General features: G+C 42.5%; 8 non-coding genes across 8 annotated transcripts; all 8 read left to right on the top strand.

Moving 5' to 3' along the window:
• The first annotated feature begins 25538 nt into the window (after positions 1-25538).
• On the top strand, positions 25539-25611 carry TRNAR-UCG (transfer RNA arginine (anticodon UCG)). The gene has a single exon. It is a non-coding gene; the product is annotated as a tRNA-Arg (tRNA).
• Positions 25612-34658: 9047 nt separating this feature from the next.
• Positions 34659-34731, top strand: TRNAR-UCG (transfer RNA arginine (anticodon UCG)). The gene has a single exon. It is a non-coding gene; the product is annotated as a tRNA-Arg (tRNA).
• A 9054-nt stretch (positions 34732-43785) lies between these two features.
• On the top strand, positions 43786-43858 carry TRNAR-UCG (transfer RNA arginine (anticodon UCG)). The gene has a single exon. It is a non-coding gene; the product is annotated as a tRNA-Arg (tRNA).
• Positions 43859-47435: 3577 nt separating this feature from the next.
• TRNAR-UCG (transfer RNA arginine (anticodon UCG)) lies at positions 47436-47508 on the top strand. Its single transcript has one exon. It is a non-coding gene; the product is annotated as a tRNA-Arg (tRNA).
• Positions 47509-49260: 1752 nt separating this feature from the next.
• Positions 49261-49333, top strand: TRNAR-UCG (transfer RNA arginine (anticodon UCG)). Its single transcript has one exon. It is a non-coding gene; the product is annotated as a tRNA-Arg (tRNA).
• Positions 49334-52912: 3579 nt separating this feature from the next.
• Positions 52913-52985, top strand: TRNAR-UCG (transfer RNA arginine (anticodon UCG)). Its single transcript has one exon. It is a non-coding gene; the product is annotated as a tRNA-Arg (tRNA).
• Positions 52986-56562: 3577 nt separating this feature from the next.
• TRNAR-UCG (transfer RNA arginine (anticodon UCG)) lies at positions 56563-56635 on the top strand. Its single transcript has one exon. It is a non-coding gene; the product is annotated as a tRNA-Arg (tRNA).
• A 1750-nt stretch (positions 56636-58385) lies between these two features.
• TRNAR-UCG (transfer RNA arginine (anticodon UCG)) lies at positions 58386-58458 on the top strand. The gene has a single exon. It is a non-coding gene; the product is annotated as a tRNA-Arg (tRNA).
• Positions 58459-72089: the final 13631 nt, after the last annotated feature.

Here is a 72089-nt window from a genome sequence, read left to right as displayed (position 1 = left end):
GAAGTCTGAACTACTGTCAAAGCAGTTTCATTCTCTTTTCAAATAATCCAAAAATACCATTGCAGCATAAAACAGAGTATTCTATAAAAGAAGAAAGGAGGATTAACGGCAAAAAAGCACATCATAAGATATGAAACTTTGGAAATTATCTAGATATTGTTTGAAAAAACTCCTTTGATGGAAAGAAGATGAAGAACGGTATGGGATCCTGTCCTGCGCACCTGTAATTGATATGTTCCACATCCAATCATACACCTAACCCTAAACACCCAAACATATTGCAGTCAGTCACCATGTGGCCTAATGGATAAGACGTCTGACTTCGGATCAGAAGGTTGAGGGTTCGAGTCCTTTCGTGGTTGAGTCTTTTTCTCACAGCACCCAACTTATCTTTACATACAAACTGGAAAAACACTCTTACAATACTCCTTTCACTCTCACTCATTAAGAAAGCCCAATGCAAACTGCACAATCAGTCACGTTATGCCTTCAGCAATGCTACTTTTCTGTCTTTCTGCCATACCAAAGTACCTCTTCATAAATGCCACGGATATGCAATACGTATACAACAATATGACATGGCACAATCATTCTTAACAGAACTGAGGGTAGATTCAGTGCAGGGAGTGTGTGCGTGCAGAAAGCAGAAACTATGCATGCGTAGTAACTCTATGATTTTCTCCAGCAATAATGCAAATTGTCCCTCAGAAAAAGGATAGTACTAGAGAAGAATCATAAAGGATTGACACAATTGATGCCTTTGCTGTTGCCCCAGTTGTGGAATCTGTCAAGGAGTGGTCTCTTGCAGATTGAGGCACCTAGTTGCAATTGTGTGGTAAAAATCACCCTTACAACCATTTTTGCTATAAACTTGAGATCTTTCTGAGATACTATCTCACAGACTTCTTATGAATGAGGAACTCTGAAATTGTCACATTCCAATTTGTACGTCCTTAAAACTATGCTGGTTATTCAAATGAGCAGATTGTTTTTTAAATTCCTTTCTGTCTCTAGTTGTAGTTATATTGATACAGAGGCATAATTGTTGAATGATAGATATTGGCTTGATTGAAATATGTTCGTAGAGGTGGTGATAGGCTTTCTGTGTCTGTATGAGAGCAAGGACCGGTTAACGTCTTTTTCCAAGAGCAGTTTGTTGTGAAAGGTATCAGGCAAAGGAGTATGTATTGTGATGTGGTTCTCTGACTGCTTCTGTCCACTTGCCAAAAGTTCCAAGGCCCTATGATAGCACAAAAACCGTAAGATTGAAGTGGTGGGTGCCGGAGGTTTAAAATGGTCAGTTTAATTAAAGACAGAAAAGTGAAACGAATTACTGCAGAAATACTGTATGTGGCCATGAACTGAGATGAAAGGATGATTTTGGAACTCTGTCTTGCAGATTTCCCTCAATGCCGCAATGGATAGGGCACTACTCTCATAGACCAGGGTGTGTAAGTTTAAGTCTATCTGAGGTGCACACCCTGAACTAATACATTTTTGCTGAAACCTAATCATATTGTTTACTCTTCCTCGTAGCAGCTTGCCAGGGTGATAGTATATTGCAACAGAACCATTCCACTTCTTCACTGAAAAGAGTCATGCTGGTTACCCAAATGTGCACCGTGTCATTTTATACAGCTTTCTTTATTGAAATTAAACTTGGACTCACTTGAAATATTCTCTTTCAAAATGAATGTTTTGAGCTGCTGTGAATTTTATTTCTAAAGGTGGTGACAGGCTTTCAGGTACGTGCTTAGGTCAAGGCCCTGTTCGTGTCACTTGTATAAGCTAATTCAGGGAGCAAATTAGCAAGTCAAGAAATGGGAAGTCTGAACTAATGTCAAAGCAGTTTCATTCTCTTTTCAAATAATCCAAAAATACCATTGCAGCATAAAACAGAGTATTCAATAAAAGAAGAAAGGAGGATTAACGGCAAAAAAGGACATCATAAGATATGAAACTTTGGAAATTATCTAGATATTGTTTGAAAAAACTCCTTTGATGGAAAGAAGATGAAGAACGGTATGGGATCCTGTCCTGCGCACCTGTAATTGATATGTTCCACATCCAATCATACATCTAACCCTAAACACCCAAACATATTGCAGTCAGTCACCATGTGGCCTAATGGATAAGGTGTCTGACTTTGGATCAGAAGATTGAGGGTTCGAGTCCCGTCGTGGTTGAGTCTTTTTCTCACAGCACCCAACTTATCTTTACATACAAACTGGAAACACACTCTTACAATACTCCTTTCACTCTCACTCATTAAGAAAGCCCAATGCAAACTGCACAATCAGTCACGTTATGCCTTCAGCATTGCTACTTTTCTGTCTTTCTGCCATACCAAAGTACCTCTTCATAAATGCCACGGATATGCAGTACGTATGCAACAATATGACACGGCACAATCATTCTTAACAGCACTGTGGGTAGATGCAGTGCAGGGAGTGTGCGTGCAGAAATCAGAAACTATGCATGCATAGAAACTCTATGATTTTCTCCAGGAATAATGCAAATTGCCCCTCAGAAAAAGGATAGTACTAGAGAAGAATCATAAAGGATTGACACAATTGATGCCTTTGCTGTTGCCCCAGTTGTGTAATCTGTCAAGGACTGGTCTCTTGCAGATTGAGGCACCTAGTTGCAATTGTGTGGTAAAAATCACCCTTACAACCATTTTTGCTATAAACTTGAGATCTTTCTGAGATACTATCTCACAGACTTCTTATGAATGAGGAACTCTGAAATTGTCACATTCCAATTTGTACGTCCTTAAAACTATGCTGGTTATTCAAATGGGCAGATTGTTTTTTAAATTCCTTTCTGTCTCGAGTTGTAGTTATATTGATACAGAGGCATAATTGTTGAATGATATATATTGGTTTGATTGAAATATGTTCGTAGAGGTGGTGATAGGCTTTCTGTGTCTGTCTGAGAGCAAGGCCCGGTTAACGTCTTTTTCCAAGAGCAGTTTGTTGTGAAAGGTATCAGGCAAAGGAGTATGTATTGTGATGTGGTTCTCTGACTGTTTCTGTCCACTTGCCAAAAGTTCCAAGGCCCTATGATAGCACAAAAACGGTAAGATTGAAGTGGTGGGTGCCGGAGGTTTAAAATGGTCAGTTTAATTAAAGACAGAAAAGTGAAACGAATGACTGCAGAAATACTGTATGTGGCCAAGAACTGAGATGAAAGGATGATTTTGGAACTCTGTCTTGCAGATTACCCTCAATGCCGCAATGGATAGGGCACTACTCTCACAGACCAGGGTGTGTAAGTTTAAGTCTATCTGAGGTGCACACCCTGAACTAATACATTTTTGCTGAAACCTAATCATATTGTTTACTCTTCCTCGTAGCAGCTTGACAGGGTGATAGTATATTGCAACAGAACCATTCCACTTCTTCACTGAAAAGAGTCATGCTGGTTACCCAAATGTGCAGCGTGTCATTTTATACAGCTTTCTTTATTGAAATTAAACTTGGACTCACTTGAAATATTCTCTTTCAAAATGAATGTTTTGAGCTGCTGTGAATTTTATTTCTAAAGATGGTGACAGGCTTTCAGGTACGTGCTTAGGTCAAGGCCCTGTTCATGTCACTTGTATAAGCTAATTCAGGGAGCAAATTAGCAAGTCAAGAAATGGGAAGTCTGAACTAATGTCAAAGCAGTTTCATTCTCTTTTCAAATAATCCAAAAATACCATTGCAGCATAAAACAGAGTATTTAATAAAAGAAGAAAGGAGGATTAACGAAAAAAAAGCACATCATAAGATATGAAACTTTGGAAATTATCTAGATATTATTTGAAAAAACTCCTTTGATGGAAAGAAGATGAAGAACGGTATGGGATCCTGTCCTGCGCACCTGTAATTGATATGTTCCACATCCAATCATACCACCTAACCCTAAACACCCAAACATATTGTAGTCAGTGATCATGTAGCCTAATGGATAAGGCGTCAGACTTCGGGTCAGAAGATTGAGGGTTCGAGTCCCTTCGTGGTTGAGTTTTTTTTTCTCACAGCACCCAACTTATCTTTACATACAAACTGGGGGCACACTCTTGCAATACTCCTTTCACTCTCACTCATAAAGAAAGCCCAATGCAAACTGCACAATCAGTCACGTTATGCCTTCTGCATTGCTGCTTTTCTGTCTGTCTGCCATACCAAAGTACCTCTTTATAAATGCCACGGATATGCAATACGTATACAACAATATGACATGGCACAATCATTCTGAACAGAACTGTGGGTAGATTCAGTGCAGGGAGTGTGTGTGTGCAGAAACTATGCATGGGTAGAAGCTCTATGATTTTCTCCAGGAATAATGCAAATTGTCCCTCAGAAAAAGTATAGTACTAGAGAAGAATCATAAAGGATTGACACAATTGCTGCCTTTGCTGTTGCCCAAATTGTGTAATCTATCAAGGACTGGTCTCTTGCAGATTGAGGCACCTAGTTGCAATTGTGTGGTATAAATCACCCTTACAACCATTTTTGCTATAAACTTGAGATCTTTCTGAGATACTATCTTACAGACTTCTTATGAATGAGGAACTCTGAAATTGTCACATTCCAATTTGTACGTCCTTAAAACTCTGCTGGTTATTCAAATGGGCAGATTGTTTTTAAAATTCCTTTCTGTCTCTAGTTGTAGTTATATTGATACAGAGGCATAATTGTTGAATGATAGATATTGGTTTGATTGAAATATGTTCGTAGAGGTGGTGATAGGCTTTCTGTGTCTGTCTGAGAGCAAGGACCGGTTAACGTCTTTTTCCAAGAGCAGTTTGTTGTGAAAGGTATCAGGCAAAGGAGTATGTATTGTGATGTGGTTCTCTGACTGCTTCTGTCCACTTGCCAAAAGTTCCAAGGCCCTATGATAGCAGAAAAACGGAAAGATTGAAGTGGTGGGTGCCGGAGGTTTAAAATGTTCAGTTTAATTAAAGACAGAAAAGTGAAACGAATGACTGCAGAAATACTGTATGTGGCCATGAACTGAGATGAAAGGATGATTTTGGAACTCTGTCTTGCAGATTACCCTCAATGCCGCAATGGATAGGGCACTACTCTCACAGACCAGGGTGTATAAGTTTAAGTCTATCTGAGGTGCACACCCTGAACTAATACATTTTTGCTGAAACCTAATCATATTGTTTACTCTTCCTCGTAGCAGCTTGCCAGGGTGATAGTATATTGCAACAGAACCATTCCACTTCTTCACTGAAAAGAGTCATGCTGGTTACCCAAATGTGCAGCATGTCATTTTATACAGCTTTCTTTATTGAAATTCAACTTGGACTCACTTGAAATATTCTCTTTCAAACTGAATGTTTTGAGCTGCTGTGAATTTTATTTCTAGAGGTGGTGACAGGCTTTCAGGTACGTGCTTAGGTCAAGGCCCTGTTCATGTCACTTGTATAAGCTAATTCAGGGAGCAAATTAGCAAGTCAAGAAATGGGAAGTCTGAACTACTGTCAAAGCAGTTTCATTCTCTTTTCAAATAATCCAAAAATACCATTGCAGCATAAAACAGAGTATTCTATAAAAGAAGAAAGGAGGATTAACGGCAAAAAAGCACATCATAAGATATGAAACTTTGGAAATTATCTAGATATTGTTTCAAAAAACTCCTTTGATGGAAAGAAGATGAAGAACGGTATGGGATCCTGTCCTGCGCACCTGTAATTGATATGTTCCACATCCAATCATACACCTAACCCTAAACACCCAAACATATTGCAGTCAGTCACCATGTGGCCTAATGAATAAGGCGTCTGACTTCGGATCAGAAGGTTGAAGGTTCGAGTCCTTTCGTGGTTGAGTCTTTTTCTCACAGCACCCAACTTATCTTTACATACAAACTGGAAAAACACTCTTACAATACTCCTTTCACTCTCACTCATTAAGAAAGCCCAATGCAAACTGCACAATCAGTCACGTTATGCCTTCAGCAATGCTACTTTTCTGTCTTTCTGCCATACCAAAGTACCTCTTCATAAATGCCATGGATATGCAATACGTATACAACAATATGACATGGCACAATCATTCTTAACAGAACTGTGGGTAGATTCAGTGCAGGGAGTGTGTGCGTGCAGAAAGCAGAAACTATGCATGCGTAGAAGCTATATGATTTTCTCCAGGAATAATGCAAATTGTCCCTCAGAAAAAGGATAGTACTAGAGAAGAATCATAAAGGATTGACACAATTGCTGCCTTTGCTGTTTCCCCAGTTGTGTAATCTGTCAAGGAGTGGTCTCTTGCAGATTGAGGCACCTAGTTGCAATTGTGTGGTAAAAATCACCCTTACAACCATTTTTGCTATAAACTTGAGATCTTTCTGAGATACTATCTCACAGACTTCTTATGAATGAGGAACTCTGCAATTGTCACATTCCAATTTGTACGTCCTTAAAACTATGCTGGTTATTCAAATGGGCAGATTGTTTTTTAAATTCCTTTCTGTCTCGAGTTGTAGTTATATTGATACAGAGGCATAATTGTTCAATGATAGATATTGGTTTGATTGAAATATGTTCGTAGAGGTGGTGATAGGCTTTCTGTGTCTGTCTGAGAGCAAGGACCGGTTAACGTCTTTTTCCAAGAGCAGTTGTTGTGAAAGGTATCAGGCAAAGGAGTATGTATTGTGATGTGGTTCTCTGACTGCTTCTGTCCACTTGCCAAAAGTTCCAAGGCCCTATGATAGCACAAAAACGGTAAGATTGAAGTGGTGGGTGCCGGAGGTTTAAAATGGTCAGTTTATTTAAAGACAGAAAAGTGAAACGAATGACTGCAGAAATACTGTATGTGGCCATGAACTGAGATGAAAGGATTATTTTGGAACTCTGTCTTGCAGATTACCCTCAATGCCGCAATGGATAGGGCACTACTCTCACAGACCAGGGTGTGTAAGTTTAAGTCTATCTGAGGTGCACACCCTGAACTAATACATTTTTGCTGAAACCTAATCATATTGTTTACTCTTCCTCGTAGCAGCTTACCAGGGTGATGAACGAGTTACTTACCTTCGGTAACGACTTTTCTGGTGGATACATTAGCTACCTGTGGATTCCTCACCTCATGAATACTCCCATGGTGCCAGCATTCGACGGAAATCTTCTTACTAGTCTCTGCACGTCGACGAGGACGTCACTCTAGCCCACGCGACGCCGTCTGACGTCATACAGGCAATAAGAGGTCCTCGACGACGTGCGGACGTCAGTACCAATCATTTTTTACGTGCATGAGAACAACCAGGCAATGCAATGAAAGAGCAAGGCAACATCCCATTATATTGTAAAAATACACAACATTGTATGAATAACTGTAAATCTTTTTATATAAATATATATATAAAACTTTCTCTTTTAAAATATATACACACACCAAGTATATACACAAAGATATATACATATATGCATATATATAAATATATATTATATACACATCTATTGCACCCTCAAAGACCAAGAGGAGCGCACTCAAGGATTACTTGGTAAGACCAGAAAGGCAACGGGGAGGCGGGTGGGACCGTGAGGAATCCACAGGTAGCTAATGTATCCACCAGAAAAGTCATTACCGAAGGTAAGTAACTCGTTCTTCTGATGGATACAACTACCTGTGGATTCCTCACCTCATGAATAGAGTCCCAAAGCAGTACCACGCCCGGCGGTGGGTGCCTAAATGGTCAAACCAAGAAATCCTGCAGCACTGACCGTGCAAAATGGCCGTCCCTTCTGACCTCAGAATCCAAACAGTAATGTTTTGCAAAAGTGTGAAGGGACGACCAAGTTGCGGCCTTGCAGATGTCGACCACAGGAACACCCCTGGCCAAGGCCGAAGTGGCCGACTTAGCTCTGGTGGAATGAGCTCTAATGCCCTCAGGAGGATCCTTCTTTGCCAAAGAGTAACATATTTTAATGCAAAGAACAACCCACCTGGATAGTGTTCTCTTGTGGACTGCCTTTCCTCTCCTCTTGCCCACGTATCCAATAAACAGCTGATCCTCCAGCCTGAAATCCTTTGTTCTATCAATAAAGAAGCTCAACGCTCTCTTTGGATCCAGACGGTGCAGTCTTTCTTCCTCTTTGGAAGGATGAGGCGGAGGATAGAACGTGGACAAAGTAATTGCCTGAGCCAAATGGAAGGGTGAAACAACCTTCGGGAGGAAAGCAGCCTTGGTCCTCAACACCACCTTATCCCCATAAAAAGTTGTATAAGGGGGCTTTACTGATAAGGCCTGCAACTCACTCACTCTCCTTGCTGATGTTATAGCTATCAGGAAGACTGTTTTTAAAACCAAATACCTCAAGGGGCAAGAATGCATAGGTTCAAAAGGGGACCCCATAAGGAAAGTCAGGACCAAGGACAAATCCCATTGCGGCATAACGAATGGCTTTGGAGGATATTGATTTAGAAGACCTTTCAAGAATCTGATAACAATAGGGGATTTAAATAAAGATGGTTGGTCTGGAAGACATATGAAGGCTGACAAGGCCGATAAATAACCCTTAATGGTAGCCACTGCACAACCTTTCTGCGCCAGAGATAGAGCAAAAGACAAAACTTCCGATAGATGAGCATGCAAAGGATCAATCTGCCTCTCTCCACACCACGCAACAAATTTAGACCACCTATTAGCGTAGATAGATTTAGTGGAGTGTCGCCTGGCCGCTAATATAACATCCACTACCTCAGGCGGGAGAGAGAAGGAACTCAGGTTGCCCCGTTCAATCTCCAGGCATGTAGGTGCAGACTCTGGAGGTTGGGGTGTAGAACCTGCCCCTGCGACTGCGAGAGGAGGTCTGCCCTGAAAGGGAGACGGAGCGGCGGGCACATTGAGAGTTGGAGAAGGTCGGAGTACCACACCCTCCTTGGCCAATCCGGAGCTATTAAGATTACTAGAGCCCGGTCTTGGCGAATCTTCCTCAATACTCGAGGAATCAAGGGTATGGGAGGAAACGCGTAAAGCAACTGGCCGCACCAGGTTATTTGAAACGCGTCCCCCAACGCTCCCTGCATCGGATACTGAAGGCTGCAGAACAACGGACAATGCGCTTTCTCTCGAGTGGCGAACAGATCTACCCGAGGAAACCCCCACCTCTGGAAGATTAAACGGACTTGATCTGGATGGAGACACCACTCGTGGTCTGCCGAGAAGTGGCGACTGAGACTGTCCGCACGCACGTTCAAAACTCCGGCCAGATGGTTTGCTATCAAGCAAATCCGATGGTCCTTTGCCCAGGACCATAGTCGAAGAGCTTCTCTGCAGAGAAGGTACGACCCCACTCCTCCCTGCTTGTTTATGTACCACATCGTGGTAGTATTGTCCGTTAGGACCTGTACCGACTGACCACGAAGGGAAGGGAGGAAGGCCTTGAGAGCCAGACGTACAGCCCGTAACTCTAACAGATTGATGTGAAACATCTGTTCCTCTGGAGACCAAAGACCTTTGATCTCCAGATCCCCCAGATGAGCTCCCCACCCTAGAGTGGAAGCATCCGTTATGACTGTGGCCACTGGTGGCGACTGCTGGAACGGCTTTCCTTGTGAAAGATTGTTGCTTGCAATCCACCACTTCAAATCCACAGCAGCATCTCTGGAGATCTTGACAGTACCCTCTAGATCCCCTCTGTGTTGAGACCACTGCCTTCGGAGGCACCACTGAAGAGCCCTCATGTGCCAGCGAGCATGCGTGACCAACAGAATGCAGGAGGCAAAAAGACCGAGCAGACGAAGGACCTTGAGGACTGGAACTACCGCTCCATTTCGAAACATTGGAACCAAATCCTGAATATCTTGAATCCGCTGAGGCGGAGGAAAGGCCCGACCCAATGTTGTATCCAGTACTGCCCCTATGAACAGGAGGCACTGAGAGGGCTCTAGGTGAGATTTGGGCTCGTTCACCGAAAAACCCAGGTCGAACAACAACTGGGTTGTTGACTGCAGATGATGCGACACAAGCTCCGGGGACTTGGCTTTGATCAACCAGTCGTCCAAGTAAGGGAATACTGCTATCCCCTTCCTTCTGAGTTCTGCCGCAACCACCGACATCACCTTCGTGAAGACTCGAGGTGCTGAAGTAAGACTGTTGGAAAATGGGTTATTGATAGGGCAGGTAGGTACCTACACCTAGCAACAAGCCACAAACCTCCACAAAAGTACAGTTAGGTCTCAGTAAATTAATCCCAGCTCTACCCTTGGTAGCTTGGCATCGAGCGTCAAGGCTTAACTTAGGAGACAAAGTGTAAAGCATTCAAATATCACACAACAGTAATTAAATAAAACACAGGAAACAGTTTAAAAATCCAAAACCAATTTATAAAAATAGCTTATATTTTTATCTTTAAAATGACACAAAAACGATTAAAATCGGTTCAGGGGAACCGGAGATATGAATTTTTAAAGTATTATTATTTTCTAGCGCTTAGAAACAAAAAGCGCCAATCGGGTCATCTGGTTGCACCAGGACCGGGGCAAAGTCAAATTTCAGGCCGACCGCGATGGAGCCCTGCTCGGCTACAAGTCGCGGGAGGCCTCGGTTAAAAAGTTACATTCTGACTTAGTCTCTTTTTTGATGTTTTTCTTCCCCGGGACGAACCTGCCAGTTGGATCCGACCTCCTGGAGCCCTTGTCCGGATACGCGAAGTCGGTTTCCTCGGTGGTGATTTCTACCTTCGGACTTAGTCGTTTTTTCGAGATGAAAATCCTTCGACCGGGGTAAACCTGGATCTTGATCCGACGTCCGTGGAGCCCTTCTCGGATACGATGGCTGGAAGGTCCCGGTCAACTTTTTACGTTCGGACTTAGTCTTTTTTTCTGATGTTTTTCTTGACCGGGACGAACCACGAAGTCAGGCCGGGTCGCGGTTGAGGCAAGCCGGCTAGAATTTCCGCGTCGAGTCGGTCACTTTATGGAGCTTTTTTCTAAAATTTCTCCAATCTTTTCCAAACTTCTGGGGCTTCACCCAGATGTTCTTTTAAGGTTCTTTTGGGGTCCACAGCTCACCCCAAGGGTCCAGAAGTTCTGTGATGGTCCTTGGGAAGTGCGGACTTCAACTCCCAGAGTGCACCTGGCGCAAACTCCTTTTTGGCCACTGGGCAGTGGTCAGCTGGTCACTTTTTCAGGAGTTGGTGCAGGGGACTCTGGTTAGCAATTTTTCACCTGTAGCAAACAGGGAGTCCCTCCTTGAACCAGTGGAAGCCAGGCAAAGTCCTTCTTGTGGTGAAGCCCAAGTGTGCAGCTGGTGCAGTCTTTCTGAGTGCAGGGTCCAGGTGCAGGCCAGGGGTCCAGCATGGCAGTCCTTCTTCTCCTTGTAGTTCTTTCTTCTTGAAATTTGGTGGGGATCTGAGGCGTGGGTGCAGGTCTGCCAGTTTTATCCTTGCTCCTGGGTGAAAAGCAGGGGGGCCCTGGTCCTCCAATCAGGGACAGGGTCGTCCCCCTGTGATGACCACTTCCTGGGAAGTGTGGCAAAAATCCATCCCAGAAGGCAATAGTCTCTAAAAATCCAAAATGGATGAATCTGATTTTTGGAGGAGAGATCTGGCTGAGCCCACCCACTGGTGTGGCTAAAAATCATAAACACACCCCTCTCCTGCCCTCTCCTAATCTAATCAAGGGGGCACCTAGCTGTCTGGGGTTGCAGGATGTGGGGGTGTTGCTGGGTGCTCCAGATGTCCTTCTCTGCCTTTGAAGACCAGTTTGGCAGCCCTCCCCCTTCCTGCTTCCCCATCTGCTGAGGGGAGATTCTCTCCCCCAAGCACATTCCTTTGTGTGAAGTCAGGCCACTTGACACCTCATTAAAGTAGCCTGGCAGAAGCTGCTGCAGGCTGGCCAATCAGAGCACAGCAGCAAAAACAATGCAGAGCTGAAATTGGCAACTTTTTAGGTAAAGTCTAAACTTTTTACCTGCACTAGTTATATTAAATCCAACAACTGGAAGTTGTGGGATTTATTATAACAATCAATTTGATACCAAATTCTTGGTATGTAACATTTAAGGAGACTTTAAAATTTTAAATAAAGTCTGCCCATTCTAGCCTATGAAGGCCATTTACTTCAATGAGGGAAAAACGAATTTGGCTGTTTTTACCTCACCAGGGCTTATAAATCTATTTTTATAAAGTCCCTGCTTATAGTTACATGGCACCCAGCCCTAGGGGCACATAGGGCACACCTTAGGGGTGACTTATATGTAAAAATAAGGTAGTTTAAGACTTTGGAAGTACCTTTAATTCCAAAGTCGAATTTGCATATAACTTTAATTTAAAAGCAGCCAGCAAGGCAGGCTTGCTTTTAAAATGACACTGGGCACCTCAGCAATGCACCTAGGTGTGCACCACCTATGCTGTGGTCCCTAAACCTACATGCCCTACCATATACTAGGGACTTATAGGTAGGTTAACTTAGCCAATTATAATTAGCCTAATTTGCATATCCATTTTACACAGAGCACAGGCCCTGGGACTGGTTAGCAGTACCCAGGGCACCATCAGAGTCAGGAAAACACCAGCATAAAGTGGAAAATGGGGGCAAAAAGTTAGGGGGCCTCTGCAATCAGCCCCAGTTTCTCACACAACCCCCCCCCAGCCCACACGCCCAGGAGACTCAGCCCAACCCTGGGAGAGTCTTCCTGGCTTGTTAGGCGAGGAAGACAGTGAAGAAAACTGGCTGTCCCTTTGCAGGGCCTACTCTGCCTTATATCCTCCTGTCAGGGTCACTCCCTCTGGGTAGTGAAGCCATCCCAACAGTAAAAGGACCCAACCCAAACTGAAACTTCCCTCTAGGGGGGTCTTCCTCCTCTCTCTCTGCCAACTTGGGTAGTGAGGTGCCCACCTCCCCTACTCCTAACTTTGCTAGGGCAACACCTAGCTTACCCAAAGAAGTCACCCAACACTTGAGCAACCCCACCATGACCAATAGGGTCAGGGGGCCTACTTTGCTATTGGCCCTGGGGTCTGCCTCCCAGGCCAAGTACAGTGCTGCCAGAAAGGCTAGCACCCAGCAGAGGCTACTGACAGCTGTCAGTACCCAGAACCACACCCTAAGCTCTCCACTGACAGGTGGCTGAGCTGCTTTAGGGGCATCTTTAGGGTCCTGGCACCCCTCTTGCTGTCTAGAGTGGGGGGCTACCACCTCCTGTGGCAGACACCCTCCTTCCACTCTCCCTTCTGTCAGTGCAGGGGCAACACCTTGCATCTGGACAGCTGCCTGACTACTCAGGACTTCCTTGGGGTCAGGTGAGGCCTCACCAGTGCCAACTCTGGGCTCCCCCCCTACTGGGGCAGAAGGCCTTTGGCTCCCTGGAACTCTCTTTAAGAGTGGCCTACCCTTCCTTTTCTTCTTTCCTTTTCTTGGGGACCCCTGTCTCCTAACTGTAGGGACTGACTCCCCAGGACTTTGGGTTGGGGGGGCGCCTTGGGCGACCACCCCATCTGTGACCAGACTCACCTCTGGGAGGTCATTGCCCAGGATACAATCTAGGGGGAGGTCAGCACTGACTACCACCCTAATCCAGTCAAGGATACCCTCCCTCTCTAAGGGCACTATGGCTACAGGTTTGGAGGTGACCTCCCCTGTGGCTATCCTGACTTTCTTTGTCTTTCCTGGGACATACATGTCTGGGGTCACTAACCGGTCACTCACTACAGTGTGACTGGCACAGGTGTCTCTCAGGCCAGTGGTAGGGATCCCATTCACTTGAATGTGGTGGAAGTGCCTACTCCCACCCTCAGGGATCACCAGCTTACCATCTGGTCCTGTCTCCCAGCACAATGCTAGGAGGACTTCATCATCTGAGGAATCCTCCTCTATGGCTACACTGGACAGCCCAGTGCTAACCACTTTCTTTGGACAGGCTGCATCTCCTCTGAAGTGACCTGTCTGCTGACAGTCAAAGCAAGCCCTACTGTCCAAGAGCTTTTTTAACCCTGGGTCTCCCTGTCTCTGCATGTCAGATTGGGAGTGGGATTTACTCTCCTCCTTCTTAGGGTTCTGGGGTACAGAGGGAGTCTCTGTGGTGGGCTTACCACCTCCCTCCTTAGGTTTTTGGGGACCTGTCCCCCCTTCTTGGAGTCTCCCCCCTGGGACTTGACAACCACCCTGGTTCTCAACCACTCATCAGCTGCCTCCCCTAGCTCTCTAGGGTTGGTCAGCTTAGAGTCCACTAGATGCTGGCGTAACCTTTCTTGGATACAATTGGTCAAGATGTGCTCTCTCATGATCAGATTGTATAACCCCTCATAAGTATTTACTTTGTTGCCAATAATCCAGCCCTCTAGTGCCTTTAGTGAGGTGTCCACAAAGTCAACCCAAGACTGGGTACTGACCTTCTGGGTGTCCCTGAACTTCATTCTATATTGCTCTGGGGTCAGACCAAACTTCTTGACTAAGCACCTCTTCATACTAGGGTATGAATCTGCCTCCTCCCCCCTTAAGGTCAGAAGCCTATCCCTCCCTGAGTTGGGGACCAACTCCCACAAAAGGGAACCCCAGTATTGAGGCCTAACCCTTCTCATTTGGAGTGCCCTCTCAAAGGCCCCTAGCCACTTATCTATGTCATCCCCCTCTACATAAGCAGGAACCACCCCCTTGGGTAATCTGGGGCAAACTCCCCCACCCATGGACACCTCAGCTTCTTTATCGCTGCTTCCATCTTTTTTTTCTTTGCTTGCCCACTTCTTTTTTTCTAGGGCAAGCTTATCTGCCTCCAAAGCTATGTAGGCTAGCTGGGCTTCCAGCTCTCTCTCCCTGATGGATGGGTTCTCTCCTCCTGAAAGGACCCTGTTCCTACCACTAGCTTTGGGTCTGCCCCTAGTGACTGTGTCCAGTGAGGACCGTTCCTCCTCTTCCTCACTTGGGGTCTGATGCCTTTCCTCCCCTGAGTGGTTAGAGTTAGCATCATCCTCTTTTGGTTCCTCCTCTGGAGCTTCCTCTGTCTCTACCTCTTGGGCCTCAGCCCATGCTGTCAGGGATTTAATCAGGATTTCCTTCCTGAGATTAGTGGTTGCAGGCAACCCCCTCTCAATACACAACCCCCTAAGCTGGACTACTGTCAGTGTGGGTAGGCTAGCCAGATCAAGCTCCATGGTTCCCTAGTTTTGTGTCAACAAAAACTTTTTGCAAAAATTGGAAACAAGAATTTAGAAAAATTACAAAAATTAAATAATTAATATTAATCCAAATTAATTTTTTAAAAAAAATAAAAATTAAAAATTAAAAACAATTTTTGCACTAGGACAATTTAAAGGATTTTTAATTTGTTTTATCTAAAACTGTAACGTGATATTGAACACAAGTACAGGATCCCGTCGCTGCTTCCAATTATGTTGGAAAATGGGTTATTGATAGGGCAGGTAGGTACCTACACCTAGCAACAAGCCACAAACCTCCACAAAAGTACAGTTAGGTCTCAGTAAATTAATCCCAGCTCTACCCTTGGTAGCTTGGCATCGAGCGTCAAGGCTTAACTTAGGAGACAAAGTGTAAAGCATTCAAATATCACACAACAGTAATTAAATAAAACACAGGAAACAGTTTAAAAATCCAAAACCAATTTATAAAAATAGCTTATATTTTTATCTTTAAAATGACACAAAAACGATTAAAATCGGTTCAGGGGAACCGGAGATATGAATTTTTAAAGTATTATTATTTTCTAGCGCTTAGAAACAAAAAGCGCCAATCGGGTCATCTGGTTGCACCAGGACCGGGGCAAAGTCAAATTTCAGGCCGACCGCGATGGAGCCCTGCTCGGCTACAAGTCGCGGGAGGCCTCGGTTAAAAAGTTACCTTCTGACTTAGTCTCTTTTTTGATGTTTTTCTTCCCCGGGACGAACCTGCCAGTTGGATCCGACCTCCTGGAGCCCTTGTCCGGATACGCGAAGTCGGTTTCCTCGGTGGTGATTTCTACCTTCGGACTTAGTCGTTTTTTCGAGATGAAAATCCTTCGACCGGGGTAAACCTGGATCTTGATCCGACGTCCGTGGAGCCCTTCTCGGATACGATGGCTGGAAGGTCCCGGTCAACTTTTTACGTTCGGACTTAGTCTTTTTTTCGGATGTTTTTCTTGACCGGGACGAACCACGAAGTCAGGCCGGGTCGCGGTTGAGGCAAGCCGGCTAGAATTTCCGCGTCGAGTCGGTCACTTTATGGAGCTTTTTTCTAAAATTTCTCCAATCTTTTCCAAACTTCTGGGGCTTCACCCAGATGTTCTTTTAAGGTTCTTTTGGGGTCCACAGCTCACCCCAAGGGTCCAGAAGTTCTGTGATGGTCCTTGGGAAGTGCGGACTTCAACTCCCAGAGTGCACCTGGCGCAAACTCCTTTTTGGCCACTGGGCAGTGGTCAGCTGGTCACTTTTTCAGGAGTTGGTGCAGGGGACTCTGGTTAGCAATTTTTCACCTGTAGCAAACAGGGAGTCCCTCCTTGAACCAGTGGAAGCCAGGCAAAGTCCTTCTTGTGGTGAAGCCCAAGTGTGCAGCTGGTGCAGTCTTTCTGAGTGCAGGGTCCAGGTGCAGGCCAGGGGTCCAGCAGGGCAGTCCTTCTTCTCCTTGTAGTTCTTTCTTCTTGAAATTTGGTGGGGATCTGAGGCGTGGGTGCAGGTCTGCCAGTTTTATCCTTGCTCCTGGGTGAAAAGCAGGGGGGCCCTGGTCCTCCAATCAGGGACAGGGTCGTCCCCCTGTGATGACCACTTCCTGGGAAGTGTGGCAAAAATCCATCCCAGAAGGCAATAGTCTCTAAAAATCCAAAATGGATGAATCTGATTTTTGGAGGAGAGATCTGGCTGAGCCCACCCACTGGTGTGGCTAAAAATCATAAACACACCCCTCTCCTGCCCTCTCCTAATCTAATCAAGGGGGCACCTAGCTGTCTGGGGTTGCAGGATGTGGGGGTGTTGCTGGGTGCTCCAGATGTCCTTCTCTGCCTTTGAAGACCAGTTTGGCAGCCCTCCCCCTTCCTGCTTCCCCATCTGCTGAGGGGAGATTCTCTCCCCCAAGCACATTCCTTTGTGTGAAGTCAGGCCACTTGACACCTCATTAAAGTAGCCTGGCAGAAGCTGCTGCAGGCTGGCCAATCAGAGCACAGCAGCAAAAACAATGCAGAGCTGAAATTGGCAACTTTTTAGGTAAAGTCTAAACTTTTTACCTGCACTAGTTATATTAAATCCAACAACTGGAAGTTGTGGGATTTATTATAACAATCAATTTGATACCAAATTCTTGGTATGTAACATTTAAGGAGACTTTAAAATTTTAAATAAAGTCTGCCCATTCTAGCCTATGAAGGCCATTTACTTCAATGAGGGAAAAACGAATTTGGCTGTTTTTACCTCACCAGGGCTTATAAATCTATTTTTATAAAGTCCCTGCTTATAGTTACATGGCACCCAGCCCTAGGGGCACATAGGGCACACCTTAGGGGTGACTTATATGTAAAAATAAGGTAGTTTAAGACTTTGGAAGTACCTTTAATTCCAAAGTCGAATTTGCATATAACTTTAATTTAAAAGCAGCCAGCAAGGCAGGCTTGCTTTTAAAATGACACTGGGCACCTCAGCAATGCACCTAGGTGTGCACCACCTATGCTGTGGTCCCTAAACCTACATGCCCTACCATATACTAGGGACTTATAGGTAGGTTAACTTAGCCAATTATAATTAGCCTAATTTGCATATCCATTTTACACAGAGCACAGGCCCTGGGACTGGTTAGCAGTACCCAGGGCACCATCAGAGTCAGGAAAACACCAGCGTAAAGTGGAAAATGGGGGCAAAAAGTTAGGGGGCCTCTGCAATCAGCCCCAGTTTCTCACAAAGACCAAACGGAAGGACCGCAAACTGATAGTGTTGCGATCCCACCACAAACCGGAGATACTTCCTGTGTGACTTGAGTATCGGGATATGAAAGTAAGCATCCTGCAAGTCGACAGACACCATCCAGTCTTCCATGTTCAACGCCAAAAGCACCTGTGCTAGGGTCAGCATCTTGAACTTTTCCTGCTTGAGGAACCAATTCAAGATCCTCAGGTCCAGAATTGGTCTCAAACGACCATCCTTCTTGGGAATCAGGAAATACCTTGAGTAAACTCCTCGACCCCTTTCCTGCTCCGGGACCAACTCCACCGCGCCCTTTGAAAGGAGGACTTGCACCTCCTGTTCTAGTAACAGGAGGTGTTCTTCTGAACAATACGAAGGGCGGGGCGGGATGAGGGGCGGGTACTCCCGAAAGGGAAGGGTGTAGCCTTTTCCCACAACACTGAGAACCCAAGTGTCCGATGTAACAGTCTTCCATTTGGTGAGAAAATGCTGTAAACTTCCCCCTACAGGAGAGGAGTGAGTGGGAAATGGTGGAAGCCTAAGGCTGCTTCTCCTGCTGCACCCCGCCAGAGGATGAGGAAGAGGCAGAGTGCTGCTGAGAGGCTCCTCTGGTGCGGACCCTACCTCTCCCCCTGAAAGATCTATAGGGATGGGAAGAAGCAGGTTGCTGATATCTCCCCCGAAAGGAAGAGGAGGAAGAACCACGCCCAAATCCACGAAACCTCCTGAAGAATCTGGAAGAGGCCGTGGAAGAAGGAGCTTGGAGCCCTAGCGACTTAGCCGTGGCCCTGCTTTCCTTAAAACGTTCCAAGGCCGAATCAGCCTTAGCTCCAAACAGTTTGTCCCCATCAAACGGGAGATCCAACAATGTGGACTGTACATCTGCCGAAAAGCCCTAGTTACGGAGCCAGGCCTGTCTCCTTGCCACCACAGTTGTGCCCATTGCCCTGGCTACCGAGTCGGTGGTATCCAGTCCCGTCTGGATAATTTGGGTCGCAGCAGCCTGGGCATTTGAGACAAGATCCAAAAGACCCTGGGGAAGCTCTGTAAACGAAGAGGAAATGTCATCCATCAGAGCATGAATATACCTCCCCAGGATACAGGTTGCATTGGTGGCTTTTAACGCCAGACTGCAGGACGAAAAAATCTTCTTCGACTGCGCCTCTAGCTTCTTTGAATCTCTGTCCCCAGGCACCGTCGGAAAAGAACCAGGCGCTGACTTGGACGAACAGGAGGCCTGCACCACCAAGCTCTCCGGCGTAGGGTGCCTAGATAGGAAACCAGGGTCAGTTGGAGCCGTCCGATACCTCCTGGCCACGGCTCTGTGAACTGCTGGGGAAGATGCCGGCCTCTTCCACACCTCTAACACCGGATCCAGCAGAGCGTCATTAAATGGTAACAGAGGCTCCGCCGCGGCTGAGGCCGGATGTAACACGTCTGTCAAAAGGTTTTGTTTTGCCTCCACCACCGGCAAAGGCAGGTCCAAAAAACTAGCTGCCTTCCGTACCACTGCATGAAAGGAAGCAGCCTCCTCAGTATATTCCCCCGGGGACGAAAGGTCCCACTCAGGGGAAGTGTCCAGCCCACTGGCCGACTCCAGTCCACGCAGCCCATCACCCGAGTCCTCTAGCTCTCCTTCCTCTAGGGCTCGTTGGTACTCCTGCTCTTCTAATACCCGGAGAGCACGTCTCCTTGAATGAAGTCGTTGCTCGATACGCGGAGTCGACAATGCCTCCGCCGAAGTCGAAGATCGGCGCCGATCTTCAGAAGCCACCGACACCGCATCCGGCGCCACAGGTAACTTCGGCGCCGACGGAAGAGCAGCTGAAGCAGATGGACCCACCGGAGTCACAGGCCGAAATCCCGACGTCGACGGGATGGAAATCCCCGGGGCCTCCGAAGCCACCGGAGCGGCCACCGGCGCCGACACTGGCGCCGAGCCCACGTTCCCAAACGGGAGAAAGGGCATAAAGGGTGCCGGCCGAAGAGGCGCAGGATCACCCAAAGAAAAGGCCAAAGGCCCAGCCGGAGCACCCCCTGGAGCCATCTGTTGGAAGATGGCATACATCGCATTCAAGAATGCGGAACTATCGGCTCCAGGGGTGGGAAAAGCCGGATACTGGGGTGCCTGTCTCGGAGGCGACCCCGACGCCGGCCTCGGCGTCTGCGCCGGAGAAAACACTTGAGGCTCCAATACCTCAATCACCGACACCTGTCCAGGTGAAGTTGGAGACGCCGGAGAGGGCAACGGCGTCGAAGGATGCGGCGTAACCGTGGGACTGACCTCCCATGTCCTTCGGCGCCGATCCGGAGACCTGGAACGAGTCTCCTTTGAATGACGCCGAGATTCTCTACGGCGCCGGGAGTCTCGATGACGCCGATGTCTTGGGGAAGAAGACTTCTTGTGATGTTTCTCCTTTGACTTGGCCATAAACAGCTTCGCCTCACGTTCCTTGAGGGCCTTTTGATTCATGTGCTGACATGAATCACAAGTCGAGACGTCGTGGTCGGAGCTCAAACACCAAAGGCAATCGGAATGAGGATCCGTCACCGACATCTTGCCTCCACACTCACGACAAGGCTTAAATCCAGACTTTCTCTGCAACATTATTTCCACAGCGAAAGACTACGCAGCAAGATATACACTGTAACCGCAAGAGTAACAGTTGCTCCCTCGAAGATAACCATTTCGAATGCACGGAAAAAAGGGAACTGACGTCCGCACGTCGTCGAGGACCTCTTATTGCCTGTATGACGTCAGACGGCGTCGCGTGGGCTAGAGTGACGTCCTCGTCGACGTGCAGAGACTAGTAAGAAGATTTCCGTCGAATGCTGGCGCCATGGGAGTATTCATGAGGTGAGGAATCCACAGGTAGTTGTATCCATCAGAACGTGGGACTGACCTCCCATGTCCTTCGGCGCCGATCCGGAGACCTGGAACGAGTCTCCTTTGAATGACGCCGAGATTCTCTACGGCGCCGGGAGTCTCGATGACGCCGATGTCTTGGGGAAGAAGACTTCTTGTGATGTTTCTCCTTTGACTTGGCCATAAACAGCTTCGCCTCACGTTCCTTGAGGGCCTTTGGATTCATGTGCTGACATGAATCACAAGTCGAGACGTCGTGGTCGGAGCTCAAACACCAAAGGCAATCGGAATGAGGATCCGTCACCGACATCTTGCCTCCACACTCACGACAAGGCTTAAATCCAGACTTTCTCTGCGACATTATTTCCACAGCGAAAGACTACGCAGCAAGATATACACTGTAACCGCAAGAGTAACAGTTGCTCCCTCGAAGATAACCGTTTCGAATGCACGGAAAAAAGGGAACTGACGTCCGCACGTCGTCGAGGACCTCTTATTGCCTGTATGACGTCAGACGGCGTCGCGTGGGCTAGAGTGACGTCCTCATCGACGTGCAGAGACTAGTAAGAAGATTTCCGTCGAATGCTGGCGCCATGGGAGTATTCATGAGGTGAGGAATCCACAGGTAGTTGTATCCATCAGAAAGTATATTGCAACAGAACCATTCCACTTCTTCACTGAAAAGAGTCATGCTGGTTACCCAAATGTGCAGCGTGTCATTTTATGCAGCTTTCTTTATTGAAATTAAACTTGGACTCACTTGAAATATTCTCTTTCAAAATGAATGTTTTGAGCTGCTGTGAATTTTATTTCTAGAGGTGGTGACAGGCTTTCAGGTACGTGCTTAGGTCAAGGCCCTGTTCATGTCACTTGTATAAGCTAATTCAGGGAGCAAATTAGCAAGTCAAGAAATGTGAAGTCTGAACTACTGTCAAAGCAGTTTCATTCTCTTTTCAAATAATCCAAAAATACCATTGCAGCATAAAACAGAGTATTCTATCAAAGAAGAAAGGAGGATTAACGGCAAAAAAGCACATCATAAGATATGAAACTTTGGAAATTATCTAGATATTGTTTGAAAAAACTCCTTTGATGGAAAGAAGATGAAGAACGGTATGGGATTCTGTCCTGCGCACCTGTAATTGATATGTTCCACATCCAATCATACCACCTAACCCTAAACAGCCAAACATATTGCAGTCAGTGACCATGTGGCCTAATGGATAAGGCATCTCACTTCGGATCAGAAGATTGAGGGTTCGAGTCCCTTCGTGGTTGAGTCTTTTTCTCACAGCACCCAACTTATCTTTACATACAAACTGGAGGCACACCCTTACAATACTCCTTTCACTCTCACTCATTAAGAAAGCCCAATGCAAACTGCACAATCAGTCACGTTATGCCTTCAGCATTGCTACTTTTCTGTCTTTCTGCCATACCAAAGTACCTCTTCATAAATGCCACGGATATGCAATACGTATGCAACAATATGACACGGCACAATCATTCTTAACAGCACTGTGGGTAGATGCAGTTCAGGGAGTGTGCGTGCAGAAATCAGAAACTATGCATGCGTAGAAACTCTATGATTTTCTCCAGGAATAATGCAAATTGTCCCTCAGAAAAAGGATAGTACTAGAGAAGAATCATAAAGGATTGACACAATTGATGCCTTTGCTGTTGCCCCAGTTGTGTAATCTGTCAAGGACTGGTCTCTTGCAGATTGAGGCACCTAGTTGCAATTGTGTGGTAAAAATCACCCTTACAACCATTTTTGCTATAAACTGGAGATCTTTCTGAGATACTATCTCACAGACTTCTTATGAATGAGGAACTCTGAAATTGTCACATTCCAATTTGTACGTCCTTAAAACTATGCTGGTTATTCAAATGGGCAGATTGTTTTTTAAATTCCTTTCTGTCTCGAGTTGTAGTTATATTGATACAGAGGCATAATTGTTGAATGATATATATTGGTTTGATTGAAATATGTTCGTAGAGGTGGTGATAGGCTTTCTGTGTCTGTCTGAGAGCATGGACCGGTTAACGTCTTTTTCCAAGAGCAGTTTGTTGTGAAAGGTATCAGGCAAAGGAGTATGTATTGTGATGTGGTTCTCTGACTGTTTCTGTCCACTTGCCAAAAGTTCCAAGGCCCTATGATAGCACAAAAACGGTAAGATTGAAGTGGTGGGTGCCGGAGGTTTAAAATGGTCAGTTTAATTAAAGACAGAAAAGTGAAACGAATGATTGCAGAAATACTGTATGTGGCCAAGAACTGAGATGAAAGGATGATTTTGGAACTCTGTCTTGCAGATTACCCTCAATGCCGCAATGGATAGGGCACTACTCTCACAGACCAGGGTGTGTAAGTTTAAGTCTATCTGAGGTGCACACCCTGAACTAATACATTTTTGCTGAAACCTAATCATATTGTTTACTCTTCCTCGTAGCAGCTTGACAGGGTGATAGTGTATTTCAACAGAACCATTCCACTTCTTCACTGAAAAGAGTCATGCTGGTTACCCAAATGTGCAGCGTGTCATTTTATACAGCTTTCTTTATTGAAATGAAACTTGGACTCACTTGAAATATTCTCTTTCAAAAGGAATGTTTTGAGCTGCTGTGAATTTTATTTCTAGAGATGGTGACAGGCTTTCAGGTACGTGCTTAGGTCAAGGCCCTGTTCATGTCACTTGTATAAGCTAATTCAGGGAGCAAATTAGCAAGTCAAGAAATGGGAAGTCTGAACTACTGTCAAAGCAGTTTCATTCTCTTTTCAAATAATCCAAAAATACCATTGCAGAATAAAACAGAGTATTCTATAAAAGAAGAAAGGAGGATTAACGGCAAAAAAGCACATCATAAGATATGAAACTTTGGAAATTATCTAGATATTGTTTGAAAAAACTCCTTTGATGGAAAGAAGATGAAGAACGGTATGGGATCCTGTCCTGCGCACCTGTAATTGATATGTTCCACATCCAATCATACACCTAACCCTAAACACCCAAACATATTGCAGTCAGTCACCATGTGGCCTAATGGATAAGGCGTCTGACTTTGGATCAGAAGATTGAGGGTTTGAGTCCTTTCGTGGTTGAGTCTTTTTCTCACAGCACCCAACTTATCTTTACATACAAACTGGAAACACACTCTTACAATACTCCTTTCACTCTCACTCATTAAGAAAGCCCAATGCAAACTGCACAATCAGTCACGTTATGCCTTCAGCATTGCTACTTTTCTGTCTTTCTGCCATACCAAAGTACCTCTACATAAATGCCACGGATATGCAATACGTATACAACAATATGACACGGCACAATCATTCTTAACAGAACTGTGGGTAGATGCAGTGCAGGGAGTGTGTGCGTGCAGAAAGCAGAAACTATGCATGCGTAGAAGCTCTATGATTTTCTCCCGGAATAATGCTAATTGTCCCTCAGAAAAAATATAGTACTGGAGAAGAATCATAAAGGATTGACACAATTGCTGCCTTTGCTGTTGCCCCAATTGTGTAATCTGTCAAGGACTGGTCTCTTGCAGATTGAGGCACCTAGTTGCAATTGTGTGGTATAAATCACCCTTACAACCATTTTTGCTATAAACTTGAGATCTTTCTGAGATACTATCCCACAGACTTCTTATGAATGAGGAACTCTGAAATTGTCACATTCCAATTTGTACGTCCTTAAAACTATGCTGGTTATTCAAATGGGCAGATTGTTTTTTAAATTCCTTTCTGTCTCGAGTTGTAGTTATATTGATACAGAGGCATAATTGTTGAATGATATATATTGGTTTGATTGAAATATGTTCGTAGAGGTGGTCATAGGCTTTCTGTGTCTGTCTGAGAGCAAGGACCGGTTAAAGTCTTTTTCCAAGATCAGTTTGTTGTGAAAGGTATCAGGCAAAGGAGTATGTATTGTGATGTGGTTCTCTGACTGCTTCTGTGCACTTGCCAAAAGTTCCAAGGCCCTATGATAGCACAAAAACGGTAAGATTGAAGTGGTGGGTGCCGGAGGTTTAAAATGGTCAGTTTAATTAAAGACAGAAAAGTGAAACGAATGACTGCAGAAATACTGTATGTGGCCATGAACTGAGATGAAAGGATGATTTTGGAACTCTGTCTTGCAGATTACCCTCAATGCCGCAATGGATAGGGCACTACTCTCACAGACCAGGGTGTGTAAGTTTAAGTCTATCTGAGGTGCACACCCTGAACTAATACATTTTTGCTGAAACCTAATCATATTGTTTACTCTTCCTCGTAGCAGCTTGCCAGGGTGATAGTATATTGCAACAGAACCATTCCACTTCTTCACTGAAAAGAGTCATGCTGGTTACCCAAATGTGCAGTGTGTCATTTTATACAGCTTTCTTTATTGAAATGAAACTTGGACTCACTTGAAATATTCTCTTTCAAAATGAATGTTTTGAGCTGCTGTGAATTTTATTTCTAGAGGTGGTGACAGGCTTTCAGGTACGTGCTTAGGTCAAGGCCCTGTTCATGTCACTTGTATAAGCTAATTCAGGGAGCAAATTAGCAAGTCAATAAATGAGAAGTCTGAACTACTGTCAAAGCAGTTTCATTCTCTTTTCAAATAATCCAAAAATACCATTGCAGCATAAAACAGAGTATTCAATAAAAGAAGAAGGAGGATTAACGGCAAAAAAGCACATCATAAGATATGAAACTTTGGAAATTATCTAGATATTGTTTGAAAAAACTCCTTTGATGGAAAGAAGATGAAGAACGGTATGGGATCCTGTCCTGCGCACCTGTAATTGATATGTTCCACATCCAATCATACCACCTAACCCTAAACACCCAAACATATTGCAGTCAGTGACCATGTGGCCTAATGGATAAGGCGTCTGACTTCGGATCAGAAGATTGAGGGTTCAAGTCCTTTCATGGTTGAGTCTTTTTGTCACAGCACCCAACTTATCTTTACATACAAACTGGAAATACACTCTTACAATACTCATTTCACACTCACTCATTAAGAAAGCCCAATGCAAACTGCACAATCAGTCATGTTATGCCTTCAGCATTGCTACTTTTCTGTCTTTCTGCCATACCAAAGTACCTCTTCATAAATGCTACGGATATGCAATACGTATACAACAATATGTCATGGCACGATCATTCCGAACAGAACTGTGGGTAGACTCAGTGCAGGGAGTGTGTGCGTGCAGAAAGCAGAAACTATGCATGGGTAGAAGCTCTATGATTTTCTCCAGGAATAATGCAAATTGTCCCTCAGAAAAAGTATAGTACTAGAGAAGAATCATAAACGATTGACACAATTGCTGCCTTTGCTGTTGCCCCAGTTGTGTAATCTGTCAAGGACTGGTCTCTTGCAGATTGAGGCACCTAGTTGCAATTGTGTGGTAAAAATCACCCTTACAACCATTTTTGCTATAAACTTGAGATCTTTCTGAGATACTATCTCACAGACTTCTTATGAATGAGGAACTCTGAAATTGTCACATTCCAATTTGTACGTCCTTAAAACTATGCTGGTTATTCAAATGGGCAGATTGTTTTTTAAATTCCTTTCTGTCTCGAGTTGTAGTTATATTGATACAGAGGCATAATTGTTGAATGATATATATTGGTTTGATTGAAATATGTTCGTAGAGGTGGTGATAGGCTTTCTGTGTCTGTCTGAGAGCAAGTACCGGTTAACGTCTTTTTCCAAGAGCAGTTTGTTGTGAAAGGTATCAGGCAAAGGAGTATGTATTGTGATGTGGTTCTCTGACTGCTTCTGTCCACTTGCCAAAAGTTCCAAGGCCCTATGATAGCACAAAAACTGTAAGATTGAAGTGGTGGGTGCCGGAGGTTTAAAATGGTCAGTTTAATTAAAGACAGAAAAGTGAAACGAATGACTGCAGAAATACTGTATGTGGCCATGAACTGAGATGAAAGGATGATTTTGGAACTCTGTCTTGCAGATTACCCTCAATGCCGCAATGGATAGGGCACTACTCTCACAGACCAGGGTGTGTAAGTTTAAGTCTATCTGAGGTGCACACCCTGAACTAATACATTTTTGTTGAAACCTAATCATATTGTTTACTCTTCCTCGTAGCAGCTTGCCAGGGTGATAGTATATTGCAACAGAACCATTCCACTTCTTCACTGAAAAGAGTCATGCTGGTTACCCAAATGTGCAGCGTGTCATTTTATACAGCTTTCTTTATTGAAATTAAACTTGGACTCACTTCAAATATTCTCTTTCAAAATTAATGTTTTGAGCTGCTGTGAATTTTATTTCTAGAGGTGGTGACAGGCTTTCAGGTACGTGATTAGGTCAAGGCCCTGTTCATGTCACTTGTATAAGCTAATTCAGGGAGCAAATTAGCAAGTCAAAAAATGGGAAGTCTGAACTACTGTCAAAGCAGTTTCATTCTCTTTTCAAATAATCCAAAAATACCATTGCAGCATAAAACAGCGTATTCAATAAAAGAAGAAAGGAGGATTAATGGCAAAAAAGCACAGCATAAGATATGAAACTTTGGAAATTATCTAGATATTGTTTAAAAAAACTCCTTTGATGGAAAGAAGATGAAGAACGGTATGGGATCCTGTCCTGCGCACCTGTAATTGATATGTTCCACATCCATTCATACCACCTAACCCTAAACACCCAAACATATTGCAGTCAGTGACCATGTGGCCTAATGGATAAGGAGTCTGACTTCGGATCAGAAGAATGAGGGTTCGAGTCCCTTCATGGTTGAGTCTTTTTCACACAGCACCCAACTTATCTTTACATACAAACTGGAAACACACTCTTACAATACTCCTTTCAGTCTCACTCATTAAGAAAGCCCAATGCAAACTGCACAATCAGTCACGTTATGCCTTCAGCATTGCTACTTTTCTGTCTTTCTGCCATACCAAAGTGCCTCTTCATAAATGCCACGGATATGCAATACGTATACAACAATATGACATGGCGCAATCACTCTGAACAGAACTGTGGGTATATTCATTGCAGGGAGTGTGTGCGTGCAGAAAGCAGAAACTATGCATGGATAGAAGCTCTATGATTTTCTCCAGGAATAATGCAAATTGTCCCTCAGAAAAGTATAGTACTAGAGAAGAATCATAAAGGATTGACACAATTGCTGCCTTTGCTGTTGCCCCAGTTGTGTAATCTGTCAAGGACTGGTCTCTTGCAGATTGAGGCACATAGTTGCGATTGTGTGGTAGAAATCACCCTTACAACCATTTTTGCTATAAACTTGAGATCTTTCTGAGATACTATCTCACAGACTTCTTATGAATGAGGAACTCTGAAATTGTCACATTCCAATTTGTACGTCCTTAAAACTCTGCTGGTTATTCAAATGGGCAGATTGTTTTTTAAATTCCTTTCTGTCTCGAGTTGTAGTTATATTGATACAGAGGCATAATTGTTGAATGAAATATATTGGTTTGATTGAAATATGTTCGTAGAGGTGGTGATAGGCTTTCTGTGTCTGTCTGAGAGCAAGGACCGGTTAACGTCTTTTTCCAAGAGCAATTTGTTGTGAAAGGAATCAGGCAAAGGAGTATGTATTGTGACGTGGTTCTCTGACTGCTTCTGTCCACTTGCCAAACGTTCCAAGGCCCTATGATAGCACAAAAACGGTAAGATTGAAGTGGTGGGTGCCGGAGGTTTAAAATGGTCAGTTTAATTAAAGACAGAAAAGTGAAACGAATGACTGCAGAAATACTGTATGTGGCCATGAACTGAGATGAAAGGATGATTTTGGAACTCTGTCTTGCAGATTACCCTCAATGCCGCAATGGATAGGGCACTACTCTCACAGACCAGGGTGTGTAAGTTTAAGTCTATCTGAGGTGCACACCCTGAACTAATACATTTTTGCTGAAACCTAATCATATTGTTTACTCTTCCTCGTAGCAGCTTGCCAGGGTGATAGTATATTGCAACAGAACCATTCCATTTCTTCACTGAAAAGAGTCATGCTGGTTACCCAAATGTGCAGCGTGTCATTTTATACAACTTTCTTTATTGAAATTAAACTTGGACTCACTTGAAATATTCTCTTTCAAAATGAATGTTTTGAGCTGCTGTGAATTTTATTTCTAGAGGTGGTGACAGGCTTTCAGGTACGTGCTTAGGTCAAGGCCCTGTTCATGTCACTTGTATAAGCTAATTCAGGGAGCAAATTAGCAAGTCAATAAATGGGAAGTCTGAACTACTGTCAAAGCAGTTTCATTCTCTTTTCAAATAATCCAAAAATACCATTGCAGCATAAAACAGAGTATTCAATAAAAGAAGAAGGAGGATTAACGGCAAAAAAGCACATCATAAGATATGAAACTTTGGAAATTATCTAGATATTGTTTGAAAAAACTCCTTTGATGGAAAGAAGATGAAGAACGGTATGGGATCCTCTCCTGCGCACCTGTAATTGATATGTTCCACATCCATTCATACCACCTAACCCTAAACACCCAAACATATTGCAGTCAGTTACCATGTGGCCTAATGGATAAGGCGGCTGACTTCAGATCAGAAGGTTGAGGGTTCGAGTCCCTTCGTGGTTGAGTCTTTTTGTCACAGCACCCAACTTATCTTTACATACAAACTGGAAATACACTCTTACAATACTCATTTCACTCTCACTCATTAAGAAAGCCCAATGCAAACTGCACAATCAGTCATGTTATGCCTTCAGCATTGCTACTTTTCTGTCTTTCTGCCATACCAAAGTACCTCTTCATAAATGCTACGGATATGCAATACGTATACAACAATATGTCATGGCACGATCATTCCGAACAGAACTGTGGGTAGACTCAGTGCAGGGAGTGTGTGCGTGCAGAAAGCAGAAACTATGCATGGGTAGAAGCTCTATGATTTTCTCCAGGAATAATGCAAATTGTCCCTCAGAAAAAGTATAGTACTAGAGAAGAATCATAAACGATTGACACAATTGCTGCCTTTGCTGTTGCCCCAGTTGTGTAATCTGTCAAGGACTGGTCTCTTGCAGATTGAGGCACCTAGTTGCAATTGTGTGGTAAAAATCACCCTTACAACCATTTTTGCTATAAACTTGAGATCTTTCTGAGATACTATCTCACAGACTTTCTATGAATGAGGAACTCTGAAATTGTCACATTCCAATTTGTACGTCCTTAAAACTATGCTGGTTATTCAAATGGGCAGATTGTTTTTTAAATTCCTTTCTGTCTCGAGTTGTAGTTATATTGATACAGAGGCATAATTGTTGAATGATATATATTGGTTTGATTGAAATATGTTCGTAGAGGTGGTGATAGGCTTTCTGTGTCTGTCTGAGAGCAAGAACCGGTTAACCTCTTTTTCCAAGAGCAGTTTGTTGTGAAAGGTATCAGGCAAAGGAGTATGTATTGTGATGTGGTTCTCTGACTGCTTCTGTCCACTTGCCAAAAGTTCCAAGGCCCTATGATAGCACAAAAACTGTAAGATTGAAGTGGTGGGTGCCGGAGGTTTAAAATGGTCAGTTTAATTAAAGACAGAAAAGTGAAACGAATGACTGCAGAAATACTGTATGTGGCCATGAACTGAGATGAAAGGATGATTTAGGAACTCTGTCTTGCAGATTACCCTCAATGCCGCAATGGATAGGGCACTACTCTCACAGACCAGGGTGTGTAAGTTTAAGTCTATCTGAGGTGCACACCCTGAACTAATACATTTTTGTTGAAACCTAATCATATTGTTTACTCTTCCTCGTAGCAGCTTGCCAGGGTGATAGTATATTGCAACAGAACCATTCCACTTCTTCACTGAAAAGAGTCATGCTGGTTACCCAAATGTGCAGCGTGTCATTTTATACAACTTTCTTTATTGAAATTAAACTTGGACTCACTTGAAATATTCTCTTTCAAAATGAATGTTTTGAGCTGCTGTTTATTTTATTTCTATAGGTGGTGACAGCCTTTCAGGTACGTGCTTAGGTCAAGGCCCTGTTCATGTCACTTGTATAAGCTAAGTCAGGGAGCAAATTAGCAAGTCAAGAAATGGGAAGTCTGAACTACTGTCAAAGCAGTTTCATTCTCTTTTCAAATAATCCAAAAATACCATTGCAGCATAAAACAGAGTATTCAATAAAAGAAGAAAGGAGGATTAACGGCAAAAAAGCACAGCATAAGATATGAAACTTTGGAAATTATCTAGATATTGTTTGAAAAAACTCCTTTGATGGAAAGAAGATGAAGAACGGTATGGGATCCTGTCCTGCGCACCTGTAATTGATATGTTCCACATCCATTCATACCACCTAACCCTAAACACCCAAACATGTTGCAGTCAGTGACCATGTGGCCTAATGGATAAGGCGTCTGACTTCGGATCAGAAAATTGAGGGTTTGAGTCCCATCATGGTTGAGTCTTTTTCTCAGAGCACCCAACTTATCTTTACATACAAACTGGAAATACACTCTTACAATACTCCTTTCACTCTCACTCATTAAGAAAGCCCAATGCAAACTGCACAATCAGTCACGTTATACCTTCAGCATTGCTACTTTTCTGTCCCTCTGCCATACCAAAGTACCTCTTCATAAATGCCATGGATATGCAATACGTATGCAACAATATGACACAGCACAATCATTCTTAACAGAACTGTGGGTAGATGCAGTGCAGGGAGTGTGTGCGTGCAGAAAGCAGAAACTATGCATGCGTAGAAGCTCTATGATTTTCTCCAGGAATAATGCTAATTGTCCCTCAGAAAAAATATAGTACTGGAGAAGAATCATAAAGGATTAACACAATTGCTGCCTTTTTTGTCGCCCCAATTGTGTAATCTGTCTAGGACTGGTCTCTTGCAGATTGAGGCACCTAGTTGCAATTGTGTGGTATAAATCACCCTTACAACCATTTTTGCTATAAACTTGAGATCTTTCTGAGATACTATCTCACAGACTTCTTATGAATGAGGAACTCTGAAATTGTCACATTCCAATTTGTACGTCATTAAAACTATGCTGGTTATTCAAATGGGCAGATTTTTTTTAAATTCCTTTCTGTCTCGAGTTGTAGTTATATTGATACAGAGGCATAATTGTTGAATGATATATATTGGGTTGATTGAAATATGTTCGTAGAGGTGGTGATAGGCTTTCTGTGTCTGTCTGAGAGCAAGGACCGGTTAACGTCTTTTTCCAAGAGCAGTTTGTTGTGAAACGTATAAGGCAAAGGAGTATGTATTGTCATGTGGTTCTCTGACTGCTTCTGTCCACTTGCCAAAAGTTCCAAGGCCCTATGATAGCACAAAAACGGTAAGATTGAAGTGGTGGGTGCCGGAGGTTTAAAATGGTCAGTTTAATTAAAGACAGAAAAGTGAAACGAATGACTGCAGAAATACTGTATGTGGCCATGAACTGAGATGAAATGATGATTTTGGAACTCTGTCTTGCAGATTACCCTCAATGCCGCAATGGATAGGGCACTACTCTCCCAGACCAGGGTGTGTACGTTTAAGTCGATCTGAGGTGCACACCCTGAACTAGTACATTTTTGCTGAAACCTAATCATATTGTTTACTCTTCCTCGTAGCAGCTTGCCAGGGTGATAGTATATTGCAACAGAGCCATTCCACTTCTTCACTGAAAAGAGACATGCTGGTTACCCAAATGTGCAGCGTGTCATTTTATACAGCTTTCTTCATTGAAATTAAACTAGGACTCACTTGAAATATTCTCTTTCAAAATGAATGTTTTGAGCTGCTGTGAATTTTATTTCTAGAGGTGGTGACAGGCTTTCAGGTACGTGCTTAGGTCAAGGCCCTGTTCATGTCACTTGTAAAAGCTAATTCAGGGAGCAAATTAGCAAGTCAAGAAATGGGAAGTCTGAACTACTGTCAAAGCAGTTTCATTCTCTTTTCAAATAATCCAAAAAAACCATTGCAGCATAAAACAGAGTATTCCATAAAAGAAGAAAGGAGGATTAACGGCAAAAAAGCACATCATAAGATATGAAACTTTGGAAATTATCTAGATATTGTTTGAAAAAACTCCTTTGATGGAAAGAAGATGAAGAACGGTATGGGATCCTGTCCTGCGCACCTGTAATTGATATGTTCCACATCCATTCATACCACCTAACCCTAAACACCCAAACATATTGCAGTCAGTGACCATGTGGCCTAATGGATAAGGCGTTTGACTTCGGATCAGAAGATTGAGGGTTCGCGTCCCTTCATGGTTGAGTCTTTCTCTCACAGAACCAACTTACCTTTACATACAAACTGGAAACACACTCTTACAATACTCCTTTCACTCTCACTCATTAAGAAAGCCCAATGCAAACTGCACAATCAGTCACGTTCTGCCTTCAGCATAGTTACTTTTCTGTCTTTCTGCCATACCAAAGTACCTCTTCATAAATGCCACGGATATGCAATACGTATACAACAATATGACACGGCGCAATCATTCTTAACAGAACTGTGGGTAGATGCAGTGCAGGGACTGTGTGCGTGCAGAAAGCAGAAACTATGCATGGGTAGAAGCTCTATGATTTTCTCCAGGAATAATGCAAATTGTCCCTCAGAAAAAATATAGTACTGGAGAAGAATCATAAAGGATTGACACAATTGCTGCCTTTGCTGTTGCCCCAATTGTGTAATCTGTCAAGGACTGGTCTCTTGCAGATTGAGGCACCTAGTTGCAATTGTGTGGTATAAATCACCCTTACAACCATTTTTGCTATAAACTTGAGATCTTTCTGAGATTCTATCCCACAGACTTCTTATGAATGAGGAACTCTGAAATTGTCACATTCCAATTTGTACGTCCTTAAAACTATGCTGGTTATTCAAATGGACAGATTGTTTTTTAAATTCCTTTCTGTCTCGAGTTGTAGTTATATTGATACAGAGGCATAATTGTTGAATGATATATATTGGTTTGATTGAAATATGTTCGTAGAGGTGGTGATAGGCTTTCTGTGGCTGTCTGAGAGCAAGAACCGGTTAACGTCTTTTTCCAAGAGCAGTTTGTTGTGAAAGGTATCAGGCAAAGGAGTATGTATTGTGATGTGGTTCTCTGACTGCTTCTGTCCACTTGCCAAAAGTTCCAAGGCCCTATGATAGCACAAAAACTGTAAGATTGAAGTGGTGCGTGCCGGAGGTTTAAAATGGTCAGTTTAATTAAAGACAGAAAAGTGAAACGAATGACTGCAGAAATACTGTATGTGGCCATGAACTGAGATGAAAGGATGATTTTGGAACTCTGTCTTGCAGATTACCCTCAATGCCGCAATGGATAGGGCACTACTCTCACAGACCAGGGTGTGTAAGTTTAAGTCTATCTGAGGTGCACACCCTGAACTAATACATTTTTGCTGAAACCTAATCATATTGTTTACTCTTCCTCGTAGCAGCTTGCCAGGGTGATAGTATATTGCAACAGAACCATTCCACTTCTTCACTGAAAAGAGTCATGCTGGTTACCCAAATGTGCAGCGTGTCATTTTATACAGCTTTCTTTATTGAAATGAAACTTGGACTCACTTGAAATATTCTCTTTCAAAATGGATGTTTTGAGCTGCTGTGAATTTTATTTCTAGAGGTGGTAACAGGCTTTCAGGTACGTGCTTAGGTCAAGGCCCTGTTCATGTCACTTGTATAAGCTAATTCAGGGAACAAATTAGCAAGTCAATAAATGGGAAGTCTGAACTACTGTCAAAGCAGTTTCATTCTCTTTTCAAATAATCCAAAAATACCATTGCAGCATAAAACAGAGTATTCAATAAAAGAAGAGGGAGGATTAACGGCAAAAAAGCACATCATAAGATATGAAACTTTTGAAATTATCTAGATATTGTTTGAAAAAACTCCTTTGATGGAAAGAAGATGAAGAACGGTATGGGATCCTGTCCTGCGCACCTGTAATTGATATGTTCCACATCCATTCATACCACCTAACCCTAAACACCCAAACATATTGAAGTCAGTGACCATGTGGCCTAATGGATAAGGCCTCTGACTTCGGATCAGAAGATTGAGGGTTCGAGTCCCTTCATGGTTGAGTCTTTTTGTCACAGCACCCAACTTATCTTTACATACAAACTGGAAATACACTCTTACAATACTCATTTCACTCTCACTCATTAAGAAAGCCCAATGCAAACTGCACAATCAGTCATGTTATACCTTCAGCATTGCTACTTTTCTGTCTTTCTGCCATACCAACGTACCTCTTCATAAATGCCACGGATATGCAATACGCATACAACAATATGTCATGGCACAATCATTCCGAACAGAACTGTGGGTAGACTCAGTGCAGGGAGTGTGTGCGTGCAGAAAGCAGAAACTATGCATGGGTAGAAGCTCTATGATTTTCTCCAGGAATAATGCAAATTGTCCCTCAGAAAAAGTATAGTCCTAGAGAGGAATCATAAACGATTGACACAATTGCTGCCTTTGCTGTTGCCCCAGTTGTGTAATCTGTCAAGGACTGGTCTCTTGCAGATTGAGGCACCTAGTTGCAATTGTGTGGTAAAAATCACCCTTACAACCATTTTTGCTATAAACTTGAGATCTTTCTGAGATACTATCTCACAGACTTCTTATGAATGAGGAACCTTGAAATTGTCACATTCCAATTTAAACGTCCTTAAAACTCTGCTGGTTATTCAAATGGGCAGATTGTTTTTTAAATTCCTTTCTGTCTCGAGTTGTAGTTATATTGATACAGAGGCATAATTGTTGAATGATATATATTGGTTTGATTGAAATATGTTCGTAGAGGTGGTGATAGGCTTTCTGTGTCTGTCTGAGAGCAAGGACCGGTTAACGTCTTTTTCCAAGAGCAGTTTGTTGTGAAAGGTATCAGGCAAAGGAGTATGTATTGTGATGTGGTTCTCTGACTGCTTCTGTCCACTTGCCAAAAGTTCCAAGGCCCTATGATAGCACAAAAACGGTAAGATTGAAGTGGTGGGTGCCGGAGGTTTAAAATGGTCAGTTTAATTAAAGACAGAAAAGTGAAATGAATGACTGCAGAAATACTGTATGTGGCCATGAACTGAGATGAAAGGATGATTTTGGAACTCTGTCTTGCAGATTACCCTCAATGCCGCAATGGATAGGGCACTACTCTCACAGACCAGGGTGTGTAAGTTTAAGTCTATCGGAGGTGCACACCCTGAACTAATACATTTTTGTTGAAACCTAATCATATTGTTTACTCTTCCTCGTAGCAGCTTGCCATGGTGATAGTATATTGCAACAGAACCATTCCACTTCTTCACTGAAAAGAGTCATGCTGGTTACCCAAATGTGCAGCGTGTCATTTTATACAGCTTTCTTAATTGAAATTAAACTTGGACTCACTTCAAATATTTTCTTTCAAAATGAATGTTTTGAGCTGCTGTGAATTTTATTTCTAGAGGTGGTGACAGGCTTTCAGGTACGTGCTTAGGTCAAGGCCCTGTTCATGTCACTTGTATAAGCTAATTCAGGGAGCAAAGTAGCAAGTCAAGAAATGGGAAGTCTGAACTACTGTCAAAGCAGTTTCATTCTCTTTTCAAATAATCCAAAAATACCATTGCAGCATGAAACAGAGTATTCAATAAAAGAAGAAAGGAGGATTAACGGCAAAAAAGCACAGCATAAGATATGAAACTTTGGAAATTATCTAGATATTGTTTGAAAAAACTCCTTTGATGGAAAGAAGATGAAGAACGGTATGGGATCCTGTCCTGCGCACCTGTAATTGATATGTTCCACATCCATTCATACCACCTAACCCTAAACACCCAAACAAATTGAAGTCAGTGACCATGTGGCCTAATGGATAATGCGTCTGACTTCGGATCAGAGGATTGAGGGTTCGAGTCCCTTCATGGTTGAGTCTTTTTCTCACAGCACCCAACTAATCTTTACATACAAACTGGAAACACACTCTTAAAATACTCCTTTCACTCTCACTCATTAAGAAAGCCCACTGCAAACTGCACAATCAGTCACGTTATGCCTTCAGCATTGCTACTTTTCTGTCTTTCTGCCATACCAAAGTACCTCTTCATAAATGCCACGGATATGCAATACGTATACAACAATATGACATGGCACAATCATTCTGAACAGAACTGTGGGTAGATTCAGTGCAGGGAGTGTGTGCGTGCAGAAAGCAGAAACTATGCATGGGTAGAAGCTCTATGATTTTCTCCAGGAATAATGCAAATTGTCCCTCAGAAAAAGTATAGTACTAGAGAAAAATCATAAAGGATTGGCACAATTGCTGCCTTTGCTGTTGCCCCAGTTGTGTAATCTGTCAAGGACTGGTCTCTTGCAGATTGAGGCACCTAGTTGCAATTGTGTGGTAAAAATCACCCTTACAACCATTTTTGCTATAAACTTGAGATCTTTCTGAGATACTATCTCACAGACTTCTTATGAATGAGGAACCTTGAAATTGTCACATTCCAATTTGTACGTCCTTAAAACTCTGCTGGTTATTCAAATGGGCAGATTGTTTTTTAAATTCCTTTCTGTCTCGAGTTGTAGTTATATTGATACAGAGGCATAATTGTTGAATTATATATATTGGTTTGATTGAAATATGTTCGTAGATGTGGTGATAGGCTTTCTGTGTCTGTCTGAGAGCAAGGACCGGTTAACGTCTTTTTCCAAGAGCAGTTTGTTGTGAAAGGTATCAGGCAAAGGAGTATGTATTGTGATGTGGTTCTCTGACTGCTTCTGTCCACTTGCCAAAAGTTCCAAGGCCCTATGATAGCACAAAAACGGTAAGATTGAAGTGGTGGGTGCCGGAGGTTTAAAATGGTCAGTTTAATTAAAGACAGAAAAGTGAAATGAATGACTGCAGAAATACTGTATGTGGCCATGAACTGAGATGAAAGGATGATTTTGGAACTCTGTCTTGCAGATTACCCTCAGTGCCACAATGGATAGGGCACTACTCTCACAGACCAGGGTGTGTAAGTTTAAGTCTATCGGAGGTGCACACCCTGAACTAATACATTTTTGCTGAAACCTAATCATATTGTTTACTCTTCCTCGTAGCAGCTTGCCAGGGTGATAGTATATTGCAACAGAACCATTCCACTTCTTCACTGAAAAGTGTCATGTTGGTTACCCAAATGTGCAGCGTGTCATTTTATACAGCTTTCTTTATTGAAATTAAACTTGGACTCACTTGAAATATTCTCTTTCAAAATGAATCTTTTGAGCTGCTGTGAATTTTATTTCTAGAGGTGGTGACAGCCTTTCAGGTACGTGCTTAGGTCAAGGCCCTGTTCATGTCACTTGTATAAGCTAATTCAGGGAGCAAATTAGCAAGTCAAGAAATGGGAAGTCTGAACTACTGTTAAAGCAGTTTCATTCTCTTTTCAAATAATCCAAAAATACCATTGCAGCATAAAACAGAGTATTCAATAAAAGAAGAAGGAGGATTAACGGCAAAAAAGCACATCATAAGATATGAAACTTTAGAAATTATCTAGATATTGTTTGAAAAAACTCCTTTGATGGAAAGAAGATGAAGAACGGTATGGGATCCTGTCCTGCGCACCTGTAATTGATATGTTCCACATCCATTCATACCCCCTAACCCTAAACACCCAAACATATTGCAGTCAGTGACCATGTGGCCTAATTGATCAGGCGTCTGACTTCGGATCAGAAGATTGAGGGTTCGAGTTCCTTCATGGTTGAGTCTTTTTCTCACAGCACCCAACTTATCTTTACATACAAACTGGAAACACACTCTTACAATACTCCTTTCAATCTCACTCATTAAGAAAGCCCAATGCAAACTGCACAATCAGTCACGTTATGCCTTCAGCATTGCTACTTTTCTGTCTTTCTGCCATACCAAAGTACCTCTTCATAAATGCCACGGATATGCAATACGTATACAACAATATGACATGGCACAATCATTCTGAACAGAACTGTGGGTAGATTCAGTGCAGGGAGTGTGTGGGTGCAGAAAGCAGAAACTATGCATGGGTAGAAGCTCTATGATTTTCTCCAGGAATAATGCAAATTGTCCCTCAGAAAAAGTATAGTACTAGAGAAGAATCATAAAGGATTGACACAATTGCTGCCTTTGCTGTTGCCCCAGTTGTGTAATCTGTCAAGGACTGGTCTCTTGCAGATTGAGCCACCTAGTTGCAATTGTGTGGTAAAAATCACCCTTACAACCATTTTTGCTATAAACTTGAGATCTTTCTGAGATACTATCTCACAGACTTCTTATGAATGAGGAACTCTGAAATTGTCACATTCCAATTTGTACGTCCTTAAAACTATGCTGGTTATTCAAATGGGCCGATTGTTTTTTAAATTCCTTTCTGTCTCGAGTTGTAGTTATATTGATACAGAGGCATAATTGTTGAATGATATATATTGGTTTGATTGAAATATGTTCGTAGAGGTGGTGATAGGCTTTCTGTGTCTGTCTGAGAGCAAGGACCGGTTAACGTCTTTTTCCAAGAGCAGTTTGTTGTGAAAGGTATCAGGCAAAGGAGTATGTATTGTGATGGGGTTTCTCTGACTGCTTCTGTCCACTTGCCAAAAGTTCCAAGGCCCTATCATAGCACAAAAACGGTAAGATTGAAGTGGTGGGTGCCGGAGGTTTAAAATGGTCAGTTTAATTAAAGACAGAAAAGTGAAACGAATGACTGCAGAAATACTGTATGTGGCCATGAACTGAGATGAAAGGATGATTTTGGAACTCTGTCTTGCAGATTACCCTCAATGCCGCAATGGATAGGGCACTACTCTCACAGACCAGGGTGTGTAAGTTTAAGTCTATCTGAGGTGCACACCCTGAACTAATACATTTTTGCTGAAACCTAATCATATTGTTTACTCTTCCTCGTAGCAGCTTACCAGGGTGATAGTATATTGCAACAGAACCATTCCACTTCTTCACTGAAAAGAGTCATGCTGGTTACCAAAATGTGCAGCGTGTCATTTTATACAACTTTCTTTATTGAAATTAAACTTGGACTCACTTGAAATATTCTCTTTCAAAATGAATGTTTGGAGCTGCTGTGAATTTTATTTCTAGAGGTGGTGACAGGCTTTCAGGTACGTGCTTAGGTCAAGGCCCTGTTCATGTCACTTGAATAAGCTAATTCAGGGAGCAAATTAGCAAGTCAAGAAATGGGAAGTCTGAACTACTGTCAAAGCAGTTTCATTCTCTTTTCAAATAATCCAAAAATACCACTGCAGCATAAAACAGAGTATTCAATAAAAGAAGAAAGGAGGATTAACGGCAAAAAAGCACAGCATAAGATATGAAACTTTGGAAATTATCTAGATATTGTTTGAAAAAACTCCTTTGATGGAAAGAAGATGAACAACGGTATGGGATCCTGTCCTGCGCACCTGTAATTGATATGTTCCACATCCATTCATACCACCTAACCCTAAACACCCAAATGTATTGCAGTCAGTGACCATGTGGCCTAATGGATAAGGCGTCTGACTTCGGATCAGAAGATTGAGGCTTTGAGTCCCTTCACGGTTGAGTCTTTTTCTCACAGCACCCAACTTATCTTTACATACAAACTGGAAATACACTCTTACAATACTCCTTTCACTCTCACTCATTAAGAAAGCCCAATGCAAACTGCACAATCAGTCACGTTATGCCTTCAGCATTGCTACTTTTCTGTCTTTCTGATATACCAAAGTACCTCTTCATAAATGCCACGGATATGCAATACGTATACAACAATATGACATGGCACAATCATTCCGAACAGAACTGTGGGTAGATTCAGTGCAGGGAGTGTGTGCGTGCAGAAAGCAGAAACTATGCATGGGTAGAAGCTCTATGATTTTCTCCAGGAATAATGCAAATTGTCCCTCAGAAAAAATATAGTACTAGAGAAGAATCATAAAGGATTGACACAATTGCTGCCTTTGCTGTTGCCGCAGTTGTGTAATCTGTCAAGGACTGGTCTCTTACAGATTGAGGCACCTAGTTGCAATTGTGTGGTAAAAATCACCCTTACAACCATTTTTGCTATAAACTTGAGATCTTTCTGAGATACTATCCCACAGACTTCTTATGAATGAGGAACTCTGAAATTGTCACATTCCAATTTGCACGTCCTTAAAACTCTGCTGGTTATTCAAATGGGCAGATTGTTTTTTAAATTCCTTTCTGTCTCGAGTTGTAGTTATATTGATACAGAGGCATAATTGTTGAATGATATATATTGGTTTGATTGAAATATGTTCGTAGAGGTGGTGATAGGCTTTCTGTGTCTGTCTGAGAGCAAGGACCGGTTAACGTCTTTTTCCAAGAGCAGTTTGTTGTGAAAGGTATCAGGCAAAGGAGTATGCATTGTGATGTGGTTCTCTGACTGCTTCTGTCCACTTGCCAAAAGTTCCAAGGCCCTATGATAGCACAAAAACGGTAAGATTGAAGTGGTGGGTGCCGGAGGTTTAAAATGGTCAGTTTAATTAAAGACAGAAAAGTGAAACGAATGACTGAAGAAATAATGTATGTGGCCATGAACTGAGATGAAAGGATGATTTTGGAACTCTGTCTTGCAGATTACCCTCAATGCCGCAATGGATAGGGCACTACTCTCACAGACCAGGGTGTGTAAGTTTAAGTCTATCTGAGGTGCACACCCTGAACTAATACATTTTTGCTGAAACCTAATCATATTGTTTACTCTTCCTCGTAGCAGCTTAACCAGGGTGATAGTATATTGCAACAGAACCATTCCACTTCTTCACTGAAAAGAGTCATGCTGGTTACCCAAATGTGCAGCGTGTCATTTTATACAACTTTCTTTATTGAAATTAAACTTGGACTCACTTGAAATATTCTCTTTCAAAATGAATGTTTTGAGCTGCTGTGAATTTTATTTCTAGAGGTGGTGACAGGCTTTCAGGTACGTGCTTAGGTCAAGGCCCTGTTCATGTCACTTGTATAAGCTAATTCAGGGAGCAAATTAGCAAGTCAAGAAATGGGAAGTCTGAACTACTGTCAAAGCAGTTTCATTCTCTTTTCAAATAATTCAAAAATACCATTGCAGCATAAAACAGAGTATTCAATAAAAGAAGAAAGGAGGATTAACGGCAAAAAAGCACAGCATAAGATATGAAACTTTGGAAATTACCTAGATATTGTTTGAAAAAACTCCTTTGATGGAAAGAAGATGAAGAACGGTATGGGATCCTGTCCTGCGCACCTGTAATTGATATGTTCCACATCCATTCATACCCCCTAACCCTAAACACCCAAACATATTGCAGTCAGTGACCATGTGGCCTAATTGATCAGGCGTCTGACTTCGGATCAGAAGATTGAGGGTTCGAGTCCCTTGATGGTTGAGTCTTTTTCTCAGAGCACCCAACATATCTTTACATACAAACTGGAAACACACTCTTACAATACTCCTTTCACTCTCACTCATTAAGAAAACCCAATGCAAACTACACAATCAGTCACGTTATGCCTTCAGCATTGCTACTTTTCTGTCTTTCTGCCATACCAAAGTACCTCTTCATAAATGCCACGGATATGCAATACGTATACAACAATATGACATGGCACAATCATTCTGAACAGAACTGTGGGTAGATTCAGTGCAGGGAGTGTGTGCGTGCAGAAAGCAGAAACTATGCATGGGTAGAAGCTCTATGATTTTCTCCAGGAATAATGCAAATTGTCCCTCAGAAAAAGTATAGTACTAGAGAAGACTCATAAAGGATTGACACAATTGCTGCCTTTGCTGTTGCCCCAGTTGTGTAATCTGTCAAGGACTGGTCTCTTGCACATTGAGCCACCTAGTTGCAATTGTGTGGTAAAAATCACCCTTACAACCATTTTTGCTATAAACTTGAGATCTTTCTGAGATACTATCTCACAGACTTCTTATGAATGAGGAACTCTGAAATTGTCACATTCCAATTTGTACGTCCTTAAAACTATGCTGGTTATTCAAATGGGCCGATTGTTTTTTAAATTCCTTTCTGTGTCGAGTTGTATTTATATTGATACAGAGGCATAATTGTTGAATGATATATTTTGGTTTGATTGAAATATGTTCGTAGAGGTGGTGATAGGCTTTCTGTGTCTGTCTGAGAGCAAGGACCGGTTAACGTCTTTTTCCAAGAGCAGTTTGTTGTGAAAGGTATCAGGCAAAGGAGTATGTATTGTGATGGGGGTTCTCTGACTGCTTCTGTCCACTTGCCAAAAGTTCCAAGGCCCTATGATAGCACAAAAACGGTAAGATTGAAGTGGTGGGTGCCGGAGGTTTAAAATGGTCAGTTTAATTAAAGACAGAAAAGTGAAACGAATGACTGCAGAAATACTGTATGTGGCCATGAACTGAGATGAAAGGATGATTTTGGAACTCTGTCTTGCAGATTACCCTCAATGCTGCAATGGATAGGGCACTACTCTCACAGACCAGGGTGTGTAAGTTTAAGTCTATCTGAGGTGCACACCCTGAACTAATAAATTTTTGCTGAAACCTAATCATATTGTTTACTCTTCCTCATAGCAGCTTACCAGGGTGGTAGTATATTGCAACAGAACCATTCCACTTCTTCACTGAAAAGAGTCATGCTGGTTACCCAAATGTGCAGCGTGTCATTTTATACAACTTTCTTTATTGAAATTAAACTTGGACTCACTTGAAATATTCTCTTTCAAAATGAATGTTTGGAGCTGCTGTGAATTTTATTTCTAGAGGTGGTGACAGGCTTTCAGGTACGTGCTTAGGTCAAGGCCCTGTTCATGTCACTTGAATAAGCTAATTCAGGGAGCAAATTAGCAAGTCAAGAAATGGGAAGTCTGAACTACTGTCAAAGCAGTTTCATTCTCTTTTCAAATAATCCAAAAATACCATTGCAGCATAAAACAGAGTATTCAATAAAAGAAGAAAAGAGGATTAACGGCAAAAAAGCACAGCATAAGATATGAAACTTTGGAAATTATCTAGATATTGTTTGAAAAAACTCCTTTGATGGAAAGAAGATGAAGAATGGTATGGGATCCTGTCCTGCGCACCTGTAATTGATATGTTCCACATCCATTCATACCACCTAACCCTAAACACCCAAACATATTGCAGTCAGTGACCATGTGGCCTAATGGATAAGGCATCTGACTTCGGATCAGAAGATTGAGGGTTCGAGTCCCTTCATGGTTGAGTCTTTTTCTCACAGCACCCAACTTATCTTTGCAGACAAACTGGAAATACACTCTTACAATACTCCTTTCACTCTCACTCATTAAGAAAGCCCAATGCAAACTGCACAATCAGTCACGTTATGCCTTCAGCATTGCTACTTTTCTGTCTTTCTGATATACCAAAGTACCTCTTCATAAATGCCACGGATATGCAATACGTATACAACAATATGACATGGCACAATCATTCCGAACAGAACTGTGGGTAGATTCAGTGCAGGGAGTGTGTGCGTGCAGAAAGCAGAAACTATGCATGGGTAGAAGCTCTATGATTTTCTCCAGGAATAATGCAAATTGTCCCTCAGAAAAAGTATAGTACTAGAGAAGAATCATAAAGGATTGACACAATTGCTGCCTTTGCTGTTGCCCCAGTTGTGTAATCTGTCAAGGACTGGTCTCTTGCAGATTGAGGCACCCAGTTGCAATTGTGTGGTAAAAATCACCCTTACAACCATTTTTGCTATAAACTTGAGATCTTTCTGAGATACTATCTCACAGACTTCTTATGAATGAGGAACTCTGAAATTGTCACATTCCAATTTGTACGTCCTTAAAACTCTGCTGGTTATTCAAATGGGCAGATTGTTTTTTAAATTCCTTTCTGTCTCGAGTTGTAGTTATATTGATACAGAGGCATAATTGTTGAATGATATATATTGGTTTGATTGAAATATGTTCGTAGAGGTGGTGATAGGCTTTCTGTGTCTGTCTGAGAGCAAGGACCGGTTAACGTCTTTTTCCAAGAGCAGTTTGTTGTGAAAGGTATCAGGCAAAGGAGTATGTATTGTGATGTGGTTCTCTGACTGCTTCTGTCCACTTGCCAAAAGTTCCAAGGCCCTATGATAGCACAAAAACGGTAAGATTGAAGTGGTGGGTGCCGGAGGTTTAAAATGGTCAGTTTAATTAAAGACAGAAAAGTGAAACGAATGACTGCAGAAATACTGTATGTGGCCATGAACTGAGATGAAAGGATGATTTTGGAACTCTGTCTTGCAGATTACCCTCAATGCCGCAATGGATAGGGCACTACTCTCACAGACCAGGGTGTGTAAGTTTAAGTCTATCTGAGGTGCACACCCTGAACTAATACATTTTTGCTGAAACCTAATCATATTGTTTACTCTTCCTCGTAGCAGCTTGCCAGGGTGATAGTATATTGCAACAGAACCATTCCACTTCTTCACTGAAAAGAGTCATGCTGGTTACCCAAATGTGCAGCGTGTCATTTTATACAACTTTCTTTATTGAAATTAAACTTGGACTCACTTGAAATATTCTCTTTCAAAATGAATGTTTTGAGCTGCTGTGAATATTATTTCTAGAGGTGGTGACAGGCTTTCAGGTACGTGCTTAGGTCAAGGCCCTGTTCATGTCACTTGTATAAGCTAATTCAGGGAGCAAATTAGCAAGTCAAGAAATGGGAAGTCTGAACTACTGTCAAAGCAGTTTCATTCTCTTTTCAAATAATCAAAAAATACCATTGCAGCATAAAACAGAGTATTCAATAAAAGAAGAAAGGAGGATTAATGGCAAAAAAGCACAGCATAAGATATGAAACTTTGGAAATTATCTAGATATTGTTTGAAAAAACTCCTTTGATGGAAAGAAGATCAAGAACGGTATGGGATCCTGTCCTGCGCAACTGTAATTGATATGTTCCACATCCATTCATACCACCTAACCCTAAACACCAAAAGATATTGCAGTCAGAGACCATGTGGCCTAATGGATAAGGCGTCTGACTTCAGATCAGAAGATTGAGGGTTCGAGTCCGTTCATGGTTGAGTCTTTTTCTCACAGCACCCAACTTATCTTTACATACAAACTGGAAACAAACTCTTACAATACTCCTTTCACTCTCACTCATTAAGAAAGCCCAATGCAAACTACACAATCAGTCACGTTATGCCTTCAGCATTGCTACTTTTCTGTCTTTCTGCCATACCAAAGTACCTCTTCATAAATGCCACGGATATGCAATACGTACACAACAATATGACATGGCACAATCATTCCGAACAGAACTGTGGGTAGATTCAGTGCAGGGAGTGTGTGCGTGCAGAAAGCAGAAACTATGCATGGGTAGAAGCTCTATGATTTTCTCCAGGAATAATGCAAATTGTCCCTCAGAAAAAGTATAGTACTAGAAAAGAATCATAAAGGATTGACACAATTGCTGCTTTTGCTGTTGCCACAGTTGTGTAATCTGTCAAGGACTGGTCTCTTGCAGATTGAGGCACCTAGTTGCAATTGTGTGGTAAAGATCACCCTTACAACCATTTTTGCTATAAACTTGAGATCTTTCTGAGATACTATCTCACAGACTTCTTATGAATGAGGAACTCTGAAATTGTCACATTCCAATCTGTACGTCCTTAAAACTCTGCTGGTTATTCAAATGGGCAGATTGTTTTTTAAATTCCTTTCTGTCTCGAGTTGTAGTTATATTGATACAGAGGAATAATTGTTGAATGATATATATTGGTTTGATTGAAATATGTTCGTAGAGGTGGTGATAGGCTTTCTGTGTCTGTCTGAGAGCAAGGACCGGTTAACGTCTTTTTCCAAGAGCAGTTTGTTGTGAAAGGTATCAGGCAAAGGAGTATGTATTGTGATGTGGTTCTCTGACTGCTTCTGTCCACTTGCCAAAAGTTCCAAGGCCCTATGATAGCACAAAAACGGTAAGATTGAAGTGGTGGGTGCCGGAGGTTTAAAATGGTCAGTTTAATTAAAGACAGAAAAGTGAAACGAATGACTGCAGAAATACTGTATGTGGCCATGAACTGAGATGAAAGGATGATTTTGGAACTCTGTCTTGCAGATTACCCTCAATGCCGCAATGGATAGGGCACTACTCTCACAGACCAGGGTGTGTAAGTTTAAGTCTATCTGAGGTGCACACCCTGAACTAATACATTTTTGCTGAAACCTAATCATATTGTTTACTCTTCCTCGTAGCAGCTTGCCAGGGTGATAGTATATTGCAACAGAACCATTCCACTTCTTCACTGAAAAGAGTCATGCTGGTTACCCAAATGTGCAGCGTGTCATTTTATACAGCTTTCTTTATTGAAATTAAACTTGGACTCACTTGAAATATTCTCTTTCAAAATGAATGTTTTGAGCTGCTGTGAATTTTATTTCTACAGGTGGTGACAGGCTTTCAGGTACGTGCTTAGGTCAAGGCCCTATTCATGTCACTTGAATAAGCTAATTCAGGGAGCAAATTAGCAAGTCAAGAAATGGGAAGTCTGAACTACTGTCAAAGCAGTTTCATTCTCTTTTCAAATAATCCAAAAATACCATTGCAGCATAAAACAGAGTATTAAATAAAAGAAGAAAGGAGGATTAACGGCAAAAAAGCACAGCATAAGATATGAAACTTTGGAAATTATCTAGATATTGTTTGAAAAAACTCCTTTGATGGAAAGAAGATGAAGAACGGTATGGGATCCTGTCCTGCGCACCTGTAATTGATATGTTCCACATCCATTCATACCACCTAACCCTAAACACCCAAACATATTGCAGTCAGTGACCATGTGGCCTAATGGATAAGGCGTCTGACTTCGGATCAGAAGATTGAGGGTTCGAGTCCCTTCATGGTTGAGTCTTTTTCTCACAGCACCCAACTTATCTTTACATACCAACTGGAAATACACTCTTACAATACTCCTTTCACTCTCACTCATTAAGAAAGCCCAATGCAAACTGCACAATCAGTCACGTTATGCCTTCAGCATTGCTACTTTTCTGTCTTTCTGCCATACCAAAGTACCTCTTCATAAATGCCACGGATATGCAATACGTATACAACAATATGACATGGCACAATCATTCTTAACAGAACTGTGGGTAGATTCAGTGCAGGGAGTGTGTGCGTGCAGAAAGCAGAAACTATGCATGCGTAGAAACTCTATGATTTTCTCCAGGAATAATGCAAATTGTCCCTCAGAAAAAATATAGTACTGGAGAAGAATCATAAAGGATTGACACAATTGCTGCCTTTGCTGTTGCCCCAATTGTGTAATCTGTCAAGGACTGGTCTCTTGCAGATTGAGGCACCTAGTTGCAATTGTGTGGTATAAATCACCCTTACAACCATTTTTGCTATAAACTTGAGATCTTTCTGAGATACTATCTCACAGACTTCTTATGAATAAGGAACTCTGAAATTGTCACATTCCAATTTGTACGTCCTTAAAACTCTGCTGGTTATTCAAATGGGCAGATTGTTTTTTTAATTCCTTTCTGTCTCGAGTTGTAGTTATATTGATACAGAGGCATAATTGTTGAATGATATATATTGGTTTGATTGAAATATGTTCGTAGAGGTGGTGATAGGCTTTCTGTGTCTGTCTGAGAGCAAGGACCGGTTAACGTCTTTTTCCAAGAGCAATTTGTTGTGAAAGGTATCAGGCAAAGGAGTATGTATTGTGATGTGGTTCTCTGACTGCTTCTGTCCACTTGCCAAAAGTTCCAAGGCCCTATGAAAGCACAAAAACGGTAAGAATGAAGTGGTGGGTGCCGGAGGTTTAAAATGGTCAGTTTAATTAAAGACAGAAAAGTGAAACGAATGACTGCAGAAATACTGTATGTGGCCATGAACTGAGATGAAAGGATGATTTTGGAACTCTGTCTTGCAGATTACCCTCAATGCCGCAATGGATAGGGCACTACTCTCACAGACCAGGGTGTGTAAGTTTAAGTCTATCTGAGGTGCACACCCTGAACTAATACATTTTTGCTGAAACCTAATCATATTGTTTACTCTTCCTCGTAGCAGCTTGCCAGGGTGATAGTATATTGCAACAGAACCATTCCACTTCTTCACTGAAAAGAGTCATGCTGGTTACCCAAATGTGCAGCGTGTCATTTTATACAGCTTTCTTTATTGAAATTAAACTTGGACTCACTTGAAATATTCTCTTTCAAAATGAATGTTTTGAGCTGCTGTGAATTTTATTTCTACAGGTGGTGACAGGCTTTCAGATACGTGCTTAGGTCAAGGCCCTGTTCATGTCACTTGAATAAGCTAATTCAGGGAGCAAATTAGCAAGTCAAGAAATGGGAAGTCTGAACTACTGTCAAAGCAGTTTCATTCTCTTTTCAAATAATCCAAAAATACCATTGCAGCATAAAACAGAGTATTAAATAAAAGAAGAAAGGAGGATTAACGGCAAAAAAGCACAGCATAAGATATGAAACTTTGGAAATTATCTAGATATTGTTTGAAAAAACTCCTTTGATGGAAAGAAGATGAAGAACGGTATGGGATCCTGTCCTGCGCACCTGTAATTGATATGTTCCACATCCATTCATACCACCTAACCCTAAACACCCAAACATATTGCAGTCAGTGACCATGTGGCCTAATGGATAAGGCGTCTGACTTCGGATCAGAAAATTGAGGGTTCGAGTCCCTTCATGGTTGAGTCTTTTTCTCACAGCACCCAACTTATCTTTACAGACAAACTGGAAATACACTCTTACAATACTCCTTTCACTCTCACTCATTAAGAAAGCCCAATGCAAACTGCACAATCAGTCACGTTATGCCTTCAGCATTGCTACTTTTCTGTCTTTCTGCCATACCAAAGTACCTCTTCATAAATGCCACGGATATGCAATACGTATACAACAATATGACATGGCACAATCATTCCGAACAGAACTGTGGGCAGATTCAGTGCAGGGAGTGTGTGGGTGCAGAAAGCAGAAACTATGCATGGGTAGAAGCTCTATGATTTTCTCCAGGAATAATGCAAATTGTCCCTCAGAAAAAATATAGTACTAGAGAAGAATCATAAAGGATTGACACAATTGCTGCCTTTGCTGTTGCCGCAGTTGTGTAATCTGTCAAGGACTGGTCTCTTACAGATTGAGGCACCTAGTTGCAATTGTGTGGTAAAAATCACCCTTACAACCATTTTTGCTATAAACTTGAGATCTTTCTGAGATACTATCCCACAGACTTCTTGTGAATGAGGAACTCTGAAATTGTCACATTCCAATTTGCACGTCCTTAAAACTCTGCTGGTTATTCAAATGGGCAGATTGTTTTTTAAATTCCTTTCTGTCTCGAGTTGTAGTTATATTGATACAGAGGCATAATTGTTGAATGATATATATTGGTTTGATTGAAATATGTTCGTAGAGGTGGTGATAGGCTTTCTGTGTCTGTCTGAGAGCAAGGACCGGTTAACGTCTTTTTCCAAGAGCAGTTTGTTGTGAAAGGTATCAGGCAAAGGAGTATGCATTGTGATGTGGTTCTCTGACTGCTTCTGTCCACTTGCCAAAAGTTCCAAGGCCCTATGATAGCACAAAAACGGTAAGATTGAAGTGGTGGGTGCCGGAGGTTTAAAATGGTCAGTTTAATTAAAGACAGAAAAGTGAAACGAATGACTGAAGAAATACTGTATGTGGCCATGAACTGAGATGAAAGGATGATTTTGGAACTCTGTCTTGCAGATTACCCTCAATGCCGCAATGGATAGGGCACTACTCTCACAGACCAGGGTGTGTAAGTTTAAGTCTATCTGAGGTGCACACCCTGAACTAATACATTTTTGCTGAAACCTAATCATATTGTTTACTCTTCCTCGTAGCAGCTTAACCAGGGTGATAGTATATTGCAACAGAACCATTCCACTTCTTCACTGAAAAGAGTCATGCTGGTTACCCAAATGTGCAGCGTGTCATTTTATACAACTTTCTTTATTGAAATTAAACTTGGACTCACTTGAAATATTCTCTTTCAAAATGAATGTTTTGAGCTGCTGTGAATTTTATTTCTAGAGGTGGTGACAGGCTTTCAGGTACGTGCTTAGGTCAAGGCCCTGTTCATGTCACTTGTATAAGCTAATTCAGGGAGCAAATTAGCAAGTCAAGAAATGGGAAGTCTGAACTACTGTCAAAGCAGTTTCATTCTCTTTTCAAATAATTCAAAAATACCATTGCAGCATAAAACAGAGTATTCAATAAAAGAAGAAAGGAGGATTAACGGCAAAAAAGCACAGCATAAGATATGAAACTTTGGAAATTACCTAGATATTGTTTGAAAAAACTCCTTTGATGGAAAGAAGATGAAGAACGGTATGGGATCCTGTCCTGCGCACCTGTAATTGATATGTTCCACATCCATTCATACCCCCTAACCCTAAACACCCAAACATATTGCAGTCAGTGACCATGTGGCCTAATTGATCAGGCGTCTGACTTCGGATCAGAAGATTGAGGGTTCGAGTCCCTTGATGGTTGAGTCTTTTTCTCAGAGCACCCAACTTATCTTTACATACAAACTGGAAACACACTCTTACAATACTCCTTTCACTCTCACTCATTAAGAAAGCCCAATGCAAACTACACAATCAGTCACGTTATGCCTTCAGCATTGCTACTTTTCTGTCTTTCTGCCATACCAAAGTACCTCTTCATAAATGCCACGGATATGCAATACGTATACAACAATATGACATGGCACAATCATTCTGAACAGAACTGTGGGTAGATTCAGTGCAGGGAGTGTGTGCGTGCAGAAAGCAGAAACTATGCATGGGTAGAAGCTCTATGATTTTCTCCAGGAATAATGCAAATTGTCCCTCAGAAAAAGTATAGTACTAGAGAAGACTCATAAAGGATTGACACAATTGCTGCCTTTGCTGTTGCCCCAGTTGTGTAATCTGTCAAGGACTGGTCTCTTGCACATTGAGCCACCTAGTTGCAATTGTGTGGTAAAAATCACCCTTACAACCATTTTTGCTATAAACTTGAGATCTTTCTGAGATACTATCTCACAGACTTCTTATGAATGAGGAACTCTGAAATTGTCACATTCCAATTTGTACGTCCTTAAAACTATGCTGGTTATTCAAATGGGCCGATTGTTTTTTAAATTCCTTTCTGTCTCGAGTTGTATTTATATTGATACAGAGGCATAATTGTTGAATGATATATTTTGGTTTGATTGAAATATGTTCGTAGAGGTGGTGATAGGCTTTCTGTGTCTGTCTGAGAGCAAGGACCGGTTAACGTCTTTTTCCAAGAGCAGTTTGTTGTGAAAGGTATCAGGCAAAGGAGTATGTATTGTGATGGGGGTTCTCTGACTGCTTCTGTCCACTTGCCAAAAGTTCCAAGGCCCTATGATAGCACAAAAACGGTAAGATTGAAGTGGTGGGTGCCGGAGGTTTAAAATGGTCAGTTTAATTAAAGACAGAAAAGTGAAACGAATGACTGCAGAAATACTGTATGTGGCCATGAACTGAGATGAAAGGATGATTTTGGAACTCTGTCTTGCAGATTACCCTCAATGCCGCAATGGATAGGGCACTACTCTCACAGACCAGGGTGTGTAAGTTTAAGTCTATCTGAGGTGCACACCCTGAACTAATAAATTTTTGCTGAAACCTAATCATATTGTTTACTCTTCCTCGTAGCAGCTTACCAGGGTGGTAGTATATTGCAACAGAACCATTCCACTTCTTCACTGAAAAGAGTCATGCTGGTTACCCAAATGTGCAGCGTGTCATTTTATACAACTTTCTTTATTGAAATTAAACTTGGACTCACTTGAAATATTCTCTTTCAAAATGAATGTTTGGAGCTGCTGTGAATTTTATTTCTAGAGGTGGTGACAGGCTTTCAGGTACGTGCTTAGGTCAAGGCCCTGTTCATGTCACTTGAATAAGCTAATTCAGTGAGCAAATTAGCAAGTCAAGAAATGGGAAGTCTGAACTACTGTCAAAGCAGTTTCATTCTCTTTTCCAATAATCCAAAAATACCATTGCAGCATAAAACAGAGTATTCAATAAAAGAAGAAAGGAGGATTAACGGCAAAAAAGCACAGCATAAGATATGAAACTTTGGAAATTATCTAGATATTGTTTGAAAAAACTCCTTTGATGGAAAGAAGATGAAGAACGGTATGGGATCCTGTCCTGCGCACCTGTAATTGATATGTTCCACATCCATTCATACCACCTAACCCTAAACACCCAAACATATTGCAGTCAGTGACCATGTGGCCTAATGGATAAGGCATCTGACTTCGGATCAGAAGATTGAGGGTTCGAGTCCCTTCATGGTTGAGTCTTTTTCTCACAGCACCCAACTTATCTTTGCAGACAAACTGGAAATACACTCTTACAATACTCCTTTCACTCTCACTCATTAAGAAAGCCCAATGCAAACTGCACAATCAGTCACGTTATGCCTTCAGCATTGCTACTTTTCTGTCTTTCTGATATACCAAAGTACCTCTTCATAAATGCCACGGATATGCAATACGTATACAACAATATGACATGGCACAATCATTCCGAACAGAACTGTGGGTAGATTCAGTGCAGGGAGTGTGTGCGTGCAGAAAGCAGAAACTATGCATGGGTAGAAGCTCTATGATTTTCTCCAGGAATAATGCAAATTGTCCCTCAGAAAAAGTATAGTACTAGAGAAGAATCATAAAGGATTGACACAATTGCTGCCTTTGCTGTTGCCCCAGTTGTGTAATCTGTCAAGGACTGGTCTCTTGCAGATTGAGGCACCCAGTTGCAATTGTGTGGTAAAAATCACCCTTACAACCATTTTTGCTATAAACTTGAGATCTTTCTGAGATACTATCTCACAGACTTCTTATGAATGAGGAACTCTGAAATTGTCACATTCCAATTTGTACGTCCTTAAAACTCTGCTGGTTATTCAAATGGGCAGATTGTTTTTTAAATTCCTTTCTGTCTCGAGTTGTAGTTATATTGATACAGAGGCATAATTGTTGAATGATATATATTGGTTTGATTGAAATATGTTCGTAGAGGTGGTGATAGGCTTTCTGTGTCTGTCTGAGAGCAAGGACCGGTTAACGTCTTTTTCCAAGAGCAGTTTGTTGTGAAAGGTATCAGGCAAAGGAGTATGTATTGTGATGTGGTTCTCTGACTGCTTCTGTCCACTTGCCAAAAGTTCCAAGGCCCTATGATAGCACAAAAACGGTAAGATTGAAGTGGTGGGTGCCGGAGGTTTAAAATGGTCAGTTTAATTAAAGACAGAAAAGTGAAACGAATGACTGCAGAAATACTGTATGTGGCCATGAACTGAGATGAAAGGATGATTTTGGAACTCTGTCTTGCAGATTACCCTCAATGCCGCAATGGATAGGGCACTACTCTCACAGACCAGGGTGTGTAAGTTTAAGTCTATCTGAGGTGCACACCCTGAACTAATACATTTTTGCTGAAACCTAATCATATTGTTTACTCTTCCTCGTAGCAGCTTGCCAGGGTGATAGTATATTGCAACAGAACCATTCCACTTCTTCACTGAAAAGAGTCATGCTGGTTACCCAAATGTGCAGCGTGTCATTTTATACAACTTTCTTTATTGAAATTAAACTTGGACTCACTTGAAATATTCTCTTTCAAAATTAATGTTTTGAGCTGCTGTGAATATTATTTCTAGAGGTGGTGACAGGCTTTCAGGTACGTGCTTAGGTCAAGGCCCTGTTCATGTCACTTGTATAAGCTAATTCAGGGAGCAAATTAGCAAGTCAAGAAATGGGAAGTCTGAACTACTGTCAAAGCAGTTTCATTCTCTTTTCAAATAATCAAAAAATACCATTGCAGCATAAAACAGAGTATTCAATAAAAGAAGAAAGGAGGATTAATGGCAAAAAAGCACAGCATAAGATATGAAACTTTGGAAATTATCTAGATATTGTTTGAAAAAACTCCTTTGATGGAAAGAAGATCAAGAACGGTATGGGATCCTGTCCTGCGCAACTGTAATTGATATGTTCCACATCCATTCATACCACCTAACCCTAAACACCCAAAGATATTGCAGTCAGAGACCATGTGGCCTAATGGATAAGGCGTCTGACTTCAGATCAGAAGATTGAGGGTTCGAGTCCGTTCATGGTTGAGTCTTTTTCTCACAGCACCCAACTTATCTTTACATACAAACTGGAAACAAACTCTTACAATACTCCTTTCACTCTCACTCATTAAGAAAGCCCAATGCAAACTGCACAATCAGTCACGTTATGCCTTCAGCATTGCTACTTTTCTGTCTTTCTGCCATACCAAAGTACCTCTTCATAAATGCCACGGATATGCAATACGTACACAACAATATGACATGGCACAATCATTCCGAACAGAACTGTGGGTAGATTCAGTGCAGGGAGTGTGTGCGTGCAGAAAGCAGAAACTATGCATGGGTAGAAGCTCTATGATTTTCTCCAGGAATAATGCAAATTGTTCCTCAGAAAAAGTATAGTACTAGAAAAGAATCATAAAGGATTGACACAATTGCTGCTTTTGCTGTTGCCACAGTTGTGTAATCTGTCAAGGACTGGTCTCTTGCAGATTGAGGCACCTAGTTGCAATTGTGTGGTAAAGATCACCCTTACAACCATTTTTGCTATAAACTTGAGATCTTTCTGAGATACTATCTCACAGACTTCTTATGAATGAGGAACTCTGAAATTGTCACATTCCAATCTGTACGTCCTTAAAACTCTGCTGGATATTCAAATGGGCAGATTGTTTTTTAAATTCCTTTCTGTCTCGAGTTGTAGTTATATTGATACAGAGGAATAATTGTTGAATGATATATATTGGTTTGATTGAAATATGTTCGTAGAGGTGGTGATAGGCTTTCTGTGTCTGTCTGAGAGCAAGGACCGGTTAACGTCTTTTTCCAAGAGCAGTTTGTTGTGAAAGGTATCAGGCAAAGGAGTATGTATTGTGATGTGGTTCTCTGACTGCTTCTGTCCACTTGCCAAAAGTTCCAAGGCCCTATGATAGCACAAAAACGGTAAGATTGAAGTGGTGGGTGCCGGAGGTTTAAAATGGTCAGTTTAATTAAAGACAGAAAAGTGAAACGAATGACTGCAGAAATACTGTATGTGGCCATGAACTGAGATGAAAGGATGATTTTGGAACTCTGTCTTGCAGATTACCCTCAATGCCGCAATGGATAGGGCACTACTCTCACAGACCAGGGTGTGTAAGTTTAAGTCTATCTGAGGTGCACACCCTGAACTAATACATTTTTGCTGAAACCTAATCATATTGTTTACTCTTCCTCGTAGCAGCTTGCCAGGGTGATAGTATATTGCAACAGAACCATTCCACTTCTTCACTGAAAAGAGTCATGCTGGTTACCCAAATGTGCAGCGTGTCATTTTATACAGCTTTCTTTATTGAAATTAAACTTGGACTCACTTGAAATATTCTCTTTCAAAATGAATGTTTTGAGCTGCTGTGAATTTTATTTCTACAGGTGGTGACAGGCTTTCAGGTACGTGCTTAGGTCAAGGCCCTGTTCATGTCACTTGAATAAGCTAATTCAGGGAGCAAATTAGCAAGTCAAGAAATGGGAAGTCTGAACTACTGTCAAAGCAGTTTCATTCTCTTTTCAAATAATCCAAAAATACCATTGCAGCATAAAACAGAGTATTAAATAAAAGAAGAAAGGAGGATTAACGGCAAAAAAGCACAGCATAAGATATGAAACTTTGGAAATTATCTAGATATTGTTTGAAAAAACTCCTTTGATGGAAAGAAGATGAAGAACGGTATGGGATCCTGTCCTGCGCACCTGTAATTGATATGTTCCACATCCATTCATACCACCTAACCCTAAACACCCAAACATATTGCAGTCAGTGACCATGTGGCCTAATGGATAAGGCGTCTGACTTCGGATCAGAAGATTGAGGGTTCGAGTCCCTTCATGGTTGAGTCTTTTTCTCACAGCACCCAACTTATCTTTACATACCAACTGGAAATACACTCTTACAATACTCCTTTCACTCTCACTCATTAAGAAAGCCCAATGCAAACTGCACAATCAGTCACGTTATGCCTTCAGCATTGCTACTTTTCTGTCTTTCTGCCATACCAAAGTACCTCTTCATAAATGCCACGGATATGCAATACGTATACAACAATATGACATGGCACAATCATTCTTAACAGAACTGTGGGTAGATTCAGTGCAGGGAGTGTGTGCGTGCAGAAAGCAGAAACTATGCATGCGTAGAAACTCTATGATTTTCTCCAGGAATAATGCAAATTGTCCCTCAGAAAAAATATAGTACTGGAGAAGAATCATAAAGGATTGACACAATTGCTGCCTTTGCTGTTGCCCCAATTGTGTAATCTGTCAAGGACTGGTCTCTTGCAGATTGAGGCACCTAGTTGCAATTGTGTGGTATAAATCACCCTTACAACCATTTTTGCTATAAACTTGAGATCTTTCTGAGATACTATCTCACAGACTTCTTATGAATAAGGAACTCTGAAATTGTCACATTCCAATTTGTACGTCCTTAAAACTCTGCTGGTTATTCAAATGGGCAGATTGTTTTTTAAATTCCTTTCTGTCTCGAGTTGTAGTTATATTGATACAGAGGCATAATTGTTGAATGATATATATTGGTTTGATTGAAATATGTTCGTAGAGGTGGTGATAGGCTTTCTGTGTCTGTCTGAGAGCAAGGACCGGTTAACGTCTTTTTCCAAGAGCAATTTGTTGTGAAAGGTATCAGGCAAAGGAGTATGTATTGTGATGTGGTTCTCTGACTGCTTCTGTCCACTTGCCAAAAGTTCCAAGGCCCTATGAAAGCACAAATACGGTAAGAATGAAGTGGTGGGTGCCGGAGGTTTAAAATGGTCAGTTTAATTAAAGACAGAAAAGTGAAACGAATGACTGCAGAAATACTGTATGTGGCCATGAACTGAGATGAAAGGATGATTTTGGAACTCTGTCTTGCAGATTACACTCAATGCCGCAATGGATAGGGCACTACTCTCACAGACCAGGGTGTGTAAGTTTAAGTCTATCTGAGGTGCACACCCTGAACTAATACATTTTTGCTGAAACCTAATCATATTGTTTACTCTTCCTCGAAGCAGCTTGCCAGGGTGATAGTATATTGCACAGAACCATTCCACTTCTTCACTGAAAAGAGTCATGCTTGTTACCCAAATGTGCAGCGTGTCATTTTATACAGCTTTCTTTATTGAAATTAAACTTGGACTCACTTGAAATATTCTCTTTCAAAATGAATGTTTGAGCTGCTGTGAATTTTATTTCTAGAGGTGGTGACCGGCTTTCAGGTACGTGCTTAGGTCAAGGCCCTCTTCATGTCACTTGTATAAGCTAATTCAGGGAGCAAATTAGCAAGTCAAGAAATGGGAAGTCTGAACTACTGTCAAAGCAGTTTCATTCTCTTTTCAAATAATCCAAAAATACCATTGCAGCATAAAACAGAGTATTCAATAAAAGAAGAAAGGAGGATTAACGGCAAAAAAGCACAGCATAAGATATGAAACTTTGGAAATTATCTAGATATTGTTTGAAAAAACTCCTTTGATGGAAAGAAGATGAAGAACGGTATGGGATCCTGTCCTGCGCACCTGTAAGTGATATGTTCCACATCCATTCATACCACCTAACCCTAAACACCCAAACATATTGCAGTCAGTGACCATGTGGCCTAATGGATAAGGCGTCTGACTTCGGATCAGAAGATTGAGGGTTCGAGTCCCTTCATGGTTGAGTCTTTTTCTCACAGCACCCAACTTATCTTTACATAAAAACTGGAAACACACTCTTACAATACTCCTTTCACTCTCACTCATTAAGAAAGCCCAATGCAAACTGCACAATCAGTCACGTTATGCCTTCAGCATTGCTACTTTTCGGTCTTTCTGCCATACCAAAGTACCTCTTCATAATTGCCACGGATATGCAATACGTATACAACAATATGACATGGCACAATCATTCCGAACAGAACTGTGGGCAGATTCAGTGCAGGGAGTGTGTGGGTGCAGAAAGCAGAAACTATGCATGGGTAGAAGCTCTATGATTTTCTCCAGGAATAATGCTAATTGTCCCTCTGAAAAAGTATAGTACTAGAGAAGAATCATAAAGGATTGACACAATTGCTGCCTTTGCTGTTGCCCCAGTTGCGTAATCTGTCAAGGACTGGTCTCTTGCAGATTGAGGCACCTAGTTGCAATTGTGTGGTAAAAATCACCCTTACAACCATTTTTGCTATAAACTTGAGATCTTTCTGAGATACTATCTCACAGACTTCTTATGAATGAGGAACTCTGAAATTGTCACATTCCAATTTGTACGTCCTTAAAACTCTGCTGGTTATTCAAATGGGCAGATTGTTTTTTAAATTCCTTTCTGTCTCGAGTTGTAGTTATATTGATACAGAGGCATAATTGTTGAATGATATATATTGGTTTGATTGAAATATGTTCGTAGAGGTGGTGATAGGCTTTCTGTGTCTGTCTGAGAGCAAGGACCGGTTAACGTCTTTTTCCAAGAGCAGTTTGTTGTGAAAGCTATCAGGCAAAGGAGTATGCATTGTGATGTGGTTCTCTGACTGCTTCTGTCCACTTGCCAAAAGTTCCAAGGCCCTATGATAGCACAAAAACGGTAAGATTGAAGTGGTGGGTGCCGGAGGTTTAAAATGGTCAGTTTAATTAAAGACAGAAAAGTGAAACGAATGACTGAAGAAATACTGTATGTGGCCATGAACTGAGATGAAAGGATGATTTTGGAACTCTGTCTTGCAGATTACCCTCAATGCCGCAATGGATAGGGCACTACTCTCACAGACCAGGGTGTGTAAGTTTAAGTCTATCTGAGGTGCACACCCTGAACTAATACATTTTTGCTGAAACCTAATCATATTGTTTACTCTTCCTCGTAGCAGCTTACCAGGGTGATAGTATATTGCAACAGAACCATTCCACTTCTTCACTGAAAAGAGTCATGCTGGTTACCCAAATGTGCAGCGTGTCATTTTATACAACTTTCTTTATTGAAATTAAACTTGGACTCACTTGAAATATTCTCTTTCAAAATGAATGTTTTGAGCTGCTGTGAATTTTATTTCTAGAGGTGGTGACAGGCTTTCAGGTACGTGCTTAGGTCAAGGCCCTGTTCATGTCACTTGTATAAGCTAATTCAGGGAGCAAATTAGCAAGTCAAGAAATGGGAAGTCTGAACTACTGTCAAAGCAGTTTCATTCTCTTTTCAAATAATCCAAAAATACCATAGCAGCATAAAACAGAGTATTCAGTAAAAGAAGAAAGGAGGATTAACGGCAAAAAAGCACAGCATAAGATATGTGTTGGAAAATGGGTTATTGGTAGGGCAGGTAGGTACCTACACCTAGCAACAAGCCACTAACCTCCACATAGGTACAGTTAGGTCTCAGTAAATTAATCCCAGCTCAACCCTTGGTAGCTTGGCAACGAGCGTCAAGGCTTAACTTAGGAGACAAAGTGTAAAGCATTCAAATATCACAAAACAGTAATTAAATAAAACACAGGAAACAGTTTAAAAATCCAAAACCAATTTATAAAAATAGCTTATATTTTTATCTTTAAAATGACACAAAAACGATTAAAATCGGTTCAGGGGAACCGGAGATATGAATTTTTAAAGAATTATTACTTTTCTAGAGCTTAGAAACAAAAAGCGCCAATCGGGTCATCTGGTTGCACCAGGACCGGGGCAAAGTCAAACTTTCAGGCCGACCGCGATGGAGCCCTGCTCGGCTACAGGTCGCGGGAGGCCTCGGTCAAAAAGTTACCTTCTGACTTAGTCTTTATTTTGAAGTTTTTCTTCACCGGGACGAACCTGCCAGTTGAATCCGACCTCCTGGAGCCCTTGTCCGGATACGCGATGTGGGTTTCCTCGGTGGAGACTTTTACCTTTGGACTTAGTCGTTTTTTCGAGATGAAAATCCTTCGACCGGGGTAAACCTGGATCTTGATCCGACGTCCATGGAGCCCTTCTCGGATACGATGGCTGGGAGGTCCCGGTCAACTTTTTACGTTCGGACTTAGTCTCTTTTTGGGATGTTTTTCTTTACCGGGACGAACCACGAAGTCAGGCCGGGTCGCGGTTGAGGCAAGCCGGCTAGAATTTCCGCGGCGGGTCGGTCCCTCTCTGGAGCTTTTTTCCAAAAATTCTCAAATCTTTTCCAAACTTCTGGGGCTTCACCCAGATGTTCTTTTAAGGTTCTTTTGGGGTCCACAGCTCACCCCAAGGGTCCAGAAGTTCTGTGATGGTCCTTGGGGGGTGCAGACTTCAACTCCCAGAATGCACCTGGCGCAAACTCCTTTTTGGCCACTGGACAGTGGTCAGCTGGTCGCTTTCTTCAGGAGTTGGTGCAGGGGACTCTGGTTTAGCAATTTTTCACCTGTAGCAAACAGGGAGTCCCTCCTTGAACCAGTTGAAGCCAGGCAAAGTCCTTCTTGTGGTGAAGCCCAAGTGTGCAGCTGGTGCAGTCCTTCTGAGTGCAGGTTCCAGGTGCAGGCCAGGGGTCCAGCAGGGCAGTCCTTCTTCTTCTTTAGTTCCTTTCTTGTTGAATTCTGGAGGGGATCTGAGGTGTGGGTGCAGGTCTGCCAGTTTTATCCTTGCTCCTGGGTGAAAAGCAGGGGGGCCCTGGTTCTCCAATCAGGGACAGGGTCGTCCCCCTGTGATGACCACTTCCTGGGAAGTGTGGCAAAAATCCATCCCAGAAGGCAACAGTCTCTAAAAATCCAACATGGATGAATCTGATTTTTGGAGGTTACATCTGGCTGAGCCCACCCACTGGTGTGGCTAAAAATCATAAACACACCCCTCTCCTGCCCTCTCCTAATCTAATCAAGGGGGCACCTAATTGTCTGGGGTTGCAGGATGTGGGGGTGTTGCTGGGTGCTGCAAATGTCCTTCTCTGCCTTTGAAGACCAGTTTGGCAGCCCTCCCCCTTCCTGCCTCACCATCTGCTGAGGGGAGATTCTCTCCCCGAAGCACATTCCTTTGTGTGAAGCCTGGCTACTTCACACCTCATCAAGGCAGCCTGGCAGAAGCTGCTGCAGGCTGGCCAATCAGAGCACAGCAGCAAAAACAATGCAGAGCTGAAATTGGCAACTTTTTAGGTAAAGTCTAAACTTTTTACCTGAACAAGTTATATTAAATCCAACAACTGGAAGTTGTGGGATTTATTACAACAATTAATTTGATACCACATTCTTGGTATGTAACATTTAAGGAGACTTTAAAATTTAAAATAAAGTCTGCCCATTCTAGCCTATGAAGGCCATTTACTTCAATGAGGAAAAACGAATTTGGCTGTTTTTACCTCACCAGGGCTTATAAATCTATTTTTATAAAGTCCCTGCTTATAGTTACATGGCACCCAGCCCTAGGGGCACATAGGGCACACCTTAGGGGTGACTTATATGTAAAAATAAGGTAGTTTAAGACTTTGGAAGTACCTTTAATTCCAAAGTCGAATTTGCATATAACTTTAATTTAAAAGCAGCCAGCAAGGCAGGCTTGCTTTTAAAATGACACTGAGCACCTCAGCAGTGCACCTAGGTGTGCACCACCTATGCTGTGGTCCCTAAACCTACATGCCCTACCATATACTAGGGACTTATAGGTAGGTTAACTTAGCCAATTATAATTAGCCTAATTTGCATATCCATTTTACACAGAGCACAGGCCCTGGGACTGGTTAGCAGTACCCAGGGCACCATCAAAGTCAGGAAAACACCAGCAAAAAGAGGAAAATGGAGGCAAAAAGTTATGGGGCCTCTGCAATCAGCCCTGTTTTCTCACACAACCCCCCCCCCCCCAGCCCACACGCCCAGGAGACTCAGCCCAACCCTGGGAGAGTCTTCCTGGCTTGTTAGGCGAGGAAGACAGTGAAGAAAACTGGCTGTCCCTTTGCAGGGCCTACTCTGCCTTATATCCTCCTGTCAGGGTCACTCCCTATGGGTAGTGAAGCCATCCCAACAGTAAAAGGACCCAACTCAAACTGAAACTTTCCTCTAGGGGGGTCTTCCTCCTTTCTCTCTGCCAACTTGGGTAGTGAGGTGCCCACCTCCCCTACTCCAAACTTTGCTAGGGCAACACCTAGCTTACCCAAAGAGGTCACCCAACACTTGAGCAACCCCACCATGACCAATAGGGTCAGGGGGCCTACTTTGCTATTGGCCCTGGGGTCTGCCTCCCAGGCCAAGTACAGTGCTGCCAGGAAGGCTAGCACCCAGCAGAGGCTACTGACAGCTGTCAGTACCCAGAACCACACCCTAAGCTCTCCACTGACAGGTGGCTGAGCTGCTTTAAGGGCAACTTTGGGGTCCTGGCACCCCTCTTGCTGTCTAGAGTGGGGGGCTACCACCTCCTGTGGCAGACACCCTCCTTCCACTCTCCCTTCTGTCAGTGCAGGGGCAACACCTTGCATCTGGACAGCTGCCTGACTACTCAGGACTTCCTTGGGGTCAGGTGAGGCCTCACCAGTACCAACTCTGGGCTCCCCCCCTACTGGGGCAGAAGGCCTTTGGCTCCCTGGAACTCTCTTTAAGAGTGGCCTACCCTTCCTTTTCTTCTTTCCTTTTCTTGGGGACCCCTGTCTCCTAACTGTAGGGACTGACTCCCCAGGACTTTGGGTTGGGGGGGCGCCTTGGGCGACCACCCCATCTGTGACCAGACTCACCTCTGGGAGGTCATTGCCCAGGATACAATCTAGGGGAAGGTCAGCACTGACTACCACCCTAATCCAGTCAAGGATACCCTCCCTCTCTAGGGGCACTATGGCTACAGGTTTGGAGGTGACCTCCCCTGTGGCTATCCTGACTTTCATTGTCTTTCCTGGGACATACATGTCTGGGGTCACTAACCGGTCACTCACTATAGTGTGACTGGCACAGGTGTCTCTCAGGCCAGTGGTAGGGATCCCATTCACTTGAATGTGGTGGAAGTGCCTACTCCCACCCTCAGGGATCACCAGCTTACCATCTGGTCCTGTCTCCCAGCACAATGCTAGGAGGACTTCATCATCTGAGGAATCCTCCTCTATGGCTACACTGGACAGCCCAGTGCTAACCACCTTCTTTGGACAGGCTGCATCTCCTCTGAAGTGACCTGTCAGCTGACAGTCAAAGCAAGCCCTACTGTCCAAGAGTTTTTTTAACCCTGGGTCTCCCTGTCTCTGCTTGTCAGAGTGGGAGTGGGATTTACTCTCCTCCTTCTTAGGGTTCTGGGGTACAGAGGGAGTCTCTGTGGTGGGCTTACCACCTCCCTCCTTAGGTTTTTGGGGACCTGTCCCCCCCTTCTTGGAGTCTCCCCCCTGGGACTTGACAACCACCCTGGTTCTCAACCACTCATCAGCTGCCTCCCCTAGCTCTCTAGGGTTGGTCTGCTTAGAGTCCACTAGATGCTGGCGTAACCTTTCTTGGATACAATTGGTCAAGATGTGCTCTCTCATGATCAGATTGTATAACCCCTCATAAGTATCTACTTTGTTACCAATAATCCAGCCCTCTAGTGCCTTTAGTGAAATGTCCACAAAGTCAACCCAAGACTGGGTACTGACCTTCTGGGTGTCCCTGAACTTCATTCTATATTGCTCTGGGGTCAGACCAAACTTCTTGGCTAAGCACCTCTTCATACTAGGGTATGAATCTGCCTCCTCCCCCCTTAAGGTCAGAAGCCTATCCCTCCCTGAGTTGGGGACCAACTCCCACAAAAGGGAACCCCAGTATTGAGGCCTAACCCTTCTCATTTGGAGTGCCCTCTCAAAGGCCCCCAGCCACTTATCTATGTCATCCCCCTCTACATAAGCAGGAACTACCCCCTTGGGTAATCTGGGGCAAACTCCCCCACCCATGGACACCTCAGCTTCTTTATCGCTGCTTCCATCTCTTTTCTCTTTGTATGCCCACTTTTTCTTTTCTAGGGCCAGCTTCTCTGCTTCCAAAGCTATGTATGCTAGCTGGGCCTCCAGCTCTCTTTCTCTGATGGATGGGTTCTCTCCTCCTGAAAGGACCCCCTTCCCACCACTAGCTTTGGATCTGCCCCTAGTGACTGTGTTTACTGAGGACCGTTCTTCCTCATCCTCACTTAGGCTCAGATGCCTTCCCTCCCCTGAGTGGTTAGAGCTTGCATCCTCCCTTCTTTCTCCCTCCTCTGGAGCTTCTTCTGACTCTACCTCTTGGGCCTCAGCCCATGCTGTCAGGGATGTGATCAGGATTTGCTTCCTGAGATCAGTGGTTGCAGGCAACCCTCTTTCAATACACAACCCCCTAAGCTGGACTACTGTCAGTGTGGGTAGGCTAGCCAGATCAAGCTCCATGGTTCCCTAGTTTTGTGTCAACAAAAACTTTTTGCAAAAATTGGAAACAAGAATTTAGAAAAATTACAAAAATTCAATAATTGAAATTAATCCAAATTAAAAATTAAAAACAATTTTTTCACTAGGACAATTTAAAGGATTTTTAATTTGTTTTACCTAAAACTGTAACGTGATATTGAACACAAGTACAGGATCCCGTCGCTGCTTCCAATTATGTTGGAAAATGGGTTATTGGTAGGGCAGGTAGGTACCTACACCTAGCAACAAGCCACTAACCTCCACATAGGTACAGTTAGGTCTCAGTAAATTAATCCCAGCTCAACCCTTGGTAGCTTGGCAACGAGCGTCAAGGCTTAACTTAGGAGACAAAGTGTAAAGCATTCAAATATCACAAAACAGTAATTAAATAAAACACAGGAAACAGTTTAAAAATCCAAAACCAATTTATAAAAATAGCTTATATTTTTATCTTTAAAATGACACAAAAACTATTAAAATCGGTTCAGGGGAACCGGAGATATGAATTTTTAAAGAATTATTACTTTTCTAGCGCTTAGAAACAAAAAGCGCCAATCGGGTCATCTGGTTGCACCAGGACCGGGGCAAAGTCAAACTTTCAGGCCGACCGCGATGGAGCCCTGCTCGGCTACAGGTCGCGGGAGGCCTCGGTCAAAAAGTTACCTTCTGACTTAGTCTTTATTTTGAAGTTTTTCTTCACCAGGACGAACCTGCCAGTTGAATCCGACCTCCTGGAGCCCTTGTCCGGATACGCGATGTGGGTTTCCTCGGTGGAGACTTTTACCTTCGGACTTAGTCGTTTTTTCGAGATGAAAATCCTTCGACCGGGTTAAACCTGGATCTTGATCCGACGTCCATGGAGCCCTTCTCGGATACGATGGCTGGGAGGTCCCGGTCAACTTTTTACGTTCGGACTTAGTCTCTTTTTTGGATGTTTTTCTTTACCGGGACGAACCACGAAGTCAGGCCGGGTCGCGGTTGAGGCAAGCCGGCTAGAATTTCCGCGGCGGGTCGGTCCCTCTCTGGAGCTTTTTTCCCAAAATTCTCAAATCTTTTCCAAACTTCTGGGGCTTCACCCAGATGTTCTTTTAAGCTTCTTTTGGGGTCCACAGCTCACCCCAAGGGTCCAGAAGTTCTGTGATGGTCTTTGGGGGGTGCGGACTTCAACTCCCAGAATGCACCTGGCGCAAACTCCTTTTTGGCCACTGGACAGTGGTCAGCTGGTCGCTTTCTTCAGGAGTTGGTGCAGGGGACTCTGGTTTAGCAATTTTTCACCTGTAGCAAACAGGGAGTCCCTCCTTGAACCAGTTGAAGCCAGGCAAAGTCCTTCTTGTGGTGAAGCCCAAGTGTGCAGCTGGTGCAGTCCTTCTGAGTGCAGGTTCCAGGTGCAGGCCAGGGGTCCAGCAGGGCAGTCCTTCTTCTTCTTTAGTTCCTTTCTTGTTGAATTCTGGAGGGGATCTGAGGTGTGGGTGCAGGTCTGCCAGTTTTATCCTTGCTCCTGGGTGAAAAGCAGGGGGGCCCTGGTTCTCCAATCAGGGACAGGGTCGTCCCCCTGTGATGACCACTTCCTGGGAAGTGTGGCAAAAATCCATCCCAGAAGGCAACAGTCTCTAAAAATCCAACATGGATGAATCTGATTTTTGGAGGTTACATCTGGCTGAGCCCACCCACTGGTGTGGCTAAAAATCATAAACACACCCCTCTCCTGCCCTCTCCTAATCTAATCAAGGGGGCACCTAATTGTCTGGGGTTGCAGGATGTGGGGGTGTTGCTGGGTGCTGCAAATGTCCTTCTCTGCCTTTGAAGACCAGTTTGGCAGCCCTCCCCCTTCCTGCCTTTCTCCCCCAAGCACATTCCTTTGTGTGAAGCCTGGCCACTTCACACCTCATCAAGGCAGCCTGGCAGAAGCTGCTGCAGGCTGGCCAATCAGAGCACAGCAGCAAAAACAATGCAGAGCTGAAATTGGCAACTTTTTAGGTAAAGTCTAAACTTTTTACCTGAACAAGTTATATTAAATCCAACAACTGGAAGTTGTGGGATTTAGTACAACAATTAATTTGATACCAAATTCTTGGTATGTAACATTTAAGGAGACTTTAAAATGTAAAATAAAGTCTGCCCATTCTAGCCTATGAAGGCCATTTACTTCAATGAGGGAAAAACGAATTTGGCTGTTTTTACCTCACCAGGGCTTATAAATCTATTTTTATAAAGTCCCTGCTTATAGTTACATGGCACCCAGCCCTAGGGGCACATAGGGCACACCTTAGGGGTGACTTATATGTAAAAATAAGGTAGTTTAAGACTTTGGAAGTACCTTTAATTCCAAAGTCGAATTTGCATATAACTTTAATTTAAAAGCAGCCAGCAAGGCAGGCTTGCTTTTAAAATGACACTGGGCACCTCAGCAGTGCACCTAGGTGTGCACCACCTATGCTGTGGTCCCTAAACCTACATGCCCTACCATATACTAGGGACTTATAGGTAGGTTAACTTAGCCAATTATAATTAGCCTAATTTGCATATCCATTTTACACAGAGCACAGGCCCTGGGACTGGTTAGCAGTACCCAGGGCACCATCAAAGTCAGGAAAACACCAGCAAAAAGAGGAAAATGGAGGCAAAAAGTTATGGGGCCTCTGCAATCAGCCCTGTTTTCTCACAATATGAAACTTTGGAAATTATCTAGATATTGTTTGAAAAAACTCCTTTGATGGAAAGAAGATGAAGAACGGTATGGGATCCTGTCCTGTGCACCTGTAATTGATATGTTCCACATCCATTCATACCACCTAACCCTAAACACCCAAACATATTGCAGTCAGTGACCATGTGGCCTAATGGATCAGGCGTCTAACTTTGGATCAGAAGATTGAGGGTTCGAGTCCCTTCATGGTTGAATCTTTTTCTCACAGCACCCAACTTATCTTTACATACAAACTGGAAACACACTCTTACAATACTCCTTTCACTCTCACTCATTAAGAAAGCCCAATGCAAACTGCACAGCCAGTCACGTTATGCCTTCAGCATTGCTACTTTTCTGTCTTTCTGCCATACCAAAGTACCTCTTCATAAATGCCACGGATATGCAATACGTACACAACAATATGACATGGCACAATCATTCTGAACAGAACTGTGGGTAGATTCAGTGCAGGGAATGTGTGCGTGCAGAAAGCAGAAACTATGCATGGGTAGAAGCTCTATGATTTTCTCCAGGAATAATGCAAATTGTCCCTCAGAAAAAGTATAGTGCTAGAAAAGAATCATAAAGGATTGACACAATTGCTGCCTTTGCTGTTGCCCCAGTTGTGTAATCTGTCAAGGAGTGGTCTCTTGCAGATTGAGGCACCTAGTTGCAATTGTGTGGTAAAGATCACCCTTACAACCATTTTTGCTATAAACTTGAGATCTTTCTGAGATACTATCTCGCAGACTTCTTATGAATGAGGAACTCTGAAATTGTCACATTCCACTTTGTACATCCTTAAAACTCTGCTGGTTATTCAAATGGGCAGATTGTTTTTTAAATTCCTTTCTGTCTCGAGTTGTAGTTATATTGATACAGAGGCATAATTGTTGAATGATATATATTGGTTTGATTGAAATATGTTCGTAGAGGTGGTGATAGGCTTTCTGTGTCTGTCTGAGAGCAAGGACCGGTTAACGTCTTTTTCCAAGAGCACTTTGTTGTGAAAGGTATCAGGCAAAGGAGTATGTATTGTGATGTGGTTCTCTGACTGCTTCTGTCCACTTGCCAAAAGTTCCAAGGCCCTATGATAGCACAAAAACTGTAAGATTGAAGTGGTGGGTGCCGGAGGTTTAAAATGGTCAGTTTAATTAAAGACAGAAAAGTGAAACGAATGACTGCAGAAATACTGTATGTGGCCATGAACTGAGATGAAAGGATGATTTTGGAACTCTGTCTTGCAGATTACCCTCAATGCCGCAATGGATAGGGCACTACTCTCACAGACCAGGGTGTGTAAGTTTAAGTCTATCTGAGGTGCACACCCTGAACTAATACATTTTTCCTGAAACCTAATCATATTGTTTACTCTTCCTCGTAGCAGCTTGCCAGGGTGATAGTATATTGCAACAGAACCATTCCACTTCTTCACTGAAAAGTGTCATGCTGGTTACCCAAATGTGCAGCGTGTCATTTTATACAGCTTTCTTTATTGAAATTAAACTTGGACTCACTTGAAATATTCTCTTTCAAAATGAATGTTTTGAGCTGCTGTGAATTTTATTTCTAGAGGTGGTGACATGCTTTCAGGTACGTGCTTAGGTCAAGGCCCTGTTCATGTCACTTGTATAAGCTAATTCAGGGAGCAAATTAGCAAGTCAAGAAATGGGAAGTCTGAACTACTGTCAAAGCAGTTTCATTCTCTTTTCAAATAATCCAAAAATACCATTGCAGCATAAAACAGAGTATTCAATAAAAGAAGAAAGGAGGATTAATGGCAAAAAAGCACAGCATAAGATATGAAACTTTGGAAATTATCTAGATATTGTTTGAAAAAACTCCTTTGATGGAAAGAAGATCAAGAACGGTATGGGATCCTGTCCTGCGCAACTGTAATTGATATGTTCCACATCCATTCATACCACCTAACCCTAAACACCCAAAAATATTGCAGTCAGTGACCATGTGGCCTAATGGATAAGGCGTCTGACTTCAGATCAGAAGATTGAGGGTTCGAGTCCGTTCATAGTTGAGTCTTTTTCTCACAGCACCCAACTTATCTTTACATACAAACTGGAAACAAACTCTTACAATACTCCTTTCACTCTCACTCATTAAGAAAGCCCAATGCAAACTGCACAATCAGTCACGTTATGCCTTCAGCATTGCTACTTTTCTGTCTTTCTGCCATACCAAAGTACCTCTTCATAAATGCCACGGATATGCAATACGTACACAACAATATGACATGGCACAATCATTCCGAACAGAACTGTGGGTAGATTCAGTGCAGGGAGTGTGTGCGTGCAGAAAGCAGAAACTATGCATGGGTAGAAGCTCTATGATTTTCTCCAGGAATAATGCAAATTGTCCCTCAGAAAAAGTATAGTACTAGAGAAGAATCATAAAGGATTGACACAATTGCTGCCTTTGCTGTTGCCCCAGTTGCGTAATCTGTCAAGGACTGGTCTCTTGCAGATTGAGGCACCTAGTTGCAATTGTGTGGTAAAAATCATCCTTACAACCATTTTTGCTATAAACTTGAGATCTTTCTGAGATACTATCTCACAGACTTCTTATGAATGAGGAACTCTGAAATTGTCACATTCCAATTTGTACGTCCTTAAAACTCTGCTGGTTATTCAAATGGGCAGATTGTTTTTTAAATTCCTTTCTGTCTCGAGTTGTAGTTATATTGATACAGAGGCATAATTGTTGAATGATATATATTGGTTTGATTGAAATATGTTCGTAGAGGTGGTGATAGGCTTTCTGTGTCTGTCTGAGAGCAAGGACCGGTTAACGTCTTTTTCCAAGAGCAGTTTGTTGTGAAAGGTATCAGGCAAAGGAGTATGCATTGTGATGTGGTTCTCTGACTGCTTCTGTCCACTTGCCAAAAGTTCCAAGGCCCTATGATAGCACAAAAACGGTAAGATTGAAGTGGTGGGTGCCGGAGGTTTAAAATGGTCAGTTTAATTAAAGACAGAAAAGTGAAACGAATGACTGAAGAAATACTGTATGTGGCCATGAACTGAGATGAAAGGATGATTTTGGAACTCTGTCTTGCAGATTACCCTCAATGCCGCAATGGATAGGGCACTACTCTCACAGACCAGGGTGTGTAAGTTTAAGTCTATCTGAGGTGCACACCCTGAACTAATACATTTTTGCTGAAACCTAATCATATTGTTTACTCTTCCTCGTAGCAGCTTACCAGGGTGATAGTATATTGCAACAGAACCATTCCACTTCTTCACTGAAAAGAGTCATGCTGGTTACCCAAATGTGCAGCGTGTCATTTTATACAACTTTCTTTATTGAAATTAAACTTGGACTCACTTGAAATATTCTCTTTCAAAATTAATGTTTTGAGCTGCTGCGAATTTTATTTCTAGAGGTGGTGACAGGCTTTCAGGTACGTGCTTAGGTCAAGGCCCTGTTCATGTCACTTGTATAAGCTAATTCAGGGAGCAAATTAGCAAGTCAAGAAATGGGAAGTCTGAACTACTGTCAAAGCAGTTTCATTCTCTTTTCAAATAATCCAAAAATACCATTGCAGCATAAAACAGAGTATTCAGTAAAAGAAGAAAGGAGGATTAACGGCAAAAAAGCACAGCATAAGATATGTGTTGGAAAATGGGTTATTGGTAGGGCAGGTAGGTACCTACACCTAGCAACAAGCCACTAACCTCCACATAGGTACAGTTAGGTCTCAGTAAATTAATCCCAGCTCAACCCTTGGTAGCTTGGCAACGAGCGTCAAGGCTTAACTTAGGAGACAAAGTGTAAAGCATTCAAATATCACAAAACAGTAATTAAATAAAACACAGGAAACAGTTTAAAAATCCAAAACCAATTTATAAAAATAGCTTATATTTTTATCTTTAAAATGACACAAAAACGATTAAAATCGGTTCAGGGGAACCGGAGATATGAATTTTTAAAGAATTATTACTTTTCTAGCGCTTAGAAACAAAAAGCGCCAATCGGGTCATCTGGTTGCACCAGGACCGGGGCAAAGTCAAACTTTCAGGCCGACCGCGATGGAGCCCTGCTCGGCTACAGGTCGCGGGACGCCTCGGTCAAAAAGTTACCTTCTGACTTAGTCTTTATTTTGAAGTTTTTCTTCACCGGGACGAACCTGCCAGTTGAATCCGACCTCCTGGAGCCCTTGTCCGGATACGCGATGTGGGTTTCCTCGGTGGAGACTTTTACCTTTGGACTTAGTCGTTTTTTCGAGATGAAAATCCTTCGACCGGGGTAAACCTGGATCTTGATCCGACGTCCATGGAGCCCTTCTCGGATACGATGGCTGGGAGG

This window comes from Pleurodeles waltl, chromosome 4_1, assembly GCF_031143425.1.
Source record: "Pleurodeles waltl isolate 20211129_DDA chromosome 4_1, aPleWal1.hap1.20221129, whole genome shotgun sequence".
Classification (NCBI taxonomy): domain Eukaryota; kingdom Metazoa; phylum Chordata; class Amphibia; order Caudata; family Salamandridae; genus Pleurodeles; species Pleurodeles waltl.
Note: the sequence above shows the minus strand (reverse complement) of the source record. Positions and strands in the feature narration are given on the sequence as shown.